At 39.9% G+C, this 72,089-nt stretch overlaps 1 protein-coding gene across 5 annotated transcripts; it reads right to left on the reverse strand.

Moving 5' to 3' along the window:
- Nucleotides 1–9,038: 9,038 nt before the first annotated feature.
- On the reverse strand, nucleotides 9,039–56,642 carry LOC104838862 (core histone macro-H2A.1). 5 transcript variants are annotated; one of them, XM_010578870.1, is made up of 10 exons: nucleotides 56,595–56,642; nucleotides 56,498–56,558; nucleotides 47,934–48,134; nucleotides 34,220–34,326; nucleotides 32,508–32,705; nucleotides 29,829–29,939; nucleotides 21,712–21,802; nucleotides 17,724–17,813; nucleotides 14,349–14,523; nucleotides 9,039–9,775 (listed from the first exon to the last, which is right to left on the reverse strand). In XM_010578870.1, exons 3-10 carry the CDS (start codon nucleotides 48,103–48,105, stop codon nucleotides 9,610–9,612), a joined length of 1,110 nt encoding a protein of 369 aa, XP_010577172.1. In that variant the 5' UTR covers nucleotides 48,106–48,134; nucleotides 56,498–56,558; nucleotides 56,595–56,642; the 3' UTR covers nucleotides 9,039–9,609. The 5 variants fall into 5 exon arrangements, with proteins under 5 accessions (XP_010577172.1, XP_010577170.1, XP_010577169.1 ...); XM_010578868.1 differs by lacking the exon at nucleotides 21,712–21,802 and adding an exon at nucleotides 23,300–23,399; XM_010578867.1 differs by lacking the exon at nucleotides 21,712–21,802 and adding exons at nucleotides 23,300–23,399; nucleotides 55,756–56,111 and having other exon boundaries at nucleotides 56,498–56,633.
- Between the last annotated feature and the right edge of the window lie 15,447 nt (nucleotides 56,643–72,089).

Raw genomic sequence — 72,089 nt, forward strand, 5'->3', positions numbered from 1 at the left:
TTGCGGAGAAATTCACGATACGATGCCAGAGAACTAAACCACCTCTAATGTCCCCTCAGCAATCTTAGTAGTAGAGTCCAGCGAGGTGGGCATGTCCTCAGGTATGTCCCAAGCAGGGACTTCCACTTAGGCAGTGATGGTGAGGATCCCCTGGGAATCCTCCCTGGGGGCTGAGAGAGCTTTTCAGGCTGTGCTGGTGTGCGAGGTCCTTGCAGCTGATGGTGAGCAGCTGCTTGAGAGGCTCTTCCAGCAACATCTCATGGCCTCAGCCACCTGAGCGTGCAGAGCGCTGGGCTGCGGACCCAGCCCTGCCCTCTCCAAACCTGGGAAGTAAAGGTACAGACCTGCAAAGAGCTTGAAATAACCCTTTGAAATAAAAAAGGGAAGGGAAGGAGTGTGAACCTTGCAAAAGGAAGGAGGTGAGGGGGAAGGCAGGAGGGAAGGGCAGGTGGGGTGAGGGTCAGTCCTGGCAATTAAGCCTTCCTGGAGGCAAGCCCATTCCCTGGGCAGAACCTGCCTGGCTGCTCCTTCCACTGCTGCTGCTTGTGCATGCCGATGTGTTGGCAGAACAAACAGCCAGTGGTGATGATAAAAGATGGCCGCTACTGATCAGGCTTTGCTTGTTGAGCCACTGGGCATTTGGATCTGGGAAGGTTGTGGAACTGGTCCTCTATTTAGTGCTGTGTCAAGCTGAGATATGGTCAGACAGCTAAGAAGGGAGCAGTCCAAGGAACCTGGTTTCCTACAGGGATTTCCACACTGCAGAGTCCTGTAGTTGGATGGTTTAGCAGGCTAACTCGTACCTACTCCACTTAATGCAATTTGCTGCTAGGTTGCATGGGTGTATCTCCCCATGCTGTGGGAAAAGAGCTTGTCTCTCCAGTTTTGTTAAGGCACAGCAGTAAATTAAGCAGTGGAAAAAGAATGCAGAATCAAACCCTTTCCTGGGCTGGGCACTAGCAGAACTGTGAAGTGTAACATTAGCATTATGTGGCTTTATTATGGACACGTGCATGCTTGGATTTAAAGGCCAGTGGCTAGACTGAGCAAATATTTAGTGCAGATGGGAGAAGGGAAAACATCTATTTTCTTGTGCCAGTACAAAGGATGACTAATTACACCAGGAACAGCTGCAGTGCACTTGAAACTATAGAAGACCAGCTGATTCCTACCATGCTTCCCCAGCCAACTGGCAACACCTGAGACCTGCCAGGTAAAAACCAGGCTCTGTGCTTTGTCCAAGTCATTAGAGCTCCACTTGGAGAGAAGTGAGCTTTGCTTCACTGCTTAAAGACCTACTCAGAAAGAAAAAAAAATACCTGGAAGAAATATCTCAGTCCAAAGTAATATTTACTTGGGTGCTTAAAACTTTGTAAAATGCCCTGAAGGTCACAAGCCATTCATCCTGCTGTGTATTTCTCTTTAAGAAGGTGCTTGTAAGTACTACTGGAACACATGTGTGATGAGGGGTTGCCATGGCAAACAGGTTTTGGCACTATTTAAGACAGAGTTTTATTGCACAGCAGAATAAATAAGCATGTTAAAGCCACATACAGTAACTTGTTGGCACATACATTAATGCTCCCAAGGGCTGCAATAACTTAAGCACCCTCCCTTTAAACATTTTTCAGCGTTTTTTCTTTTTTATTGACTACATGCATTTAGTATTAGGGCTAGGAATGTCCCATTTCCACCCCCTTTTGAAGTGAGTAATTGAGGCAAAAAAGGAGGACTGTCTAATAAATCATAAAGGGGCATTGTGCACAGACAAGAGGGGCAATTTTCCCTTTCCTAACATACATGAGGATAAGCCAGCGTGAGACCTGGCTGTGTACTAAATCCTGACTTGCTCCCTCTAGGCATAGGAGTAGATCGGCGTGTTTATATTTCTGATGGAGCCTGAATAATCAGAAATAGTTTCACACCATTTTCTACAGTTTCTGTCTTGCTCTTTTGTGCCAAGCCAGTCTTCTACCACATCAGAGCAGCAAGTTAGTTACTTCAGCTTTAGTAATTTTATGAACCACCTGTTCTGTTCCCAGTTTGGCTCCCAGTTCACACCAGTGAGTCCCATCAGGTCTGGAAACACTCTCAGCTTCGAGGAAGTGCTGCAGGGAGGCAAGAGGCAAATCTCTGCCTGTAAGAGGGCTCAGGTTTGTGGTGCTCTTAAAGGTGAACATAAATTACACTTTATAATGAAAGCTCTGGCTTAAGAAGAGTTATTAGTGTATTAGGCTGGGCTTTATTAGCTCAGAGGTTTCAGAGCCATGTGGGAGGTGTGACACTGGCTCCCTCTTCTGTGGGAAGCAGTAACTTTTCTGGTTTGGAGAACTTGGAAGCTGCCAAATGCAGGCGAAGCCCACAAAATCTCCCCCATCCCCTCCCACCTCAGATACATAAAAGCACAATTAGTGCAGATGTGATCAGATAACGCCCAGCTGTAAGGCGAGTGGCACAGTTGCCTCCTTCCCGGGGGAGCGAAGGATGGCTGAGGCGTTCAGCCGGAGCTGGCACTAATCGTTTCTTGTTTAAAAACTGGGGAATTGGTGAGTGCGATGGACCTAATTCTCTTTGGTTTATTGGCAAGTAAGAAAGTTACTGGGGAAGAGCAACAGAAAGTACATCTCACCCTAAAACAAGACTGCAGGCAGTGCTAGCTCCCACTATACTCAGAAGAAAAATCTGTTTTACATATTCCCCATGGTTTTTAGGATGAAAACTGTAATGTATTTTACTCTTAGGGCCCTTTTTGCCTCTTGCCCCATTGCCAAGATGACTCCACAGCCTTCAGCAAGGCTTGGGCTGATCATCAGAGCCACTTGTCTCTCCTAAACTTTCCTGTGCACTCAGCAGTTGCTGAAGCATGCTCAAGCCTCGTGAAATGGGGGAGGAAAAAGAGTTGGTTGTTTTATGAAACATACATGTTTGTAATATCACATACTGATAGGTTCATTATGAATTACAATTTGCTGAATAAGAGAACTGATGAGGGAGGGATAGTGCATGGAGAGAAAAGAAAGAAAAAAGGAAGGAGGTGATTTTTATGCCTAGAAAGGTGTCTCCTGGGCATAACTGGAGTTGAAGACCTACAGTTTCCTTCTAGCTGTTTGGATTTGCTTGCAATTAAAGCCTGGTGGAGCTGTCAGGGGCTGTTGACAAATATATTACAACCAACTTAGGTTAAGTGAAAGTTACTTAAAATTAATCCATCCCTGCACAATACTTCTGTTTCACTTCAGAAGAATGTGCCAGGAGGAATAAGTACAATCCTGACCATGTTCGGAGAACCTCCTCAAGGTGGAAATTTGCAAATAGGGCTACTGTAGTATGTAATGAGAAGCTGCAGGGCTTTCAATTATCCCACATAGTCTGTCTCTTTGCAACTTGACTGACAGCTAATTATGCTGGTGCCATTTTTTTGGCAGTGGAATTTAATCTCCCAGATGGAAAGCAAATCAATCTGCCCATCGCTGCAGCTGAGGCATACTTTGGCTCAATTTTAATTTATTCTCCTAAGCCTAAGAAGGCTAGTCATTTCAAGGTACAAAAATATCAGATTTCTTCCGTTAACCAGGCTGGTGGAAAAAGTGTGGAAGTGTTGGGATTTCGTAGGCTACGCTGTGAAATGTTGTCGCTCCTTAGGAAACAGCAGTATCATCTCCCCTTGATTCCTGTTTGTGGAATCTGACAAGGAAGAAGCATTTATGAGTGGGTTGCTAGTGATAATGGTTAAACATGAGTTGTGGAGGCATTAAGTAGGATTCTATGGAGGAATGAACTAAATCTCTGAAGAACTTGACACAAAAAGGAATCGGTGGCAATTTTCAAGCACTTTAGCCAGTGTGCAATAGCCCAGTTCCCATTGGGTTTCACACCAGGGATATAAATACAATCCTTCTACTTACCTGCACTCTTCAGGCCTATCAATTATGCTGCTCCCTCTGAGTTGCTGTTACAACTTTAGGTATTACTGTCCTCTGTAAAACCATCGTAGAGCAGAGTATGTGGCTAGTTACCACAGGCTACAGACCTGATCTTCAAGTACCCAGGCACCTGCAGCTGCTGTCAAGGTTTTTCAGGCTAGAAACCCCAATTTTAGCTAGGATCAAGGGGAAGGGAACTCACAAAACCTTGGCATTAATGAATGCTGGAAAATCAGAGCCTTATTTTTCTGCAAACTTTTGCCTGTTTGGCTAAGGCTGTTCCAGTCTGCATATGGTATCTATGTTTTGTCTGTGTGTTGTTATTTTCCCTTTTGGAGTACTTTCTCTGAGTTTTTAAGCTCTCAGGTTATTGGATGTATGTACTCTGGTTTTTTGAAGACTTTACTAATAGAAAGGTTCCTGATTCCCCTTTTTACTGAAAAAAGCATTTCTAAAAGTGCTTTGCTTACACCTAATGAGTGTGATTCCAGTCTTTCTCATACTTGCACAAAACCACAGCCATTTTACTGACTCTCGTTAGTACATTTGGAGGCTAAAAGATTACAAACTCTCCTATCTAGCTCTTAATACCTATTTTTTATATTTTCATATTATGCTTTTAATTATATTGATGCTGCTCCTAATGAGCCCTTGAAAGACATTTTATGATTATGATGAAATCTTGTACATGGAAGCACTTGTTCATGACAAATCTCTGGGGAACATGTTCTGACGCTGTCCCATCAGTGCATTCACTACCATGCTGCACGTTGTATTTCTGCAGTGTGATAGTTAAGAGGGAGCTTGTGCAATGCCCTCTCAATTTGTAGCAGAGGACAGATATCATTCAATAGATGATTGGAGTGCTAATTAGTCTGTGGGAAGAATGATCAATACCTGGGGAAAAACAGTGCAGGAGCAACTGAATGTGGGCTTGGAAAGTAACATACTGTGTGTCTTGTAGCTGATGTTTGAGGTTATAATGCCACTCAAAGATGCTGGCTGCAGGCATTTCTTTGAAAATGTACATGTAGCAAATGGAAATCCAACATAATCTGGGAATAACCAGCTAAATGGAGCATTATGAGGAAACCCACCACTCTCACCAGATGTCAGACCTCTCTTTGTAAAGTGCTGTAAAACATTGGCATGTCCTAATAGCCAGAAAATGGGACCTCTTCCAGTGCAACCTTGCCAGCAGGGCTTGCTTTACCCAGGGCATGAGTTTTAGAGCACCGTTGTAACAGCAAGGTGTAAGGATGGACACCACCTTCAGAGCAGGGATGTGAGGCAGACGCTGAGGCTCTTGGATACTGGGTGGAAGCAATGGTTTGAACTCAGTACCCACTGGCAATGAGCACTGTCCATAAGACAATGGAGAAATACGCTAGTGGGGAGGGACTGGTTTTGGTACAGAGGCAGCTGCGTGAGTGGTCAATTTCCAGGTGGCTTAAGATTTATTCAATTAAAGCTGGATTATTTTTTAAATCATAATTTATTAGTCTTAATCAGAACAAATATTTAGTTCTTAATTATTCTAGAAGCTTAAATATTGATAAAATACAGAGTAGAAGACCCAAGACCTCTGTGCCAAACGCAAGGACTGTGGTGCAATCCTGCCTATTGCTTGCCCACTTGTATGAAAGTGGGGGGCAGTGCGGTCCCCAGGCTGCAAACAGGGATCAGAACAGGGGAAAATCTCCACCATATTTCTGGAGCTCCTGAGGTCTTTGCTTGGCCACCTTACTTTTACTGATGCCCCCAGCTCTGCTGCAGGGTGGTCTACCTCTGAATTTGCCAAATGCTAAAACTAAACTTCCAAAAAGTTGACATCCAGAAAGGAGCTGAAGGAAATGCAGCAGTATTTGTTACTGAATCTTGAATTAATTGTGAAGTACGGAGGGCTGATTTCAGTGGAATGTAACATGAGACTGAAAGTCTAACCTGTCCATCAGCGCAGCAACCATCCAGAAGACACATCTGCATTACTGTTAGTAAATAATCTGCCCTTTCCAAATTGTTTTAGAAAAGTAAAGGTTACATAAATGTTGCTGTTCATTGCTCCCATTTTTCCAGATTAAAAAAAAAGATTTCAGGAAACCAGGATTCAGAAAGGCAGATGAGCTACAGCGTGGTTATGAATTCTTCTTTGGGGTGGGAGAAATGACCCCAAACTTGCATTTTTGCTTACTTCCTCTCTGGGGCATGGTAACACTTCTTTCAACAGCTAATTGCAGCTATAACCCAGCCTGGCAACCTGACTGTGAATGTGGTAGGATAGTTATACCAGCTCAACACATCATATAGGCTGACAACTTTGAATAAGGAAAGCTTCAAGAGGATGACAGACTGTAAAATCAGAGGGAAATTCTGAAGTTAGACAATGTGGGGTACCCTAAGGACAGTATTACAATGAATTTTCTGCTGTGGAAAAAGTAGACTAGAAGCAGAGAAGTAGTAGAGAGCAGGATTTGAAACAGTGAATTGAAAATGCTATTGACCACAAAATGCTTTTAACCTTTGAAAGTATTCAAACAGTTAAAGAGAGAATGTCTATTTTAACCATTGTTTTCAGATAAGATCCATAATGGTCTTACCAATAAGACAACAACCTGTAAAGGCACTTTCACTGAGATTTTTCCATATGTGGCCTTCCCAGAGTGTGATTGATTTTTTTGAAAATGGACATTGCACATTTAGCTATGACAAGCAAAATGCTAAGGAGATTCCCAAAGTAATGTCCTGGCCGCAGTGCATGTTAGCAGGAATTTCTTCTCCTGTTTTTCTTGTTATGCATGTAACCTGATATGTTACTTTTTAGGTTCTTGAATATATGCCATAATCTACTTGGGCTGCCCCATGCGGCCGAGTTCAAGCTTGTTCTGGGATCTCTGGCTTTCTTGACAGAGCCTGCTGGATTTCAGGACCTCAGAGCTGCATTCTTCAGGCTGTGGGAGACCGGGTAACACCGCCTGAGAGGCAGAGCCATGTCAGAGATGGGCTTGCTCCTCCTCTGGGCAGACTCGCCTGCCTGCAAGTGTGGTGGGGAGCAGCTGTGCAGTGGTTCAAGGTCACTTGTGGAACAGGCTGGGTCAAAGCAATAGAATCATGGTACTCTCTGAACACACCGAGGGTTTGCAGGCTTTTGATTGAATGCTGAGAAAGAAGAGGATGCTCTGGTATTTGTACAGTAGGAGAATACAGCAATGCCCCCATGAGACCAGCTTCCATGCTGCAAATGATTTTACACAGGAGCAAAACATGGTCCATAGTTAAAAGTCAGAATGAGAAGAAGGGCTTTGTGAAAGCCCTTGGGCTGTGGCCCTGCCTGGCAGAGCGTTTTCCTTGTTCCAGGCAATGCAAAAGTCCTTGATAACTGGTTTTGGTCACACTGGGAGGTGGTGCTGAGAGCTCAGAATCTCATCAGGTGGGAGTTTTTTCATGGCCCTTTTTTTGCAAAAGGACCTGAATTCAAACAAAGCAAATGGCACATCACAGGCAATCCCAAGGAAATCCATGGAGCTATTTATAGAACCAGTGGCTAAAGGAGCAGATCAGATGTGAGGCCAGAAGCAAGTCCATGTGATTTGAATTACAATACAGTTTGCTTTGGCATTTTCTTAGTTGAAAGACAAAAGTTGACCTTCCCAGCATGGTGTGACAGTGTGAAAGATCTATTAAATGCCATTGGAGGCTGTACTTTTAACTGCTTTGCAAATGCTTGTTGACAAACACCTTTTTTTTCCTGTTACTGACATTAAAATTTTGATACTTTAAGAAAATGAGACTTTAATATTCTACAGTGCAAGGGGACCAAGAAGCTTTAATCTGTACACTCATTTTGATCTGCACATTATTTCTGTGTTAAAAATCCCTTTCTCTGCTGGAAAAAGGAGGGCCCTTCTTGCACCAAGTGTTTCCTGAGGTACCTGCCCATGCATGCTTTTTTTCTATTTTTCAATCCTTTTAGTGACACCTAGTGAAATTTGTGGAAAGTGCAGTTTCAGTTTTAAGAAACAATGTAACTGCAGTAACATGCATTTCCCAATTAACTGCTAAAGTACTGCATCTTATTTCATTTATTGCCACTTGAACTGCTGTCTTTGAAGAATGATACCAGATACATTTTTGGCTATTTAAAAAATTTCAATTTGAGCCCATAGTATGGTCACACACCTTATGTATTACAGGCACAAAATTAATTTACTCTTTGATCCTTTTAACGTTGGGTATGTGTTTAGAATAATACTGTTATTAAATTTTTGTCTTCTATTGTTGCTGCTGTTGTTCCTCTACAGCAGCCCCCTTGAAAGCTGCAAGTATCTAGACTCCTACACAAAACCTCCAAACTCTTGCAGGAGCTTAAGCTACACATTTTTAATATTCATTTGGTATTCAGGATACATATAGTGAGTTCTGAGCTTACTGACAAGTCAGATTTGGTCTGCTCACTGCTCTGGATCAATCCAGAGTGGATGTGAAGCCCTCTTTCATCAGCAAATGAAGTTTTCAACAGAGATGGAAAACGTATGCCTACTATCTAGAGAGCAGGCTAAAGACTTCAAAGGAAGAGCTTCCTCTTCAGAGACAGTGTTTGTATGCAATAGCTTTTGAAAGCATAACCTCTTCTTTCTCAAAGTACAAAACCAAGTGGCTTCCGTAAAGGTTTATGCTGGTATGGATTTCAGCTGTGCAAATGATATGGCAACCAATACAAACTGGGCTCATAAATATTTGGAAAAAGTACAAAACAGCTTCAAACAGGCCAATATTAGATGACTGGAACTAGTTAAAAAAAAAAAGAACCCTAGGCCTTGCTTGATCTAAAAGTCTTCAGCCTCCCAAACTAAACAGCCCATTAAGTCAGATTCTGAACAGGAGGACCTGAAGGACCAACTGGAAAATCTGAATGCTCACTGGAAAAAGACCCAACTGGGAGTGTCACTGGGCAGGCACCCAGCCAGGCAGCACAGGTTAAGAGGCCCAGCATCCCCAAGCAAGTTTCCAGGCCACTGGTTCAAATCTGGTATTTTATCATCCCTCTCATAGCTATAACTTCTCAGAATTTAGAAAATGAAGACTTAAGGGAAAAATTAATTCAAGTACACCAACAGCAACAGTTCGAACATTTTACTAAATCAGTTCACACAATTTCAAAATTGTAAATATAATTAAGGACAACAGGGTTTCTGTATTTTTTCTTCCAGATTTATCATTAAGACAATAAACAAACACAAATTAGGTTTATAGCATCTGTTCTTTTAAAAAATGAAAGGAACGCCACTTGATGTATTGATAAAGCACCACAACACAGTTACAAAATAGGGTTGGCCTGTTTCTTTCACAAGTAAAAGACTACATACTCCTAACAGCTTTCTGCTTCAATCCATACTTCATTAAAATAAAACTATAAAATCTCCTAGATTACACTAAGTTCAGACAATGCCTGGTATACAGTGCATTAACAGCAGTAATGCCAACTATCAGTGCCAACATAAAACATTTTAGAAAGTAAAAACAAAACAAACAAAAAAAAACCCCAAACAAAAAAAACCCAACAGAAGAACCACCTTTATTCCCCTAGGTGAGCAAAATTTAAAATAAGGGATGCTCTGCTTCACAATGAGTCAAGGATTTGGGGAGGACGATGGGTAGAAGAAGGGGCTGGTACTGTAGCTTTCTAGGCTTAGTTGGCATCTAGTTTGGCCATTTCCTGCACGTATATCCCTATACTCTCGCTGTCAAAGAGCACGAAGTACACCGTCTTGATTGAAGAGGACATTGTTGACACAAAATAGCTGGAGATGGCTTTCAGGATCAGCTGAGCAGCCGTCTGCTTTGGGAAGCCATTTCTAGAAGGAGAGACAAAAAAAGGAAGAAAATCAAGACTTGCTGAACAAGTTTTTGATGGCATAACCTTGCAGGGAATGCTCCATCTTTTCTCTACCGCAGCACGGTAAATAAAGCTACAAAGCCAGTGTTTACAGTCTGAATTAGAAGCTACAAACTTGTTTGTTTAGGCAAGACTTAAAATGTTCAAACAGAAGAAAAGCATTCCCCAAAAATGAATACGGAGTTCACACACATTAATGGGTTGAACCTTACAATATCTGATGGGTCAATTATCCTCATTTAACAGACAAGTAAACCAACAGCCTGAAGTGTTCAGGAAAGCAGCATATACGTTAAGAGTGGCAGAGTGAAACCCATCCTGAAAGCAAACCAACTGTTAAAGAAAAACAAAAAGGGACATAGAACTTGATATAGAAAATGAAGCATGAAAAGACACAAAGTACAACATGGTTTTACCATTATTAATGGTTAATAATATAGCAGAAAATTAAAGAAGTTACTTGCATAGCCTTGCTGCAGACTGAAAAGGAAGAGAGAACGAGTTCTAGTAGCTTTGGTAGTGAGAAACAACACTGGCAACACCCTTACCATTTCAAATGTGGCAGAAAAAGCGAAGCAGGCTGAGTGAAGGTGAGCAAGTCTGCTCTCCTGGGTCACAGTGAGCCTTGTCCAGACGGGGTCAGTCTAACTTTACCGGGCTTGGGAAGCCAAAGTAGCTGTCAGGGCTGAGGACAGACTTAAGGGACTGGATGGCTTTTCTAAGCCAACCTCAGCAACACTTCCAACACTGCTTACACCCTTTTTAATTACAGGCTGATTCAATATAAGTACAGTCCTAAGAAAAATATCGTGAAAGACATCTGCTTGGTACCAACCAGAGAGATCTAAAACCTAGAGGCCTTTCTACTCCTCTAGCAATGCCTAAAGAAGAGGCTCCTTCCCCCTTCTTCTGGAGGAGGCACAGACAAACAGAACAAACCTTGCTGCTTTCTCAGATGACAAAACTGTGCATGACTGAATTTCACTGTCCAACCTGGGAACCCTTCTTACAAGCTTTTTCACATTTTTATCTAGCAGCCCGCATCTGAAGGTTTCATCTAATCTTAAAACAGGTCAAGCACAAGTAGAATGGTCTGAACAAAGCCATGATCTGAACTGTAAGTTTTACAGGTCATGGCAAACTCCTGAAATTACACCTGGTAGCTACTTTGTGGCCTAAGCTTTGCCACTGTATTACTCATGAAGTACTGCTAACCACCCAGACCATGGTTTCACCCCAGCCAAAGTCTGAGCACTCTCTGAGCTGCAGTGAAGTGTGCTGCAGTAATCAGTCTGAAGGTGATGGGATATGATCACTCTGTTACGAGTAAGACCCAAACAGAATTTGAAAGACCCCACTAAAGATCACCTGGTTCCCTGACATGCACTTACAGATATATGATGGTCAATACTGCCTGTTACAGAGTACGTACTATTAATACAACTAATAATTTACAGATTACACAGATGGCTGAGTTTCTCAGAGTTTCCTCAGCAATTTGAAGAAGCTGGGCTAAATTCACCTCTGGCACTAACAGGTGCAACACCACTTAGCATTTGCTCACTGAAGCACCAAACTGGTAATGAAACGCTGTTGTACTTTCCCTCTCATTACATGCCGCAAGACACAAAATGAGAAAGGCAACTGCCTGTGTCATGGCCCGCTTACTGCACATTACCTTACCATAAAGTATACTCCGAGAGCAATTCTGTGGTAGTGCTGCCTGTAAAGTGATATTATACATGCTGCCTGAAGATAATGCTTGCGATATTTCAAAAATGATGACATGAAATAGCTCATGCTGTTTCTTTCTTTTCTGAAAATGCCCGATTTTTTCTTTTACTGAAGAAGAAAAGGAAAAAAAGGATTGTGAGAAAACCTTGTACTCTTCCAAAGCCAAATGAGCTGGTCAGGAAGAATCAGCTGTGTGACAAGTTAATCAACTGAGAGCATAGTTTTGACATCAGAGCTACTTCCTACTGTTGGCTTACACAGAGAAAAAGACACAGACTCAGCATGCCTCCACATCTGATCACTTGCTAGTTACTTATGAATGCTGCATCCTGGCTTATATTGAACAGATCTTTAAGGAATTTTGCTCCTGAGAAGGAATTGTCATGCAGGGCAGCATCAAAATCAGGGTATACGCCATTTCTGAATTGCTCACAGTGGACTCTGAAGTTATACAACTTCCACTTCGGTAGTGCTCCAGCAGGGTGGTCACAACAGGGCAAATGGGAGAAGAGCAGCCTGGTCCAGGGGAGGGATGCACACAGGGAAGCCAATTAAAGTAAATTGTTTATGACCACTCTCCCAAAAGAAAGGAAAGGGAGCAGAAAAATCAGAAGAAAGGTGCTGACCCAATGGCCATGTGTGGGCTGCAAGAAACAGAAGCCTCTTGCGTCAGTCTACTGGTCTGAGTTAAATTCCTGTGAAAAGGCAGTTTGAGACTTTAGTCAAGCTAGCGTCAATTCAGATCAAAGTCAGAGCCTCAGAATGAAATCCCTACTCCGAGGATGATTTTATGTTCAATCCCTAACTCTCCTTTCCCTGTTCTCCTGCTGGCCCTACCAGACTGAACTCCAGGCTACCTTTGTACAGCACCCAACTTGTGCTTTCCACAAGTTGGCTGTAGCTGAGCATCTGGCCCACTGAATGCTACAAGTATGCTATTTTATTTCCCCCCGTGATTTATTTGAACTGCCCTCATGTAATCCCATTCCTCAACTATAAAAGAGAATGAAACTGTTTATGTGGGTTTATTGGGTGATGTCTGCTTGACAGATGTCTGTACTAGAACAGCTGCATCCATGTGGTGTCTTTGGCATTTGCTGTCTTTAAAAGCTTTACTTTTATTTTTTTTTAACGCTTCTGACTTCATAAAAACAAGTAAAGAGTATTGTCAAAATATATTCTGTTCTCTCCAGAATTAATTTATGCTTGAGTATCTCCAATTAAGAGGAAAAAGAAAAAATACACAACCTCATCTATTTCTGAAGGCCTGTTGATCCCTCTCCGTCTTTTAAAAGCACCACTTCAACTGCCTTGAGTGAGAATGATGTGCACACGCCAAGTGGAAAACTTAGCCACAGATCTTGCCTGTCAGTAACCAGATTTCATAACAGAATGTGAATCTCATGATTGTTCAGGGTTTCATCATCTTCCAACACCAACCAACTACTTCGCAACAAGGGTTGTGAATGGTTCTTCCCTGGGAGCTATCCAGAAAAGAAAGGGCTCTGTGGAAGATACTTTACATAATCTTGCTTTAGGCACCTACATAACCAATTCCATAGTCACTCTACAGTCTGTGGAGGAATACAGTTTCTCCCAAAGAGCAATTCAGAGCTTCTCTTTGTACCGACTAGCCTGTGAACCTGACAGCTAATTCAAGGAGGGTTAGTATGCACCCTCCACTACACTTCTCTGCCATTCTACAAAGTAAGCTCATGTTACCTCCTTAAAATGACACCCATGCAAATTAACCATATTTGGAGCTTTGTCTGATGTAAGTCGCTTAAATTTATTATCCTAGTGAAGCTTCTATTTCTTTATTGTCATTCACCCAAATGACACTTCCAGCCCTAACCCACAGAATATGCAGGAATTAATCTAGTGTTGCAACACGGCACAATGGGAAGAATATTCTTGCTGTATATCAGCCAACTTTTTTCAGGGCAAATTTAAAAGGGGCAGTTGTTCAGGGTTAAATACACAACTGTGTAATTCAGCCTAGATTTGGCCCTTGGTCTTCATACTGAGCCATCATTACGGGCCAAACCTTCCAAACCTTCATCCCCAGCCCAAACCCAAAAGCCTCAGATTAAAAGCATAGTCCGTATTCAGACCCTTAAGAACGTGATCCAACTTTCAAAGGCACTGAGCATCCTGTACAAAGCCAGAGGACCTTAACTTTAGACTTTGGCCTTCAAAAACCTTGGCAAAGGCTTCTAAGGCCTTTTTTTTTCTGAAAGAGTCCTATCATGTAAACTGCATGGAATTGAGCTTATGAATTTTGGGTGAAAGCTTGAAGTGACTCTGCAAATCCTGAGAATCAAGGCACTTCAGGTTTGCTGCTTAAACAAACACTAAGCCATGTTTTCTGGCCATCCTAAGACATATATTGCACTAAGTTTAATTATGCACTAAAGCTAGGTAAAACGGACCCCTTTTCTTCATGTTTTCCACATCCCCAGTCTACATGAATGAACTGATAGTCTGAAAAAAGTCTTCTAATATCCTTTTAAAAAGTTCATTTCATGCTCTTTAACCTATTTGCATGCTTTAAGATTCTGCAGGGATCACTACAAGACCTGCGAAAGCTGAACTAATATTCAGGACAATACTGCAGGCTCCACGCACAGCTTCAACAAACCTAGAAGAAACATTTCATTTAGGGAACTGATTTAAACAAAGAAGAATAAAGTCAGCATTGTAGCAATAGGTTTTGTACATGAGAAGGGACTGGAACATATGAGTTGGCACGTATAAAATGTGACCTATTTGGCATTGGGTTTGTGTAACAGCCTTACCTGCCACTGCCAATTGAAGGAAATGCAATTGATTTCAGCTTCTTTTCATCAGCCAGAGCCAAGCAGTTCTTCACTGTCTTTTCCAGCAGCTCCTCGCATTTGTCTGAGCCCCAACCTGGGCTATTACAGTGGATCACAAATTTCGCAGGCAATCCATGGCCAGCACTGACAACAGCTAGTAAGAAACGAAAGTGAAACATAATTGCTTTCCTCTCCTTAGGATTAAAAGAGTGCATATGTGATTAAAAGAGCAAACAATTGACAGACATTCCTTTAGCCCCTGTGAACGTTTTAGATTACAAATCACCCAGCCTTAAAATATAACAACATGATTACAGAGACTTTATGTTTTCCATTTCCAGCTGTACTTTGCTGTGGTAATTTAGAAATCATAGCTATAATCAAGCTTATTTTACAGAGAGCAAGAATTCATGGCTGACAGCAAAGGAAACACTTTTATATTGGGGATTGTGCAAACTTGTGTAACGTATAAGGAAAAAGGCAGCAATCTGTTAGAACGTAAAGCTGTTCAAGGGATGATCTTGCTTTGGTTCCCTTTATTGCAGAGCTACAGTACATACCAGCATGCTGGACAGTCGCACAGAGTTATGACTTGTGTGACCTTCAGCTACTCCTGCTAAACACACAGTTTGTTTAGCGAGCTTCTGATCACACTGCAGCCCAAACTGAATCAGTTCAGAGCTATTAATGCTCTGCAAACTGTTAAGGAAGGCTGGAAAAGAGGTGAATTAAGATTTTTGCTATATTTCCAGTTTTGTTTCTGAGTAAATGTAAAGAAGACATTTTGTGTGATTTCAAGACTTTGGACCTGGTCTTATCCAAGCTTTTCTGCGTATGTGTCATCCAAGACCACTTAAACAATTCTGGTTCTACTTTACCTCTTTCATCACATTCTTGACAGACGGTTGGACAGGATGCATTTATAAATTCACAATATTCGATTCACACTGTTTATATACTAACAGGCAAGGCCTTGTATGTACAAAGAAACGGAGAACAATTTTTACCATGCTAATCATGTATTATCACCATGACCCTACCATGGACGTGTGGGGACTAAAAGGATACAGCACAGCTTGCCTACAATCTACCGACAGTCAGGGATTTGCTAGACAAGAGGCCTTCTCTCAGCAGGAGAACACATTCTGGGTTCACCACATCCCATCACAGAGCAACAGAAGACTGTGCTCTGCCTGCCAGGAAACAGAATAAGAGGATCGCTGCCATTTCTGAACTCACAGGTCTGTGGTTGCAATTAAAAACTTGCAACTTTGGTGTGCTTAAAAAAAAAAAAAAAAAATGTAAAAAGAGGGAGGAAAGAAAAACACCCTAATCATAAGCTGAGGGAGGAAAAATACCTAGTTGAAATCTCAAGCGAGCATACACTGAACCTTCAAAAAGACTCAGCCCCCTTAAAACACACTCTTTGGGATATAAACATACGTGGCCACAAAACTGTAGGTATAAAATGGCAGCTTATGTCTTCAAAAACAATAATAAAAATACCGATAAATTCAAAAAATCAAGTTTGTAAAGGTGCTCAGAGGCCAGAAATCCTCTAGTCCATTCTGGAATGTTTATGAGGCATTTTGTTATTTAAGTATAGTAGAAATAACTCTTGGAGCATAATCATCACATATGGATACTATCCTGTAGCTGCTGCAGGAAAGAGAAAATAGACTTTGCCATATGGCATTCTGACCGGAGGTTAATCAGAAGAGTATATTTTGAAGGACAATGGAAGCACAAGCCTTCATGTTCTTATGGGTTTGCAGATTCTCAACATGTTGAATAGCCTCAGTGTTAGGCAACGTTAATTTGTCATAATGTGCAACTAAAATGTTGGCAGATTCAGAATACATCATAAATCCAAGAAAAATCTATTAAAAGCAGCTGACATATCTCTAGTCAGATGTGAAATGTGGATAATATCTTCATCCTGAAAGCCTAAAATACTGTATTGATATGCATCACCAACTTTAATATTTCTCAGGGAGTGTTTTCCAGGGTAATCATTAATTAACTCATTAGGATTCTGTTGAGGACAACTGTTAATTACCAGGAGCAGTTGTCCCTTACTTCAAATGCAAATGCTCTGAAAGGGGAAGTAACTTAAGCTTTTGCTGTAGAAATGGAAAGAGAGAACCATGGACACATTCTGTGCTGGTTACAATGATATTCCAGGTAAGGATCCTGGTTATTGGTACATTACAGGGATACCCATATAACTGAGAAATCTGAAAACTGGATATCCTTATGGTTGAGAAATTGATGTGTACCAATTCTTCTCTAGAGTCCCCCTCCAACAAGTCCCTAACAGACAGTTTCTCCCACTGTAGTGTAGAGCTCCCCACGGGCTAAGACTGCCAAGCAGCCCTCAGATTTGAGGAATGCACTGATGGCTGAGAAAAAAATCTTTTCTCTCCAACTTGCAACCTATTTGTGAGCAGTTTAGTCTGGGCTGATAAGGAATACTGTACCAAAGTAAGCAAAACCAAAAAGTAAGTGATGCTATGTATTTTTGCAGACCAAGAATTCCAAGAAAAACTCATTAAAAACTTTAAAAAGGAGAAAAAACCCCTGTATTAAGCACCAGAAGTAAACAGTTGTAATTTTTCCTGTCAGAGCTGAAGTCTTACATCTCCCCTTCAGCTTTAGTCAGAATTCGTTTACAAAACTGCGCACACTGTATTTATTTTCATAGCATAAACACAGATGGCAGAATCATCCTTCTATATGAACAACATGTATCAGCAATTTCACAGATGGTGTAAAATTATGTATCGCCATTACCAAACTTTATTACTCATATAGTAGATTTTTCTCAGATATTACATAAATTTTGATAAGTAGGCATCAAAAAGTCATAAGCTTTTATAGTGATGATTTTGGCACTGATTAAACAAAGTACCCAAGCAGATGCTTAACTTTAAGCACATGCTTAAGTTCAGTGAAAGTCAGCGGCATTTCAGCAAAGCAGATGTTTAACAGAGTCGGACTCAACTGTTCTGAAAAATAAGCATCTCATTAATTGCTTTTCTGAACTGTGCCCTTAATAATCAACACTCATTGTGTACGCATGTACCTGTGAATAGCCTGCTTTTACTTGCAATATTACATCACTACACCATTTCCCAGATGCTTTGGTAAATGTTACTTAAGATGAGAGGTGTGTATTTTAACTTTGGAAAATACAAGTATCACATAACCCATAAAAGTTGTCTGCAGACAGCATGAATCCAAGCGTTGTACCAGAAGGAGCTTGGCTGTCTGACTGCAACGAAGACTGCCGCAGACAGCGAAGCCAGCGCCCGCAGTGTTTTGTTTGCAGGTTTCCGAAGCGCAGAACCTCACCTCCAGCTATGTCCAACGGCCCGTTCTTTTTGCGAAGCTCAATGACAGCTTCCACAAACTCCTTGCCGCCTTTCTTTTCCAAAGTGCTCCCTGAACAGAGAATTGTTATTTTACTCCTCTGATGCCAGGTTTCCACAGCAGACATGTGACTCATCATTATTTTTTATTACATCAGTCTAGAGTTTTCTGCCCAAACATTTTTTGGGGACTGCAAAGTAAGATCTAAACCTTTTGGGACTTCAGAATTAGCTAGTCATTAAAAACAACAACAACAACAACAGAAAGAAAAAAGCAAAAAAGACAACCCTAACAACCCAAAAAACCTCACATCGGTATCCCTTGCTAACATTCTCCAATTTTAATGTCAAAACATCTGACATGACATCCCTACCTCCTTCCTTATCACGAGCATCTGTTAGTGTGAAATGTTCCAGAAGAACGTGCTAGCTCAAGAGTAGTTGAAGGTTCATAATTCCTTCCCCTAAGATTCATTTCCCCTCTCTCTTACAAATTGTTTTAAAGAGCCATTTGCCACAATAAGAATTTGAAACTCACCTGATCTTGGTCCCTGACCCCAACAGGTGGCACCAGGAATGAAACAGTCTCGTGAGTGCAGCGGGCTGCTTTACTTGGTAACTGCCCAGCTTGTTGAGCCACCTTTAACCAAGAGGAAGAGCCTCAGAAATAAGGAGAATCTCTAAGGAACATATTCCTCCAATGAACTTCTCTAACTACAGCTAAGGAGCTGGACAAAGTCGTTCTGGGAGGAGAAGAGCTGTGCAGTGTTTCAGAGCAACCAAAAGGTGTGCTGTTTACAAAGGCAGTCCATCACTAAATGGTTTAGATCTTATTTTGCAGCTCTAGTTTTAAATATTAACATAAAATAAAACAGCCCAAGAAAGCATTTTCCTAACTACATAAGCATCCCACATAATTTTGCACTGTGCATATTAATTATAAAGGTAGATAAGTAAAAAGCAGTGATATCACAAAGGCTCTGATTTGAGATATTACTTTGAAAACTGATTTCCAAAAATTCAGAACTAGGATCTCTAAAGATCTAGACATTTATTTGGTGAAACCCCTTACTTTCACTGATGAAGAAAGAAAAAACGCATTTTCTGATGGAAGTGCACATACTATATGCTCAAGGAAGCAGAGCCCCTCCTCCAAGATTCAGTTTACTAAATAGGGTTATAGCTCCAAAAACTAAGAGGACTGCAAGATGCTTTTGTTTTGACACCATTGCTAAATTTCTTCCAAAATGAAGACTGAGGTTGAAAACAATGCATTTGTTTCTTCATTCAAAAACTGACTCTGTGACACTGCCTCTATTTTCCTATTGGCAGTTTATTGCTTTTGGGGTACAAAAGCTGAGGACAATTAAAAAATGTATGCCTTTTCTTTTGCTTTTTTCATAACCGATTCACAATGGGTGTTTGCCAAAAGCTGGACTGCAAGGTCAGACTGCGTAGGTCAGAGTGTAATTTGCTCTTTGTGCTCCTTTAAGCTTTTTTCTAGAAATGCATTGGTCTAAGTTTATTCCAACTCCTCACTAAGAATTTTCTGAAACTCAAAGTCACCAATCGCTGTGCGACTGAGTGGAAGGCACCACCTTAGAAATCTCTTAGAAAAGACAGGAATGGCTTTATTCGTAGCAGCAAGGTGTCTTAGGGGAGTGTGCTAGGAAAGGAGATCCACACCAGAACTGAGGTGCTTGGAAATGTGCTGCCCTTCAAAGGCAGCGATATGCCAGATGGCACGACACGCAGTGCCCTTTGCTGAACCAGCCTAGCAGACATGGCTGACACCAGGGTCTTATAAAATCACTCTGACAAAGAAGGGATGGGTAGGGAAAGAAACAGTCTTCCATTCTAGTTATGCTCTTGTTATATGTATTTCCATATCATTCCTATTTATATTTGTATATATTCCAGTTATACTCCCCCTGAGTCCATGAACTCAGATCAGTCCTAAACCCCACGACATTCATAATCCTTAATTTCTCATTTCAAGGGGAAACATAATTAAGCCTCATGCAGAACCTAGGAACAGAAAAGATCTATTAAATAGGTCATTTCTTTGCCATTGCAAAGCTGTTGTACATTTAATGGAATTTAGCCTAGTTTGGTTTAATTCAATCCAGAAGGATCAGCTTTTTCCCTTCTACTGGGAATTAATTTATAATTAAAAGCAATGAACAACCCTGTCAGTTTATTTCACTGAGCTCTCCTCTTGCAGATTGGTACAAAGATGAGCAAAAGTAGTATTTGGTATGAATCAGTGAGGTTTTCTGCATTTACTCCTCAATTATGTTCTTCTTCTGATTAATAGTGAGGGTTTATATTGAAATTGTATTTCAGAACTATGTTGTAAATTAGCTTTATCTGGGAAAGGACATACTGTATTTAACCATTTTCCACTACATTAGCAAGTTTCTTGATGGAAGTCTTGCTTCACAGCTTCAAGGTTAGTAGCTTATTTGCTCACAGGCATAAATATGTGTCACTCCCATGAGAATAAGATCATTATCTCATGCTTTCCAAGCAGGCATTGGTATCAGTGTTGAAAACAGAGTTAGCAGAAATTTAGGCTCTAAAATTCTCAGGATAAGCCCCCAGTACATTTAAATTGTTAGGGAGAAAAACAACAAAAATTAAAAAAAAAAAAATTTAGATGGGTAAAAGTTAATCATTGGAAGCTAAGCATTTGTGCACTTCTATTCTTTCTTACAGCAGTCAGAGGCAACAGGAACCTACTCTAAGGAATGAGCAGTACAGCTTCGAGAGACAATTTTCTTTGTAGGGTAGCAAAGCATTTCTTTGTCAAAGGGTAGGAGACAAGCACATTAGCTAAATGGGTCTGACAGACTTTAGAAGCATATTCTTCAGATACAGGGTATTATGACACTTTTATTTTAATGTCTCTGCATAATGTTTAGCCAGCCAAGTCACAGCTGTTCCTGCCCAACAGGCTACACAGAGCTACACTTGTCTGCACGTTACTCAGAAAGTAGCCCCTTCAGAAAAAGCAGGTGCTGTAGGACATGCCAGCTCTGCAGCAGGACGCGCGTCCTTCCAAGCCAGTACCGAAACAGGGCCTCAGGCGTGGAGGGAGACCACGTGCATAGCGATGATGAGGTTAAGACGAGATGTAGAACAGAGGCTGGGATCAGGTGACATTTTTTAAGCGTGGTGGGTCACCATCCTTACCAGCAACTTCTGTGTTCAGCCCAGGTTCTGATTTGCCTTCTCAAATTACCAAGGCAGTTCAGTTAAAGTACTGCTACCCTTTTACAAAATCCTTCAAAGTACTGTACGCAGAGAGGGGTATTACTAAGGTAAGAGTTACTCAGGTGACACTTAAGATACAGAATTAAGATGTCTGTCATATTTTCTATCATGCTTTCTCTCATCGGTGTAGCTTAGATGACCGACTGCCTGAAAAACATAGGTAGCATCACTAGGCGTGTGCTTGTGGACATGAGGACCGTTGAGCAGGGCTACAAAGGTAATAGGTCCATAAGGTAAAACACGAAAAAACTAACCAATCTTAAAGAGTTCAGAAAATACAGATGGGCTAGATCCAGCATGTCAGATGTGAACATCTGAAACTTGGCATGGAGAGGGTGTACTGGAACTCGTTAGAAATCTAAAGATCAAGACTCAAACCATATTCAGAACAGGCATTTAACATGTCAAACAAACAATGCGGTAATTCATTTTCCTTGGTCACATGCCTGCATTGAACGTACTGTTCCTGCACTTCAAATTTTGGCGGTGCATTCTATTGTTACTTCTGAAAGTCTGATTTGGTGATAAAAATCAAAAATGCCTACTGAGTTTGCAATTATTCATTTCTTTTTATTATCGGTCAGGACTGCTGGAAGCGAGAAATGAATGCAAATCTGCATAGCTACAACAAGCTTGTGGCTGCTGATTGACCATGCACACACATACAAACTCCGCAGCACTGAACTTTCCATTACCTACTTCACCACCGGTGTAGAAGTCAGAGTTTGTCGGGTGAACGACAGCATCACTGTCGATCGTGGCAATGTCAGCCTGTACAACTTGCAACTACAACAGGTAAACAGATGTATATCAACCACGTTGGACAGAGACCCAGCACAGGCTCTACATTTACACATGTACCAACGTCCATATTTTCCTACCTTTACATCTCCAAACCTTGCGCCAAAGGAGTATGCTGAGTTGTGTGTGCAGGTGTGTGTAGAGAAAGGGGTGTAGGGAACAGGAGGAGGAATATTGAGTATGACATGATCAAATAAATGTTAAAATGACAGGTCAGAGCAATCACATGAGATCATTTCCAAAATTTTAAAATCAGCTAATACCCCATTTCACTTTGCAGAAACCTAGAACAACCAGTTCCCCACAGAGCATGACACTAAAATATGGAATCTGTTTAAAAAAAGAAATTCAGGATCATCAAGCCAAACAAAATAACTAGTTTCTCCATTTTGTCAGCATCAATAAGCTGACATGCACTAATCTTCATATGTATGGCAATTCATCATTTTGTTTCTAAAAATGACAGTCTCCTTCATATGGAGGAAACCATGTATTTGCAGACAGGGTTGTATAGAATTTGCTTTAAAAAATATAAATGAATGATCTTATATTTTTAAAGTAAGGCATATTTTCTACTTATGTGTTGCAATGGCTGAGACACTTGTAAGAATATATTTCTGAGAAAGGCTGATTTAAAAATTAGACTTTTTAACTCTTTTTCTTGTTAAATTACTTGCATACATTCCCATAGGAAATGCAGTAGTAGAAGAATTATGGGTTGTATCCATTAAGGAAGTTTAAAAAAAGACAGTAGCAGGTGTAATGAAATAACAAGGGAATGCAGTACATAATGCATGAAAGTTAATTGGTTTACTTTTGCTGAAGAACAGACTTCTGCTGAAGAAGAATTTTTTAATATATATTTTTTTTTCCAATCTGGAACAAGATAGAGGCTTTAAAAGCGATACACCATCTATGATAGTATCTACAAGTTCATTGTTGGTGTACTATCAGTATTTGTTTTCAGCTGAATGTGAAAGTGACAGGGAGTAATTGAAGCATAATCGAAACAAATTATTTGACTGAATTAAACATGAAATCAAGGTAAGAAAGATTGGGGGATAGTTAATTATTTAATCATTCCTCTTTAAAAATTTTATGCCTACTCTGAGTATCAGAAAAACACCCGAGATTGCAGTTAGAATGGAGAAACTGCTTATTTTGAAAACAACCTGACAAAAAAGTATTTTAGTCCTCAAAGTATCCAAATAAGAAACCCCCCAAAATAGCTAACAGTCACATATGATCATTATGGAAAAGAATTTAAATGATTTGTTTTAACTGCAATCAACTTGAAGACTAGCAATAGCTGCAAGTATTCAGATTTGGTGAAAAATTCTTTTGAATATAGTTCTTCAACAAAACAGAACCTGCAAGATTTCAATTTCTGCTCTTATTAAAAGTATGAAGCCCTAGAGAGTAAATTCTGGGTTCCATAATTTCCATGTGACCGTTAGTTGTGTCAACCCATGCCCCATTTACCTAGGTCATCTTTAAGGTCAATGTCAGCATTGGTAGGATTGATAATGGCCTCCACCTCGAAGCCGGCTAAATTACTGATTTCACTGTGAATAAGGTTCAGCTGAAAAGAAAAGCATGAGGTGGGAAATAACAGGACAGCTGGGAAATCACAGAGAAGCTGCAGAAAAGTGAGCTTTGCAACACAGATGGAGATAGCATCACTGCAAACAAATATGCAAAATAAAAGGCAGGTCATAAAGGAGGGTTATTATCAAAAAAAAATTCAAACACAAGACTCAAACACTGTTCACACTGGGAGGACATGAATGTACCTACTAACAAGCTCTGTTTTGGCTTTATGCTCACCACTATTTGGGATTCTTATTTTGACATTATAAGAGGATATTTGTTTCTCCTCAAAGTATAGATGAAGGACACTCTAATAGTTTCTTAAGCATCAATTACAGGGACGAGCCATGACAGTTCAGCACTGAAACTGGATAAAAGATGCTGCTCCTCCTTCTTCAAGCTAGCAAACATGAGCATATCTTTGTGAAAGCACACACTTGTCTCCAGCGATTCCTCCATCCTAACAAGAGGACATGTTTCTTTTCCTTTCCTTCTTAGCGGTCACCGTAGTCTGTATTGCAGGCACTTCAGTTTTTATTTGCACAGTTCTGCAGCCTTTGTGAATGGCTGGTCACATACTGTAAGCAGGCACTATTATGTGCTTATTGCTTCTAGTTTTTATTTTATTTGCTTTACTTCCTTTTGTTATTTATGAAAATAGAGATTTTTTAACCCCACCCACCAATGCGCATTAACTCCTCTCATTAACACCCATGTATTCCAAGCATGCCTCTCAATTTCTGTCTTAATTGTTACAGAATCAGAAGGATTTCTCATGGGCACACAGTAAACTGAGGAAGTCAGCACAGATACCTAGAGATTAACCTCACATCCGCACTACGTGCTCTTAAAAGAATAAAAAGAATTAACGAAATACAAGAAGTGCAGATTTCAAGTTCTAGCAACACATTTTGAGCAGGAGTTACAAACTATTATATAAAATAAGAAAATAAAAACAAATCAGACCAGCAATGGTAACAAGCTGATCCTGCCATGTCATGCTAGTAAGGATGTTTTTTTGGAAGTGCTTAGAGGTGTAAAGTGATAGCATTTTGCTTACTACTGACAGTTGGGGTATCTCATCCGAGTATGTGACCCACACCACAGAAACAACTCTGTAATCTGAGGCAATTTGATGCAAATGCCAAACTTGGCAAAAGTCAAAACTGCAGTACACTGACAGGCATGTGAAGAAGCTTATAACCAGGGGTTTGTGACACTGCTTCGTAGCCAGTGTTGGGAAGTCTGATTTCACACACACCAGGTTTACTACAGCCAAAACTTAAAATAAAGTGCAAAAAATTTTCCACACTCTTTCATATGGGGAAATACACTATCTACATCATAAATTATATCTACAACACACATTTAAAATGATGGTTTCAGTAGCTGATTAGGCAATATGGAAAGCAACTATGAAAGAGAAAGTTCTCATTCATTTATGCAAGTTCTGAAGCTAGCTGCAGTTAAGCGAGGCTTTCCTTCTAATCCAAAGCCCGCTGGGTTCAGCCTATGAAGCATAAGATATACATTCAGGCACAGCAATTAATCTCAACAATAACTGAATTTTGTCTCTTGGTCTGTAATCCACATTCTGTAAACTTAACTCTTCAAATCTCCTCCTTGTGTATGTCAGTTTATTAGTAGGGAATATGAGCCCAATTCATGTAACCAATACAAGTGAATGGGTCATTTACAGAAGCCAACATCCATATATTTAAGTTTTATGAAAAAATTATTTCCATTTTATTCATGTGATTATATGAATTGACCTTCTTTCTCTTTTTAAAAGCCTGCAATTTCATATAATTTGCATATGTTGCTTGAGTAAACTATGTTCCCTCAAAATAGGGTGATTTTGGCTAAAAATGAGTGTAATTCAGCCCTGTTTTAAGTACAGGTCTGTCCGGGAATTTGTAATAAAATCTAAGAAAGCTTGCTTTCCAAATAGCTTAGAATCCTTTAATACTTCACACGTGGCGAGTTATTCATACTGGAGTTTGAGTCTTGAGTTTGACTACAAGCAACTGCTGTTTAAAAAAAAAAAGTCAAATCAAATCAAACCAAAATGTTAAAAGAAACTTTATGAATTTTGAAATAAAAAAACAACAACAAAACACATGCACACACCAAAAGACTGTTTTGTGGAGATCTTAGTATGTTCCTAAGCATATATTGTTCATTTTATAGGTGACTCTCTTTGGTCCCTAATTCTGTGTTCTACAAGTTTTTGCCCCAGATCTATTGGCTGCAGACCATTTTGGTTTCAAACTTTTAATCTATCTCTGTGCCTACTCATATATGGGGTTTACATAGCAACCAGCTGGTAATTCAAGTTTCAATTTAACAGCAACAACAAAATGTTTAAAAAGCTGCCCATCACTGATAGCATGTGTTGGCAGCTAAGTATTATTTTGCTAACTTTTGCATCTACTGTTCAATGCACTGTTAGCTATCTGATTGCCAAAAACAATTAAAAAAAATAATCAGAAGTTTCACCATAGAATTAAATCTTCCAATGAGCAATTGCTCAATTTTGCTACGCAATAGCATGAAGCATATATTAGATAGAAGAATTGATCCTCTAAAGGGCCACTTTAAAAAAAAATAAATAGGCACAACTTGCATACACATGTGCAACAAAGAATGGACACAACTTTAGGTAACATTTAAATTAAATGTTAGTTAGATAAAATGCAGACGGCACTTAGCACATCCATGAGTATTTTCTGAACCAAGACTTGCATTTCTTATTTCAGACAAAATTACCTTTAAAGCCTTGGAACTTTTTCTGGTATGAGTTTCAGACAGAAAACTGAAGATGCCTGTTGCAGACAACAAGCTGAGGTCCCTCTGAAAGTCCAAACCCTACAGCTTAGGCTTGAGGTCTTACAACTCTGCCTCTACTCCATAATTGTCTCAGGAAAAACAAACTACTTAATGTGCAGAATACCACATTTCCATTGGGATGTCACTCGTAGGATGTGCAATCATTTACCTATTAACTAGATTTTAATACTTAATTAGTGTAGCACTAATACATTTCTACAGGTATAACTGAAGGGTTCTTTGCCATTTCCTGACCTCTAAGAATTTCTAGCTGAATGTCAGCAGTTACCTGAAGATTTAATGCAATAACAGTACTTTTAAAAAACTAAACAATACCCAGGTTTGCAACATTCTCATTTGTGTTTTCAGCAATTAAATCTGGGGGTATTAGAAGGATGAAGAGCTGCTCTTGCAAATAAACCCCTTTCCTTTCCCTTCTGTAAACATGGAGCCAAGAAAAAGATTCTTCCCATTAAACACTTATGAATGATGTGACACTAAGAACAGGATTATTTTCTTCCTTCTCTGCATCTAGTAAATTATTTCCTGATCTAGCAGATAGTGGTTTTGCAGACCAAAGAGACATGCTGTAAAGGTGTTCAAGGATGTCACAAGAGGTTCGAAAGATAACAATTGTTTGTTTGGGTTCTTCAGTTTCAGGTTTCTGTGTTTGCACTGTAGTTTATTAAGAACGCACAGAACATGAAAGTATACTGAAAAGCCATATGTACAAATTCAAGAAAAATCAAATAACTGTGATTAATATGAATATTTTTGCTTTTCAAATGGAAAAGCTCAAAATGCTTTAACATATTTAGCCTTTCTACCATCCATGCGAAGAGTGTAATTGTATCTCCATTTCGCAGATGGGGAAGGCAACAGAGAAAGAAGAGGTGATTTACAGTATCTCTGAATCAGCCAAAACCAGGAGCCAGGAGTCATGGTTTCCAGGCCTCCAGCTGAACCATGTAAACACACTGTCCTCCCTACCCAAGAGACTAGCAGATTTTTCCTTCCCTCAAAATGCTGTTTAAGGAGGGTGAGGCTATGCTCAATAGGATAAAGGTCCTCCTCCAAAAAGGCAAACACCTTCTGCCCTCACACGCGTTGGAAAAAAAGCAACATGCACAAGTCTAAGTAATCGAACTGCAAAAGTACTGTCCAGAATCACTATTGTTAGTTCCCTGTATTTATGAATACCATGTGGCACTAATTTAAGACAACTATAACAAAACCTATTTTTTATGTTAAGCATCAGACTTAAAACTTAAATATTTTAAAAATCAATATTATCTTTTTAAACAGCAATTGCATGTAGAAATGGCTAACCAGAAGCATTTAACTGATTCAAAGTCACTAGTTTTTATAGATAATTTTTACATTTAATTTGTAAATTTCCAAAATAAATAGCAATTATTTAAGACTGCCATGTGTCACTCAAATAATTAACAACCACCACCATCTATGAGATCGCAGTCTGCTAAACCTGCATATAGCAGCAGACATCCTGTCACACCCAGGAGCCTCCTGGCCCATGCAAAATACACCTCAAGTTTAGGAGAGAGGAAGCATTCAGCTGCCACCGATTCCATAACTGAAAGTTTTACCTTTACCTTTTTTATCATAAGAAAATCAAAATTATTTTGATAATTTTGAAAATGCACATTTTGAAAATAATTTTTGGGGAATAGTCTGAAAATATTTCTAGTAATAAACCAACATAAATTTTTTTGTTGTTTTTATGCTAAATAAAAATCTCTTTGATCACTACAGTGCAAAGTTTTTTTGCATTTTAAGCTTTCCACATTTTCAGTCTTAAAAGAATTTAGGTTGGTCTAAATGTGCTATTTTGGGGGTAAAATCAGAACAAAGACATTAATACATTATTTATCATCTCAAACAAGGTAAGAATTTCATTTTTAACTCACACATAATAGGATACAGAAAATTCCTGTATTTGTTAGGCATAGCCTACTTTTCTTTGATTTTTACAGTAACCATTTACTGCCTGTGAAAAGTTTCTCACAGGGAATCAAAAGCAAAATATAGTCTGTGGTAGAGACATCTCAACAGTGCCTATGCATTCTCTACCCCTCAGAAAATAATCCATTTCATTTGGAGTGTTCCGTCACAGGAGACAAACGGGTTTTCATTTTTCTTTTCATTATGTGTACTGTGTTACAAATAAAGGCTAACACCTGGCCCCTCTTATGTGCAGAACTAACTGACAACGAACCGGTATGGGGATGGACATGTCATACCAGTAATTTTTTCAGGGGGCTGCACTCCAAGTGAATGAGAAAGCCAGAAAGTCCACTTCCCAGTACAAGGTACTCACTGGAAAGCTCTACAGCAGACACTGGCTTTGCTCATCACAGCTTAAAGCAGTCCTGAAGTTCATGATTCTCCTCCACTGAGCCAACAGCAAAGCCCCATTGATTTTCTGGGTCAGTCTTGCTGGAACATAACGCTAAGTCTTATTACAGGTTTCCTGTGGTGACTAAAAGAGTTGAAAATCAGGCCCAAAAGTCTGACGTTACTTGCTTTCTTGAAACAGTAATGTAGTTTATAAATTCTGGGTTCCAATTTAGTCATCAAAATGTTTTTAAAAATATGTTCAAAACCACCCCCCTAGTAGTAGTCAAATAACAAAAAAACCCTACCAAACCAGCAATCTAGCTCTAGCTGTAGAATTAAATGTGGAAAATCAGAAGTCTTGCAAAAAATAACATTACTCTCATGCATGTTAAACTTTGCAAACAAATTGTGGAAGGATAAATGGAGAACAACCTCAGTATGAAATAAAAATGAGTCAGAGGAGATACATTCCACAATGGACAATGGCTCATCTTTTATGACTTACAACACAATGATCTGATTACTGAATGATAGAAGAAAGATGCAGTTTTACTTAACAAAATTTTGTATCATGAACTAAAGGCAGGTTTCAAGATAAAAGACCAAATTAATTTAATGAACTTTCTCTTTAAATGGATCCTCTCTTTAAGCAGATATGTATTTGTATTAAACCACCCCATGTCCCAAAGCACATTCACAGGAAAAAAGGATCGTTGACTTCTAGCTTTTCATAAAAGCATCATTCATTATTACACAGCATTAACTTTTGCAAATAACAAAGCAGAACAAAACATAAAACCACTATTATAAACAAACGTCTAAAATAGGTTTTGATAAAAACCTGTAAATAATTTACATCAGCAATGAAGTGGGCTGCCCATTGGAAAAAGACATTTTATTCTTAGAATAATCTCATCTTTGGCAGAAGCTTAGCTGTAACAATTATGCTGTTTATGAATAAGGTGAGACAGATTACAAGCACACAGGCTTTCCTTCTATTTGAGTATTTAATTATGTAGCCATATGAAGACTCATTTCTGTATTTTTAAAATGTTCTAAAAGTTGTTTCAGAGAATTTCTTTGTTCAAAAACTAGTATCATACACCTCCTCAAGTGCTCAGTGGGGAAATGTCCATTGTATCTAGATGTTTTGGGGAAAGGGGAGCGGTGGGAGGGGGTATTCCCTAAGCAGCACTGAAAATAGATATTCATTTATAAAAATGCAGGAGCATACCTTCTGGCCAAGAAACAGACTTTTGGTGGACAGGACTGTGAAACCATCTGCAGGAGTTCCCTCTGTTGTACTGTCAGCACTGGCTGATTTGCTCACTTCTCCCTGCTTCTTCTTCCGAAAATATAGTTAATTAGTTAACTCAGGACTGAGAGAAAAAACATTTAATAACACTAAGATATATGACATGCCATAAATGCTTACCAGGCAATAAAATGCCAGTATAAACACTGGCGTTTGGATTTTATCCTTTAGTCTAACTAAAGTGGCTGATTACAGCCGAAGGAATCAACAGGAAAAATGACCTCAACGTCTGCAGATCTACGTAAGCCTTTTCTTGCCTACAACAGCGCACAATTCAGATGACAGTTGTCTTAAATATTGCAGGAAAACACATAAACAGCCCCAAACTTTTAAAAGAGTTCTAATGACTTGTGTGGAAAAAGGTAATGTATCTATTTATGTGTGTGGGCAGACATTCATTCTAAGGTAAAAACTGACTTCTCAGAGTGCAGATTTTATCTCTCTGTGGAGGGAGATGCTCCCAGATTTCACAAAGTTATTTTTAGAAATACTGCTTTAAAATCTGGCCGTCCTTAGAGCCAGTGTCAGAAGAATACATCTACTTTCTACCTGCCTAGTAGTAGGAAATGGGCTGAACAATTTTCTCTGTCTTGTTTAACATCATCACCTTCCTTTATCTCCAGTAAAAATGTAGAGGAAGAAGGAGTTCCCCTCAACCGCCATTCCTTTTTTTAACTGCATTACTGAAGTAAAATTATAGGTTTCAGGAATGAATTGATTTACTGAATAAAAATAAGAATTAGGAACATTTTGAAAAGGATGTTTCATGAAGACTTGACTGCTGTGGCTATAAACTCAATTGGTGCCAAAAATAATTTCATATTTTCAATAAAATTACTACTTATTATTTCATGTAAATATTTGGTGCCTCAGCAATATCTGCTGAAGCTAAAAAGTACACCTGAATAATAAGCAAGCCACTGTTCTTCTACTGTCCTTTTCCAAAGTATATAAACTACATCTGTGGCTGAGCAACTAAAATGACTTTGATGCAAGGGTATATTGGTGCTCCTAGAAGCTGTAACCATGCTTTACTTTACACAAATGTTTTGAAAATTAGATTTTCATGGGTCCTATTTCAAATCCCCAGGAGTTTACTGTTAGCCAAAAACCAATATAGTAAGCAGACAATACAGTTTATTGTGTGGAAGAAAAACAGAACCCCACAACAGACTTCCTGCTTTTGTAATCAAGTAGAGAAAAAAATTCCAGATTTAGGGAAATTATTAGTGCATGGTTATTAGAAGCACTGCACTTCAGTGTCAGCTACTAGGTGTTCTGAGAGAAAACCAAATTCCAACAGTTTGAAAAACGAAGTGGTGAAACAACCAGAAGAGTGACCAAGTAAACAAGAGAGACATACAGGATGAATACAGAAGCTTTGTTTGACCCAGAAAGCAACTTTTCACATGCATTGTCCATTTCATGTGAAATTCCTGTACTTTTCTTGCTACTTTCATAACCTATTGCTTGACAGTAGTTTTGCAAAAAAAAAAAAAAAAAAAAAAATCTAAATTTTTGGTTACACACACACACATTAGAAAGATTTCCTACTTCTACAAACTGAAACTTAAAAAAGGAATGAAGGAATGTTCTCCTTAGCTTAAAAAAAGATGTTATTCTTAGTTTCCTAGCATAAGAAAAATCACATTTTGGTCCTCCTGTTCTTTCCCTCACCTCCACACTTCATTTTGAATGAGTTTAATTAATTACTAGGAATTAAAAACACCCAACAAGTCTAAACATGGAAGAGTCTCATCTATAACATACTAATAACAGAGGAGAACATTTGTGGGTCTTTAGCTCAGCCAAAGAAATTCTGTGTAGCCACAATACAGTTTCTCTGATGTTGCAAGAGACTCAGCTACCTGATCTAGGTATGATCTTTCATGCTCCTTGGATTTCATCAAATCAACTAAACAAGCGGAATCTTACACTAAGCTGGAACAAAGCAAAACCCATTAAAAAGTACAACAAATAACAGAAGAATACAACACTTGAAAACAGGACTCTGACATGCTAACAGCTAAGGACATTATTACAACGCAAGTGACTTAGGCTGTTGTTTTTCTTCAACATTTAAAATTGCAAAATGCTGCTTTAGTGTGACTTTTGAAAAAAACACCCAGATTCCCTGTGTCTTACAGACACATACCAATACTTGAACAAAGTCCAAGCAAGTTTACTCCGCCTAGCCCAATGCAGGCACCTGCGCAGTCACAGCAAAGCTACCCCTACAGTTGCTATGTAAGACCTTGTTTGCTCACCAGTAAGGCATGACTAGTACAGCCTCCAATACACTCTCTTCTTCTGCCTCTTGGTGCCTCCAGCCTGCGCCAACCTAACGACTGTTTCGTACAAAGAACAGAGTATTTACAGCTTGCCTGCCTGTCCTGCAGACCTGTGCCACTTCTGAGGGTTTTCAGACTTCCAGCCGCACTAGGGAGAGGGCAGCACTCCTCCTTCAGCATTCGCTTACACTGCTACTGAAATCCCTATTGTTAACAAAACACGGAACAGAAAGTCTACCCTACATGATGCTCCCTACAGCTACTACTAGCAAGCTTGTTTGGGTTTTAAATAAATAGATTACTCTACCTTGGATTTCCTTGCCCCTTTCTTGCCGCCTGTTTTCTTTGATACAGTTTTTTTCTGTGATGGAGACTTTGCCTTCTTTGCTGGAGGTGGAGTGATGATGGCTTCCAGTTTTCCTTTTGATCCCCTCTTCTTTGCCAACAGCTCTGGGTGAATATTGGGTAACACTCCGCCACTGGCTATGGTGACCCCTTTCAATAGCTAACAACAACAACAAAAAGTTGTAGATGACGAATTCCAGCATTTAATCACCAATAAATACAAACTGGCATTTACAATAAACTTTGTACATTGCCTTGAGTTCTAACCGGTTCTTGTACGTTTCTCAACACATTATCCTTGAAGAAGAGAAACATGAAATGTATGAAATGAAGCTGATCGTGTACTAGATTTTAACTATAAAGGGAATATGTATTCTTCTTGCACATACGCTTGTTACTGTCAGTATCTGTTGGGCTCACACAAGATCTTTTTCTGTGAAGCCACGCAATGAGGACTGTTACCCAGCTACTAGAAAACAGGACAGCCCTAGCCACAGACATGAGGGCTTTGCAGGGCAGCTTGTGTGAGAGAGATGGGACCCCAAAGTCCATGGTATGGGACTGCAATGGGTACCACGCTGTGGAGAACCCAATATATGTCCCAGTTGCTGAATTTTCTTGAAAGTGCATTTTTAAACCAGAATTTTTTTCTTAGAAAAACAAACTTCAAATGGAGGGTAACGTTTATACAAATCTCTATACCTGCAAGTCTTTCTTCAAAAAAATCTTTATGTAGTTGAAGAAAAGCAGATCAATATTCAAAACTGTGCAGTTTATTCAAGCCTTTAAAAGCAGAGGTGAAATATATCATGTTATGTATTTAAAACCACTTTAACCCATTTTTTTATACATCTAGCTGGGACTAACTCACTGTTCGGGAGGATACAAAGAGTAACATCAAAGTCCCTCAGGTACTCCCACCTTCTGATTGGTGTTTACTGCTCCCCAACCACAACTCAGTGAGGCTCCAAGCTTACAAAGGGATGATGAATGGAAAGTATTACCAAATTTCAGACAAAGCCAGAAGGAGGTTGGTTTGGGGATATTATTTTTTTTTCCTGCCCCATCATGATACATAGGTTTGGAAAAAGTACCTTTTCAGATGTGTTTTTACAGCGCCTCACACAAAGGTACATTAATCCTAGCCTGTGTCTCTGGCTGACACCACAACACTGTAATAATAATGCCCAAATTTTTTTTGGCTTAGTTAAAGGCATCTTGAAATCTGCAAAAGACACAGACTTGCAAGAGTTCCAAAGCTCTTAATTCTGTGGTCACAATGACAGACTTCAATGGGAACAGAATAGGTCCCACCGAGTCCTAAGCTGCGTAAGGGGGGAAACAAAAACAAACAAAAACATCTACAAGATTTTCTCCATGTCTTTGTAGAGTTTATGACAATGTCCCACTCTAACGGAAGTGGTTGTGATAGTCCCAGCAAATGTCATATTACATCTCCATTGCATTTTTACACATTTTAAGAGTTCTGAAATACATAATTAAGCTGAATGCTGTAGTTAGTTACACAGGCAGTGTGCTAGTGAGTGAATGAGCTGTTTCCTGGTAGGCTACTCAATAAGCAGAGGTCTTGAGTTACAATTCAGCTATATGGAAAGACAATTTAAAAAGCTCTAAAGGAAATCCTGACCCTCACACGGTGGCGTTTTTTCTTACCTGATTTAATTCTTCATCATTTGCTACAGCCAACAGGATGTGTCTAGGAGTGACTCGACCCTTCTTGTTGTCCCTTGCTGCATTTCCAGCCAATTCAAGAATTTCCGCTGGGGAAAAAGTAAGCCCCTCTTAATTACATTGTGATCATTAAGAAAAATCAATGTGTTAGTTAGCATCCATGCAAAAAGATATCTGATTATATCATGTTATTCCTAACTGCTGTAGAATACCCTTAATAGATATCTAACTCTAAAATGATAATTTTCTTTTTATATGTCTAATCACTGAAGGGTGAATGCACACTTGAAGTCCTGTGGTCTAAACTATATTTATTTTTTCGTCCTTTTAAAGCAGTTCCCCTAGATTCCCGATTTCTTCAGCATTTTTCTCAAGGCTACTGTGTGTTCATCTCCTAGGATCCCTCTCCTATCAGGTGACGGAGTACTAGATGTACAAATGCTATAGTTTTTTTTCTCAAAGCTGTCATAAATGTGAGTTCTGGCTTGCATTGCTGCTTCTTTTTTATTACAGGAAAAGATGCTATTCTCAGTTTCTCATTTTTAACATTATGGAAGCATGTAAGCACACATTCAAGTTAGGACACTAAAAATACAAACTCTGCTGCTATGCTGACTTAATGATTTTTTTTCTCTGTCCAAGACGAGGTTTCTGTCCAGAAAAAGTAATTGATGAATCATGTTTATTTGCTTCTAGTAAATTATCTCCTTAGATGAAATTTCCAGTCCTGACAAAATACGTTTAACAGCTGTGCATATAATGGCTTTTATTGGAATTAGGGAAGATTAACTTGCTCCCCTGCAAGGATCTATGAAGCGAAAGGCTAGAGCGTTACCTGCTAACTTATCTGACTTCAACTCAACAAGCCCTAGGCAAAGAATGCAATTAATTACAAGAACAATTAAAAAAATGACATAACGTGTTTATCTGACTTTGCAGTTACGTGCTACTGCTGTCTCCATTATACATAACCTTTCATCTCCCTCTGTAGAGACTGTGTTTCACTATTGCTTTTGGTATATTTTCTTTTGCAAACCTGGTAACGTTTGGAGAAAAAGAGAAAAAAGAAAATGAAAATGACTTTTTTACACCTATTATACACTAATATAATAAAATTTAACATTAGTATAGGGTATGAAATTGATTTCACATTTAACAACTGACTGTACCATGAAAGCTCTCCCATAAGCTTGCTTCAGAGGCAAATAGAACTGAATTAAGACATTAATCTGAAATGAAAAAGACTAAAATCAAAGCCCACACAACCACATGCCTTTACTATAAGACACAGTACATCTTAAGTAATACTATATAGCACAGACTATGGCTTTTCATTAGACTGAATTCAACATGATTCTCCAATTATTTTTCATCCTAAGTCCTGTAATAAGCTAGTTATGACACCTACTGGAAAACTTACAGCTGCTTCTGGATGTTCTACAGTTAAACTTCATTGAGAATTTTGGTAGGCTTTCACTACTTTTGTGTTCTTCAAAGTGCACAATTAACTTTATTATAGGGGGAGATGGAATATTAAGTCTAAGCCCCCAAAACTAACAACATTTCATGCTGACAGCAATCACTTTAATTTATTTTTAAAGAAGGATTAGCAAGGTAAGGTCAACCTGACTATGCTTTCCACACCTCCAAAGAACTCAATTAAGCTGGCATAATCCTTTTCACATACTTCTCAAAAGCCACAGCTCAGACATGTGAGGTTTAGCTTGCATTCAGCACTGCATACAGCCGCCTGTTGTGACAGAAGACCTACATCACCTTCCACTGGACAAGCTGCGCTCTCGGTTACACCCCGTGCATCCCCACTGACCTCAGTAAGATTCTGTGTCACTGTAATAAGGCCAGCATCTCCACCTCTCTAGATCAGGAATTGTTTTGTTTGTATCGCAGACTTTATCACCGGCTGAAAAGCATGGGAAGGATTTGCTGCAAACAGCAGACTACTTTTCAGTTTGCCTCTGCTTCCCCCACCTCCGCTTCTTTACTGCATCAGGCACTGCTAAACAGTTGGGCCGTGTTATTCTCTGCAACTGATCAGCATAACTATGCAGACAGGTCATTTTGTAACTAAAGAGTCTAAGAAAGTGTTATGCCTGTAAAGCACAGAGGAATGTTTTATTTGTTCCTCATAAAACTAAAATGTCTGCCTTGTACAGTGGAGAACTGTTCTTGTAAGTGCTAAGCCCTCTTCCTTGGACAGGAAACTCATTTTGAAATTACAGTTTTCTAATGGTCCTTTAGGGAAGTTGAGGTACCCCACTTCCTTTTCAGGAACAGAACGCTTTGCACTGGCGTTGAGGACCACAAAAGAGGAGCTTAGGGAGAGGGAGAGAGGAGGAGGAGGGCATGGAGGGTGGAATTTTTCTTCTGGCCTTCTCCTCAGCTCTCCAGTAATAATCAAGCATTGCTCGTGCATGCAGAGAGACCCACAGCACAGAGAACAGCAAAACACAGCTATGCGCACAAGTCTGGTTAAAGGGGGAGGGACACTCCCCTATTTAAAAACAGGAGATTAGGAGGTACTCCAGCTGAAGCCAATATAGGCAACAATTTTTTGATTTAGTACTGACAGAGACAAACCTAATCCAAACCCAACAGATCAGAGCACTTAGAAATGCTAGAAATGAAGACTTTCTGGATCCGGATGGGATCTGGACGGGATCCTGACTACTTGCCTGGATTTCACTTGCAGACAGCTTTACTTTCACATCTGTTTTATGCTGCTTTAATTCTGAAGATTTAAATGGCATTTCATCCATGTTTTAAATAAGATGAAAATCTAGCGTTCTCTGTAAGGGAGCTAACTCAAATTTCCAGAATAATCACTCTGGATTTAGGTGTGGAGCTGGAAAGAGTAGTAGGTGGGAAAAGGTATTTAAAATGGAGATTGGATTTGAATTCTTAGGTCAGACCCATCTTTAGAAGTGCCAATCTATCAGGTTCAAAGGTTGGAGTCATTGAAGAGCTCCGTTTCATTAAAGTTAATCTTCCAAAAGTGGGGAAAAAAATAGACATTCAAAAATCGACTCCTGCAACTGAACAAGGTCAAGAGAGAAAGCTTTGCTTCTAAGTGTTGAGGGAAAAGAAAGTGCTAAGAGCTTCCATGACATCAGGATTCACTCAGCTTGTATTTATCCAGCCAGAAGACCAAAACAAGAACATTTTACAAAAATGAGGCCTTACAAAAAGGATGTAAGTTGCATAATGTCTATTCCATTCCTTTCATGTATTTACTCAGGGCATTTCCTCCCTAGAGAATAATTACACCACCACCACCACTCAGGCAAAAGACACACTTTACAAAAGTAATGAACAACAAAATCCCTCTTTTTTTTTTTTTTTAAACAAGGAAAATATACAAGTTATTCAGTATTATCAGCTTTTGAAGGTATAATTCTTCAATTACCACATATTGAAATCTTAGGGTAATATGAAGAGACACCCTTTATATTTGCACAAGTGGCTTTTTCTTGTGCTTTTGAATAATTACAAACAAAAAAGCAAACTAACATATATTGCTTTAACTGCAGATATAAAACAATCCAGCAAAAATGCTGTGAGAAGTATATAATTAGGAAAGAAAAAAATTAAGTAGGAATGCCATGTCAGCATGTGATATATTCATGTATGGACAGCTGTTATGTAGAAAGAAAAGGGATGGATGCCTTAGAAATCTATGACATGAACACATCGATTTGATTTAAAAGACAGTTATGATTAATATTTTTGTTCTTTTCAGTCATCATTAAAGTAGAAGGTTAAAGTGGGAAGAGAAAGTCCTAAAAGTGAAGAAATTTTCTCTTAAAATTTAACTTAAAGGTAGTTCTTATTTATATCAATTGAAAAAATCCTTTGCAATATTTAGAACCAGGCAAATGGATATGGGTAGTGAAAACTGGTATAAGCCTGTTCTCAGCACTTGAACCAAAACTGCTTTTCTTCTGCTGAGGTTTTTTAAAGTTCAGTTAAATATTTTTAAAGGAGAAAAGAAAACAGGTTGTATATCTTTGTACTTAAGCCTGAGATAAGACCACAGGAAAAGCTGTTCTCAAGGCATTTCCTATTCAAACACAACCAAAAAGTGTTAGAAGTCTCAACAGAAACCTCATCCTGAAGCGAGTTCCTCATCCTTTACTTGCAGAGACTCCGATCATCTACTGGACACCCTACTAAGTTCTCAGTTTCATTATTTGCATTTCCCCGTTTCATAGTGGTACTGCTCTGCCTTGAATACTGTTGCTTTGGTAGTTCACAACACTTGCAAATATTGGAACAAGAACTTAACACAAGGTTAAAATGAAACAAATTACTATTAGACCTAAACAAAGCAGGCCCAGTAGCAGCTGCAGACTGGATGGAAACAAAAGCAAATGCATTCTTCTCCCACTCCTGGAGAATGCTCTTGTTCACTTACCCTAATTTTCAAACAAAATATTACTGGTCATTACTAAATAAAACTCCTTTAAAGCCTAAATGACAAGGCCTTTAGCTTATCATGCATTCCAGGCCATAATACTTTCTAAATGTAAATACTCAACTCAATCTGGTCTGAGTTCATCCCCAAAATGTTTTTTGGTTTACATCTCAAGCTAAAACACTGCTGTTGCATTGAATCCCTTTGTCCACCTTCTCTTCTGGGAGATGAAATCATAGCTTTGAAAATTAAACTCTTAACAACTAACAGGTGATGTGTTGACACAAGGCCAATTTCTGAACACGCAAGTTCCAACAGGAACAAGTCAGGGGTTTCTAAAAAATTTTGAAGCCTCTCCTCAAAAGAAAATTGAAACCAATATCCAGAATCAAAGAAAAATGAATGTTGATACAATTCCACTGAGAAAATATGTATTTGCTACAAAGCCAACTACATGACAAGGAGTCTGTTTATTGTATTTTAAATTAATCATCCTTCCATCAGCATTTTATTGACTTCAGAATCATTTTACATGATTCCGGAAGGTTTTAACCCAATCAACCCCAATCAACCAAGACTGTTAAGAGTTTCCTGCATTCTTCTCTCTGTGTATTCCACCCAATCCCCCTGGAATCTGCAGTTGCAAGAGCGAAGGCAGAATCATTTAACACTTTCCCTCTCATGCATTCCAATAAAACAGTTCTTAGCCCTGGTTCAAAGTCATGGAAATTTGATGCAGTGAAAATCAATTCAAGAAATTTTACTGCTTTGAACAAGCCTTGATGAAACCTCAACTCTCAACAGGGCAATCATTCTCTTAGGATGCGATAAAAACCCCCAAACTCTTCAGTCTTCAGTGTCTGAGCTGTATCAAAACTAGGCCCCTTAAAGGAGAAACTGTTAACTTTGCCAAGTTATTGTAAGTTTTGCATTTCTGTGGGGCAGATGACAGACCGCTGTTTACATAAAACTCAAGTTCAGGCCACAAAAGCCACTTCCACTTAGAGCCTTCTGATCTGACTCACACCTCTTTTCAGCTCTTTTCTACACTTTAATACCATCCTTTTTTTTTTTTTTTTTTTTTTGTTAAAACTTTTATTTTTTTTTAACTTCCTAATTTTTAAAGTTTTTTGTTTTTCTGTTGATCTGTAAAAGGTATGAGAGTTCACTTTTCAGGGAAACCAGAAAGTAAATTTCATCTCAAGTGTTGGGGTTTGACTGTTGTAAAGAACAAGTACTAATATAAAAAGACATAGCCTATTTCTTCTCCACTGACTTCAAGAATCCTGATCTAACTCAAATTAACCTTTTTTCTTTTTGAATGGAGCTTCCTCTACCTAGCAGTTTACACTTTGCTGTTACTCCTAACAGTTTACGTATGTTTTAGAAATGCACTCAAACATGATTAATATAACTGCTGCCAGACGTTACTTGATCAAGTGCAGCATGTATGCTTTGGTCTGGCTGTTAGAGAGTACAGGAGACTACTCAGGTCTTAAGACTTGGTCCTAGCTTAGTCTTTCACCTTTGCAGGCACGTGTTAGGAACTTGCATTTCCAAACATTAAAGAAGTCAAGTGGCAGATGCCAATGAACATAAATAACATTATTAACAAAAGAAAAAGAGGAGAGGACTTCATATTGTAATTTGGGATTTTACAGAAGTAACGCCAAACCCCAGCCTTGAAAGAGGAAATGGATATGTGTATCAAGGGTGTGCATACCCATGCCCCTACAAAGAGGAACAAGATATACAAGTCAGTGTCAAAGGCTTTACTGAACAATGACCAAAGCTGATGTAATCCATATATGCTGTGCTCTCATTTTTATAGTGTACTCATTTCAACGTGATCTGGCAGATGGTGATAATGGTTTTGTTAGATACTGCCTCTGACAGTGAAGTGGGATTCGGTGTTTATTACTGAAAATATTATGACTCATTAAATTGCTGTTGTCTCAAAGTCCTTCCGCCACATCAAGTCTTTTTGTACCAAGATAGCAATGGAAGCCATAATCAATACAAGTACCTGTAGACAAATACAACTGTTATTATTTAGAAGAAAAATATTTACAAATCTTTTTCCCCATTACTTTACAGAAGCTGTATAGGAGTGACTATATAGCATGTTCAACACCTTTTTCTGGAAAAATCTATGTCTTGAGAACAAAGCATGTAAAAAAAAAAATCTATTACTTTGGGTGTTCTGTGGTAGGAGAATGTATGGACTAGCTATAACTTCACTGGAGCAAAAAGTACATCTAGCCTGACATCCTGTCCCTAGCTAGTGCCCAAGAGCAGATGCTCAAGAGCTTTAAAGGAACAGGCAAACTTAAAATGCTATTTTTCCAGAACATTCCTTCTGATTTCAGCCATGTGCAGCTGAGTGGTTTCCCAACTTAGAAATGTCATCTTTGTGTTTAGTCCCTCAATGGATTTTGTTTCTATGGATGTGTCTAACTGTTTTCTGAAACCATTCAGAATGGTTTGGTATCCATTTTTGGTATCCATAACATCTTATGGTAACAAGGCTCACTACACCACAGACATTTTTGCAGTTTGGAGGAAAAGTACCTCCTGTTTGTTTTAAAAATACTGTATTTCACTGTATACCCCCTAAATTTCTTTTTCCCCAATGGAGTTGATATTGGGGATGGAGAATCTCATCTGACTGCACCTAAGAATCCACATAGAATTTCATCCCTAAAAGAAATTCAGGGATAAATGTACTGTGGAAAAAGACTGAAGACCAAACACATAGCACGATCTGAACTCAGGCATTCTTAACTAATCCTTAAGGAAAAAAGGGGAAAAAAGTAATGCTTACAATACTTGATGTAAGAACTTCTGAAGTTTGAGAAAATCCAAGGAAAGAAACTGCTTGCTAAATACTGCATGCTACTCTAGAAAGGTAGGATGTCTTCCTGCTTTCTAGCTATTTGTGCTACAACTGTCAGTCACAGCAATAAAGGGCCAAAGAAGAAAAGACTTAAGCTTTATAGATTCTTTTGTTCTTCTCAACAAGAGATACAAGACAAAGGGTAGGAAAAAAATGTGTAGCAAAATCAGCCACTTTTTTTTTTTACTCTTTACTTAAACTCCATTCTTCAAAACAAAGGGCGATACCAATTATTAAATTGAACAGCAATTTATAGTAGTAGTCATTACTTTGTTGCAACTTGGCCAAATAAATAGATGTAATTACTGTTACTAGAATGAAAAGTATTTAATTCTAGTTCTAAGGATATTAAAATATAACTAAAATTTAACATTTTAAAGGGAGAAAATAATTCAGTGACCATGATGTAAAAACCAAACCAACCCAGCCCAGCATTTTGTACATTATCGCAATATGACACATGTCACAATGCAAATTCTGATGCATATTTACCCCTCTGAGATAAATGTCTATATTTACATATCAGTATGCACTGTTAGGGCTTTTATTATGAGAAAATGCTTTGGCTTTTATTGTTTTTCATCAAACCTGATCTGTGTAGCTTGGAGAATACCTTAGGACCCTAATCAGTTAAGTAATTTTGTATCGACTTAGCTTTTGTGACTCCCCACTGAAGTTTACGGGACTACAAGATAAGATAGGCACATACGTTAAGTGTTTACAGGGTTGGAGCCAAGGAAGGGCTTATCAGTGAAAAGAAAACTCTTCATTTTTGTACATTTCAAGCAGACTGATTCATACATTTGTAAGTTCAGAAAGTTGGTCATTCAACTGGCAACAATGCAAAGTTTTATATCTAAAGTACAAGTACAGCAACTTTGAATTATGACAATCTCACTTCTCTTAAGAGCATGACACAAGTCTTATGTAAAAGAGGCATGTTACAAAGGAGCTTTGCTATGCTGATATTTTTGAAAGGTCTCTGCTTGTGAGGCTATTGCCATAAACAACCCTGCTGTATTTTAGGTCCAGTATTAATCCATATTAAAAACACACTGGATCTGAAGAGGTAGTTTCATGCTTGCTCAAGTTAAGGCACAAACCCCTAATTTATTTTAAACCTCTTTTGGGACATAGTTTGTGGCACAACAGCATAATAGGGATTAGTGTTTCTAAAGCTGCCTGTTTAAATAGAAGAAATGTATCTTGGTAGTGAATGCACGTTTCAACAGTATCAAAAAGATACTGTCAATTAATTCTCTTCTTAAATTTCATTACTCCCTAAGGACCATTATTTATGGTAGTCTCAGAATGCCTGGAACTTGAATCTGCTTTTAACCTAATGCTTTTTTACTGTGGACCTCTGAGCTCCCCTCTGCTTCCAAGCAGAAGTTCAGTAGTACATCTGCTTTGACAAACAGGGCAAATCATTGTTTTCCTCTGTGACCCTGTAAAAATTTTCAGCAGCAAGCAGAACACAAGAGGTGAACAGCAGTTCAAGTTGATCAGCTTGCACATCGGAAAGTGAGCATCTGAAGTGAGCAGTTAAACTTACTGCATTCAGGAAGGACTTTCATTTTGCAGCCAATCAGCAGCTGGCTTAAGAAAGTTTTCCACATCGAAAATTAATCAAGATGAATATGCAACGAACTGAGCTCCAGCACATGAACCTCCATTAAGGGGTGACATCAGAAAGCCTGAAAACAAAAACTCAGGTAAGCACCAGAATGCCTCAGATGCAATTCTAACCATGGGATTCGAAAGGTGCTTATTTTACATTTTAACAAAATACACAATCAACAGTACACAATGGGCAATAAAAATCCAGTTGTGAAAAAATTCTAATGGAGAAAACAGACATTTAACATTTTCTCCTACCTTACTTCAGTATGTACAGAACAAATATAAATCAAAGTTTCATTTCTTCTGTATTCCTGTTCTCCTGCTGTTTTATAAACTACTTCTCCTCATTTGCTATGACATTTTGGCAATTGAAAATTATTTACAGTGTAGAGAAGACGATGGGGGGCAGGGGGAGCAGAAATCACTTGCAGGCCTGGTTCTTGCTGCTTTTAAATATGCTCAAGAGATTTCTATTTTTTAAGGGCAAAGGAGTATCTTTTTCAGTCAATAAGAAAGTTTGGACTATATTGTAACTTGTGCAAGCTATAGATCTGAAGGGAACATACCTGATTACCTGTACGGCTGGACCAGTTCTGACAAATACAAACCATACAACTTCACCTGAGTGGCTGTAATGCCCCAAATGAAGTCTGTGGACACCCTCTTGACTGACCTAGGGGTTTTTTTTGTTGTTGGGTTGTTTGGGGTTTTTTTTTGACATAAACTGATACTGATGCTCTACTTTGCAGAGAAAATAAGGAGTGGATTGCAGTTTTCCAAAGTACACGTTAGAGAAAGTAAATAGGCAATGAATCATTGTAGAACAAGTGCCACAATAAGTAAAGAAGACAAAAGGAACTGCTAATGCTGAACTCGCCAGCTTAAAGCAGTTGATAATGCTTAGAATTAGTTCTGCAGCACAAACAGAAATCAATCAAATATTCTGACTACTCCCAGCAAGATAGACAGTGCTGCATGAACTGCTACTGCAAAGAAAAAGAAATAAGGACCATGCATTATAGTTCTTCAGCATGCATGCTATTCCTTCAGAGTAAAGAAAGGAAGTATATACACTTGCTTCAATATCAGTAAAATTCAAAGGTACTTTCAGCACGTTCACCCACAAACACATACTTGCATCCTATTTAGAGTGAAAAATCACACATTATTTCCTTAGATGAAAAGCAGGAAAGAATAAGCAGGTGGTATGCTTAAGAAACCAAACTGCATACACTGGGTGTGCTGATGAGAGGATTATTTTGTAGTATTACTTGTAGGTAACAAGAACCTTTAGGGGATAAGTAAGGGAAGGAGAATACTCACTGTGCAACCTGCTTATATGTCAAGTATGTGAGATAAGGAAAAACACTTTTTTAGCTGAAGACCAGAAGTCAAATTGTACATCTAATATTATAGTAGTTTTATTATTATTATTTTTAAAGTTACTATAACAGACAACACAGGGAAGATGTACTCCAGTCAGCCCCTGTAGAAGCTGTCAGAAGCCAAGAGACTGAAAAGCAGCACAGCAAAGACACACAGTTTTTAGTTCACAGCAACTGAAGCAGCCAGACTAATTCCTGTGTGCTAAAACAGTGCATGTTCCTGCTAGCAGAGCTGTACTGTGTATAAACATGCTAATACAAAAGTACAAGAACAAGATAAACGTAGTTTTAAAAGCACTTTGTTGGGCACAGACTAAAGAAGGGCTTAAATTACAAATGGGCCCATACACTACAAGAAATTATAGATGCGTATTTTTACTTTCTGAGGAGTAGCCGTACATACACGGTAACAGTAAGTTACCTTCAAAATACAAAGCAGAGAAAGTCATAACTACAGATGGATCCAGAACAGAACTCCAAGTCTGAACAGCTGGAAGCATTATGGAAGTTCAAATCTCAAATTGAACCAACCCAAAATCCAGATCTGAGCACATTATGGGCTAATTTCACGTTTACATCAGAGTTAAACTTTAGCAAAGGCCAGCAAAATTTAGCACCTCATCTTCTAAAGGATTAAAGTCAGTGCCATATTCTGCACACACATGAACTAGTTTTCAAACCTTAGTAGGTTCCTTTCTATTAGGTCACGTCTCTGTCATTTCCCCTCCTAGTCTTTTCTGAAGTTCTTCTTTCCTACAACTGCTTTTGATATTTTACGTTCTTCCTCTCCTTCCTGGATGCACAGGATTGCTTTTTTGATTTAGCCAATTTATTAGCATGCCATTTCACATGGTCTCCTTCCTATTATGTCACGTTCCTGCCTTTATTTTGAAATGGTTGAAATGCTTTGATTTAGTCTCAGATCATGTGCTGACATGAGCATCTTTAAAAACTCTCCTGGAGAGAAGTCAGGATTTCTCTGGTTTTGTGAAGTAGTAACTGCCAAGAGGCAAAAAGAACACAAACCAAAAATCTCCAAGCACCCCATTTCAAGGGAGTGTTTCTGCATTATAATGAAAAAGAAGAATGACCTGAAGTTCAGAAAACATACTGAGCATTAAAGGCTAAAAAATTGCACTACATCAGAGTGTGAAAAACTTACAGAAAGAGAAGGGGAAAAAAACCCCCAAACCCCACCAGACTGAAACAGTCATAAAACATAAAACTATTACTAACTCAGTAAGGAAAGAAAAGAGTATCTGTGCTTTTGAGATGCATCTATGTATAAGAATGAAAGAAACCCCTGAGATACAGGATACTAGGACTATCTACCTAGCCTTCAGAGGAGAGGAAAAAAAAAGCTTAAAAATATTTAAAGGGAGAAAAAGGAAGGTACTTTTCCCCTTAGCTCTTGCCACCTCCCTTTTTTCTTTTTCCTAAAGAAGTGATGTGTGCAACTTTTTTTTGACTTTTTGTTGTTGTTAATCTCAGACAGCTTCCCAGGATGCACAGCAGTTAAAAGAAACACCTTTATTTCCCCAGCCTATTCTTAGCTGCCTAAACCATCACTGCCTCAGTAAACACTTTAAATCAAACAGTTAACCAATAACATGTGCTGATCATTAGCAGTGCCTTAAGCTCACCTGTATTGTTCTGTTTCTTTAAAAGGGCAGCATTCAAAGCACCCTTCACCCTAAGAAGCATTTTATTTGAGTTGTTATTGCTGTAAGCAGGAACCCAGCTGAAGGAAATGTTAATTTTTTAAGGCCATCTATGAAGTTTAAAAGCATTCTTTTAAAGAAAAGGCCCAAATAAAGAAAACTATGAACATGAACAAGTGATGGGAAAAAAAAAAAAGGATATTTGATGGCTGAGAAAATTCAATAATGTAATATGAACACCTTACAGAAAACAAGCACTCCATTAATTATTTTCTAATGTTACCAATCTTCATCTTTAGGGGAAGAAGAAACTTTAGGGACAAAATATCAGCCTATTTCTGTTCTTCAATGTCAACACCCATTATAAGGTGTACCTAAAATTGTCTTAAGAGTCAGGTCACTTCAGTTTTAAATACTCCCAGCAAAGTTAAGCACAAAGTAGCAAAGCATGTGGTTTAAGTCAAAGAAAGAATGAACTTCCTCAGAGGCTCAGCACACCATTATAGCTTAAAGACCACTGTCCCTTGAAACACTTGAACCTGCTGCAACCAGAACACTGACATAAGTAGATACACTGTAAAAAGAAACACTGCTGCGAGAAATGAGATCGGGTTCAAGCTTTTCCTTAGTTGTGCTAATAGAATCTGTCTCCGAACACTGATCCATCTAGCACTTGTGCTTTTTGCTAGATCCCTAGCCTGCAGGTATATGCTTGTAAGTCAATCCAGCCACGTGAATGTGACTGAACTGGTGGTTTATTCTTACCCATTTTTAATTTTTTTTTTTTTTTTTTAAGCAAACCAATATTGCAAAAAGCCCATATGTTGATGCTGTTACAGTGGGGTTAATATTCTGTTCAGAAGACTACTTTTGTAATGTTGTTTGTGGGGTAAATTTGCAATGTTTTAAGTTTCGTTTGAGAGGAGAACTGCTATATAAATATCTTTACTTGCATGTCTAGTTGTGTATGTCTTTGGGGAAAGCATTTTCTTCCTTTGAAGCTTCTTGCTAAATGGAGGAAAAATAATACTTTTATCCTCCAAGAAGGTGCTGTGAGGATGAGATAATTATTTAAGGTGTTCTCATTCTGATGTGATGAGAGGAACAGAGAAAGGACTGCAATTATAAGCAAATAAGCTACGTTGATCTGGGGCAGATGAACAGAGTGTGCATTTATATACAGACTCAACCAAACAAATTGCTTATAGCATATGCAGTCTCAAAAATAATCTGTAAATTGAACAAAAATGTTTAAACAATGCTGTAAGCAATCTCAGCCCTCTGTAAACACCGAGAAACTCTCTGTTTAAAAGGAATGTATGTGCTTAACAGACAATTACAACCCAAACAAAGCCATCAGGCACAAAACTGGAGCAGGAAGGGCTGCAACACTGCAGCTCCAGTCCATATGCATTGATGTTAGTAGGAATTCTTCTGACTGCCTATGTGGAAGAAGAGTGTTTACAACAGGTCAAAGCAAATCCAGTGCTGGAATGCACAAAAGCCGTCAAAGCTCTGATGTAGGGGTGAGGGTACCCTGATTTTGGCTCAGATGTGCGATCAGCACAGCACTTACTTCAGCTATAACTTTTTTAGTCATCTATAAATCAGAGGGTCTTTTTGTGGTTTTTTTCTGTGCAAATTCAGTTTGTATTATTACTTTCACTGCTGCTATTTCACATTGTTCAGCAAAACCTACCAGTCAGATATTCCAGTACAGCAGCCATGTACACTGGAGCACCAACACCAATTCTGTACTTCGGGTGGCCTTTCTTAATGTAACGTAGCATTCTTCCAACAGGGAATATGACCCCAGCCTTTGCGGAGCGGGAAGTCTTGGTTGACTTCTTCTTTCCACCCCTGCTGGACATTTTGTCTGTATTGGGTCTGGAACAGCACTCTATATATAAAGAAGGGGAAAAAAAAAAAGTTATCAATAAGGACTGATGCTGTAATACCATATATTGAATTTCAAGACAGATCAGTATTTTGTGTTAGGCAATGCATTAGGGTGCCTAAAACATACACACAAGTTGCCTTTTCAGAGTATATACAAAAAGAACCTAAAAAAATGTACACAGAATGTTTACTTGCCATTGTCATCTTGGCATAATTTTATACAGTAAATATATAAGCCAGAGAAATTACTTCATTTAAATCTGCTTTGGAATTACTTTCCTGAAATTCTTAACAGATTAAACCGGGTACCATTAATGGAGCAAAGTGTGTTAACTACCTAACGTAAAACAGAGCTTATGCATTAAAGCTGAGGATGCTTTCTGCAAGGAGACTGACACAGCCCTCTGCTCTTTGAGAAAAACTCTTGATTGTGCATTTGAACAACTGTGGTGGGACTGTTACACTCATGAATAACTATGTTCCTAACCAGGAAAAAAATGCATCCACTAAAGGTTTCGTAAAGTGTATTCACCTTTCTTAAAGAATTAGATTTTTACGCATGTGTGAATTTACAGAACAAAGGCCTAAGCATGGCAAAATACATCTCCTGTACACTAAATGTTCTATTTTTAGAAAGATCTGAAATGAACACCTTGAGATTTGAACCAAACGGATACCAACTATCTCCACATCGAAGACTGTACTGCTTCAACATGCCCTCTAGGAATCTGATGAACTTCAATCTGCCACCTTTCCTTAACATAACAGTGGTCTAAACACCCAGCAGATATCTGACAACTGTATCTCAGTTTATGTCGGTGAAGAAACCTACTGCTGATACAGCTGTCAAACATATTTTTTTCTCTTTGATTTCTGCTCAGGCTGTAAATAGAAGCTGACAAATCTGAAGAGGTGGACAGTTTGCAGGCTTTCAAGGTACCTTTGAAGGTTTAGATGATGCACTGGGTTTTGAAATTAACTCAGAGGAAAGGAAACAGTCCCCATCTCCCCCTCCCTCCCTCCTGCGTGTCTGAACTCTAGGGAAACCAGCAGTATGCATCAGTGATACACATACCCCTGTACATCCTACTTCTTTCCTGGCTGCACAAATCCTACCTAATACAAATGCAAATTCGCTGGTGTGTTTATATACTCCACAATGAAACCCCTTTAAGCCTGCTTTCCCATCACACCAGTTCTCCACTTGTCTTTTTGTCTCTCATTTATTCTGAATTCTGTCCTTGTCCTTATAAACTTAACTGTATTTGCCATAGGTCTGAATCCACAACAATTGACTGAGCTCAGACTTAGGCAAAACAGGTTCACCAACCCCACTTCTAAGTTTTGCAACTTCTGCTCTGTGCTGACATGTCCTGCAGTCTTTTAAATCTCCATGAGTCACTGAGATTCAGACTACATAACTACCAAATGAAGACCACTCAGGATAACTAAAGAAATGCAAGTATCAAACATTTCTTTTCCTTTCCACTTCCACACTCCATTCATCAGAGCCTATACTTGCATAGCACATTAAGTAAAATAAATGCAACGGGCTCACTGCTTGTTAAAGGTAAAGGAAATAATCCCATCTTATTAGCTCAGATGAAAGTCACGCTACATTTATGAAACTGATGTCAAAACACAGACAGGAAACTTTGGAGGAGGGAAGCCATCAAAAGGGCTTCTTCCCCTTTCCTCTGCTGTGAACTCAGCTCTGTAACAACTATTATTCTGTGAAGAAGAGGACAAAAGCCAATTTTCTTGCCTTGAGAAACTGCCTAACTGGAGCTCACAACTCGTTTCAAAAACCTTCCATTTAATTTCATTTTCTCATCTAGTTAGCTCTGTCTTTGTTAGCAGAAAGGCTGGGTGTGGCTTTGAGTTGGTTATGGACTTTCTGCCAGAAATTATTTTCATAGTTCAAAATCCATTTTCATCAATACTACAGATGTTTAATCTCACAAATGTTGAGAAGTTCATTGAATCAAACACCAGGGAAAGCTGCATGAGAATTACCTGTGCTTCTAGCTTCCCCCATAATTCCTTTAGTTTGTAACTGATAGATGAATGATGAAAAACATAATTTTTCCAGGGAAAACCTGCAAACCTTGAGCAGTAAAAGTCTATTAACCATTTGGCTTATGAGTTTATGGGAGAGTCAGAATAGCTGGAAGATAATATGGAAACCCTTACTTCCTGATGTTGGGGTTTTTTTTTCTTTGGGAGAGTGTCATCTAGCCATCATCTGCATTTGGATCAAAGTATGAGTAATGCAGCAACACAGAATTACTGCCAAAGAGGCTTTGAAGGAGCTGGAGTAAATACAGCTCACCCAATCTAAAAATCCAAATGAAAGACACACATGGATGGCCATGCTGTAGCTGGTAACAGAAAGAGATGAAAGAGCACTGCCCTTTCATTTTTAGTTCCAAGAAAATGACTATTCATAGACAAATAATGGAAATGGTTTCTTCATATGTCGAAACAAATAGGTACTGTGTATCACTGCCTCTGGATACATACCACCTATTCAAAGTGATGCTAAGTTTGTTGTTAACATACTGCCAATTGTCATTGGTCATGCTGAACCAACCTCCCCTATACCAGCCTTGAGCAAAACACTTTGCTGTTAGCTTCCAACCTCTTTCATCTGGTCTTCAGAAGATGTTCTTCCCTTTAACGTACTATTTTCTACCTAATACCTCCAAGCCTCCTGTCATCTGCAGCTAACGCCTACCCGTATATAAAATGGTGTATTTTTTTTCTTTCATAATAAGCTTATTTCTGCAAACTCTAGAAGTTAATTCCCCCCTTTATTTTATACTCCTGGTGACATTTCTCTTGTTAATATTCAGGATAACCCTGGACCTCTCTTGGCAATTAACTGGATCCTCTCATACTGTACATTAAAGAGCCTTCTAGCTTTAAGTTTATTTGTGAGGAAAAAATTTGCCTGAACCAGAACGGTGGGAGACTTGCACACTGAAAAAAGCAAGAACTTCTGGAACTTTTAGTATCAAAGGTGAAATGCAATAAAGATGAGTTTCAGATCTTCCTGTCTCAAGGATCCCATTCCTACAACATGTGGTGAATCACTGTATCTTTAGATGTTGGGGGTGGAGGGAGGGAAATTCCAATTAAGTTTCAAGTACCACTTTTAATTCTGCCAACCATGCAATTCGGAAGGGGAAAAAGAGAGCCTGCCATGGAAGACCTTTTTCAGGCTTACGTATGGATTCAGGATCATTACTTTGCAGAACCTGTTTGTCCTGCCTTTGAGCTGAGGGATGGCCCAATGAGCTCTCAAAGTTTCTTCTCTAGTTCCAGTTCTCCACAGCAAAAGAAAAGGGAAAGAGATTTCACTTGCAACAGCCACCAAAAGATGTATTGAAGTTAAATGTAAAGAGCATGGCAACAGATCAAAAACCAAAGAAAACTCTGTGCCTTACATGTTCTCAAATGGTTTATCTTTGTAACACCAGAAACTCTGGAATGCTGCCAACATTAATGAACCAGAGCTGTTTGCTGAGTCACTGCTAGCCAGCAGATGAGGGAGGCAACCAAAGGGAACCTTATCACACGTGCCATAGTTCAGACAAGATTTGAACAGGATCATTTACAGTTTAAAAAAAAAAAAAAAAAAATCACAGTCAATGACAGTCAGTAGACCAGTCCTTTCTCTTCTTCCCTCTCTCTTGCCTTTGCAATGCATTTACTGAGCAACTCTGCCATATACATAGCATCTTCAAAGAGTTGACAATAAAGTGATTTTGTTTCAATGTGACAGTTCACAAAATTATCACTGTGATAATCGGGGGATATCACCAAGGAGTCAACTTATCCAAGACCACCTTTGACTTCAAATCAAATTTAATGCTATATTCTTCAGTGGCTCTGCTGTGCTTGGACACAGATTGCCCTGTTGCAGAATTTAGCACCAGATTCATAGCCTTTTGAAAACCCCTTAAAGACTGCAGTGAGATTCGTACTGCTTTCTAAGATCTCAAAATTCACAGAAATGAGAATCTGATGGTATATTAATTTGGCTCACAGCAAAGATTCAAGCTACAAGGCTCCTCTACTGTCACATCTTTGTGAGCCAGATATAAATTCTCTAAGAAACAAAACAATATCAAGGTGTAGTGATGAAATCAGCATTATTAAAATTTTTCTGTTTAAAATTGGCTGTAGTAACTCTTGTTGGCCATATTTTTCTGTGTGAAGATCAACACTCCACTAAACCACACTTTCAAATACTATCTTCCTAAAATGCACATAGGCATCTGTTTTTCTGAAAGCTTTAACATCACATAATTCTGAAAGTACAGCCTGCACATCCTGGTAAAGTGATACCTAATTTCCAAGTACCAGTACTTCATTAGCTCAGTCAATTTGATGCTTTCATCAAACAGTAGTAATAAAAACCGCCTGCTATTAATAGTTTTCAGGTACTGGTTCTTAATGACTTGACAAATTACTAAGAATGCTACTGCTGTCAGGCAGGGACTGTTCTGATCATGGGCTTACATTGGTGTATTAACTGCACTCAGCAAACAGATGATTAAATTTAGATCTACGTGATCACATCAGCAGTGTTGTGGAATCCAGGAGACTATTGCTACAATGGGAAAAATACTAAGATTTAGTAATTGTTTTTTCTTCTTTCCAGTACAAAGACTAAGCCAGAAAGTTCATTTCTGTATCACAAGAGATTAACTGCAATGCTATTTTCTTTCCATTGTTTCAAAAGATTAACAATGTAAGTGCTGCCATTCTCTCTTAAATCTATTTATGTACTATAATAATAGCTGCTCGCTGAACTCTTTTTGAAAAGGTGCATTTGAATTTGCTTTGACAACTAACTTGCTCTGTTCTTGGCTAATCAGAAGCTAGTCTGGCATATTTATAAAATGCACTGCTCATAGTCGGTATAAAATGGTCTCTAATAATGCTTGCCTAGCACAACAGTGTCTCAGTCTGTGACTGTGGCTTCTAGGTACGACAGTAATAAAAGAAGAGCTAATCACTCAGTTATTGTTTGATCTGATGTGATTTCAAATTTTAGCTTAAGTGCTTTATCAAAGCAATAACTCTTTGTGGTCTGAAACAGACAGAGGAGTGAAACTGGTTGTGATAGAGCAGTTCCACCACTACATTAATTTCTCATCTGAAAAGGTAACACCATACATACATTTAATTTCACTTAGAAAACCAAGAGAACATTCCTCATCTAGGAATGCCCAATAGGTGTACTTTCTGTTGAAGATTAGTAAGACTAAAATTCCCATAGTGATAACGTAAAGGATGGGAAAAAGAGGAATAACATTTTCACAAAATCTGTGTGCAAAACAAAATATTGTTGCACAATTGTATTCAACTGGTGAAAGTCCCTCCCTCCCACAATGGGTCTGAAACCCCAAAACAAATATCCCCTTAATGCGCAAACCCCCACTATGAACAGTACTGGGAGAATGACAACAGTTTTAGCTGGGCATCCTGCCACCAATAGTCAGGAAAACGTAAATACAATTGTCTTCACTGACCACTGCTGGGAGTACTAGCATGAAATCAAGCCCATTTGTGCATTATAGCTTGTTGTATACTAGGGAGGAAGCATAAAATTTGATACAGGATGTTAAATCACTGGACCATTTATGAATTCAATGTTCAGAAAAACTGTTTTAAAGAACATTTTGAAAACTTTGCCCCTTGACATTTTTGGAAGAAAGCAAAAACGCAATAAGGAATTTACATGGATGCTTCCAAGGCAAAATCCAGATGTAGAATGAAATTTAAGATAGACGCCACGCTGCTGAGGGAAGGGAGTGCAAAAACTTGACCCACTGAGAAGGCCATGAATGGTGTGATTCTAGCACCACTCCTTTTGGAGCAAGGACCACGAGCTGAATCCTGCCCATACTCTTTAAGGAGGGGTCTGGGTAAGGAACTATAGCTTCTTTACATGTCTATAGCCTCTTTCCCTGACAAGTGAGCAAGCACTGCACTCTTCTCACAAACACTGCACGTTTCTTTTCCGATTTACCTCTAGGAAGCACTGGGCTGACAAAACCTAATGCTCACTGCAGTGCCCACTGGGTCAATATTCCCTCTCCCAAGGGAGGCGCTCTCCAGAGGCTCCTTTTTTCCTCTTGTGGCATCAGTTCCAGATTCCTGCTCCTTTAACCCTACTTCACAACCTTGTTGGGGCAGGACTACCATTTATGCAGAACAGACAACAGGCCATGATCCTGGCTGACAGAGTTGTACAAAAATACTTTTGAATTTCTTTGGGAAAGCAAGATTTTGACCATTCTTCAGGAATGTGACTATATCACCTATCTTATCACGAGAATATCTTTTATCAAAGCTCATTGCTGTGTATTGAAATTTTACCTGCAGAACCAGGCAACTCCTAAGGACAATTTTAAACATGCTGATTTATTTTAAGACTAAGTTTGCAATGGTCGATTTTTCTTTTTGCTAATGCTGATCTATAAAATAAGCAGTGCTCAAGCACTCTTCCTATATTACTGTCATTAGGCCAAATTCTAGGCTTACTACTAGTTTTTAGATCAGTTATGGCTTAATCCACACTGTCAACATTTGGCTTTACTGGCTATTAGAAGGGTATGCCTTACACACAACAAATAAAGTTACTCTTTAATAACCCAGAAAGCCTAGAAGATTTCAGCGTGAAAGATTATGATACATAACACAGCAAAACAACCTGCAACCATTACTAAGTAAACAACAATATAATTCCTTTCTTTCAGAACACTTAAAAAAACCAAACCACGCAACACATTGGGAAGTTTTCTAGGACCACTTGATACAAAATGTCTCATGCCCAATTACATTAAAATGTATTTTTCAAAGCAACTGTAATTGTCTTGTTCCTGCCAAAATCTTTTAACTCTGGGTTGTGCCTAAGAACCCAGGTTCCGTTTTTATTAATTGCTCACTTGCTCCTTAGCTCATTTATTTTTTCTACTCTTAGGAATGGGGGAGGCAGTGGATCTGCAAAGTTCCCTACAGACCTGTTGCTAAGTGACAGCCACACACAGTCCTGGGGAAAAAGAAAAAAAAAAAATGGTCTTTCGTCTGTATGGTCAAGAGATAAATAACAAGCCTCATCCAGATATATTTCAACAACCAGTCTCCTTCCATCACCGTAAATGAAGCAACCTCAGTTTTATACCACCCTATGTGCATATGAGCTGGTTCCAACTGCCAGCTTCAGATGCAAATTCATGGGCCTTCTGCAACTTACTTCTAAAGCTTACAGAGAAAACAAAGGGATTATAGGAAGATATGAGTTACAGAAACAGTTCGTTCCCCTTACTGTCTTCTACATGCACGAATATGTCAGTCTTCGGTCTAAATCCAGGCGCTTCTGTGATATACCTTGTGCCAAGTCTTAGGAACCTGCATTCACCTGCGTCTTGCAGTACTTGCAGTCCCCTATGAGAAACACCCACACCCAGAGACAGTCCGTATAGGTTGCTCAAATCCTGCAGGCAGACATATTGCAGGCTATACGAGAAGTGACAGTTCTAAAAGAATATGGGGCCCTGCTTCTAACCGAACATTAATTTTTACCACTCTCGGAAGCCTTTGCTTACGGTTTTAAAAATGTCATTCGGCCTTTTTTTTATTAAGTCATTCACATGCAGCGGGTAACTTTTATGCCTCGGTTTCTTCCTCCCAAAGCGAAACACACCGAAAACACGTTCAGCTGCCTTTCACTTGCGCTTTTTGCGGTCTCTCCAGATTATCTTCTCCTGCCCGATGACCCGAGGTGGGAAAAAACGAAGAAGGAGTCCGTGCGTGTGTATAAAGGCAGCGAGACGTGAGGAACGGCGGCTCGCCCCCCCCCCGAGCCGTTCCTTGAAACCTCCCCGCAGGGTGGGCGAGCGACCGTCTGCGGGGTGTCCGCTGGACTCCTTCCAGCCGCCGTACCGTAACCCAGATGCAGCTTCTACAGAAATAAAAACCCCGCTGCCACCATTTCGCTGGGAGCCGGGTAGAATCTTCCCGGCTTCACCCCAGGCACGACAAGAAGAGGCAAGAACCCACAGACCGCCCGGCGCGGCCCGGGCCCCCGCTTTTCCTCAGGGAAGGGCGGGGAAAGGGGGGCCAGCACCCCACCTTCCTCACAGACCACCCCCGCTCGGCTCGGCGACCCTGGCACCCCGGCCCGGCTGCCACCCCGCCGCGGAAAAGCCCCCTCAGCGTCGTCGTCGTCCGTCCGTGTACCCCCCCCCCCCCCCCCCCCCTCCTTCCCCACACGGCGGGCGGCCGTACGTAAGGCGGGCGAACCCTTTCGCGCCGGGTACGGCGGTGCGAACCGCACCAGTGACTTACAGCGCGGCCTCCGGCGGCAAGATGTCTCCCGGCGGCCGGCGGCGGCCCCGCTCCCGCTGCCCTCCTCCTCCTCCTCCTCCGCCGCCGCTGCCTCCGCTCCGCTCCGCCCGCGGGGCCAACGGGAACGGCTCGACGGGCTGGCGGCGAACTCCCACAATGCCTTGCGCGCCCCCCGCGTCACATCCCTCCCTCCCTCCCCGCCTAGGCCCCTCCCCTCTCCCCTCACGGCGGCCGTTGGCGGGGCCCGCGGTTCGCCGTCCCCTCACGGAGACCCGGGGCCGGGGGGAATCGTTCGCCTCTTCGCCTCTGGCAGCGGTACGAGGTCTCCCGCTTCGCCGGTACAGGCCCTCGGCTGCCCGCCCCCCACCCCAGGCGGGGAGCGAGGCCCTCCGGCCCCCGTGGCAGCTGGCTGCCATGCGGGCGACCGGCTTGGCTGTGTGGGGCTGGGCCTTGGCACCGCGTCCTCCACAGCTGCTCCTCGCCGGGCCATTGTGTACAAACGTGTTGGCTCCTAAATCTTCAGCGGCGAGGACAAGGCCGGGGTGGGGGGTAAGGGGGGGGGGTTAATGCCACATTCCTCCTGAAAGGAAGTTTTTGGTTCGGGAAGGGAGTGAGGGACTGGATGGTTAGCGCTGGCGCGAGGCGTTAACGCGCTTTTTCTGCTTTCCTCGTGCTGTACAAAAATGGCTTGCTGCCATTTTATAGGAGCCCCAGATGGAGCTATTGGAGGAGTTTCCGCATGGGAGATGCAGATGTCCTTGAGCGTGCCTTGCTGGGTTGGGAGAGGTGGGTTGCTTCTGCCCCCCCACCCGCACGCCCAGCCGGCAAATGGAGGGTGCACCCCCTCACCGCCTTCCCCTTTCCAGCTTTCTTCCAGTTGCCTTGCCCACTGGCTGCCCAGTGGAAGAGGGTAGCTGCTACAGCGGGTCTTGGCTGCAGGACAGACAAGCCGTAACAGATTGCCTCTGGGCTTACAACGGTGGGACTAGAGGCAGCTGGAGTTTTGAAAGTCATGGAGGACTCTGGGCTTGCTACAGCTCCCACTTTGGCTGCTCCTACCCGAGTGGAGCATCCCCTTTCTTCAGTGCCCAAAGCGGGATGCCAGCCCGTAGCCTCTTCCCCAGCGTCCCTTGATGTTTTTTTATGGCTAGAGCTATGACAGGTGGCAGTGGCACAGTGGCGTAATATTGCAACTACTGATAGCTAGTAGAGGCAAGGTGCTTCTCTCTGTTCCACTCTTCTCATTAACTACCCTCAGCTCCAGCTCTCCTTATTTTGCTCAGTATTGGCACATATTCACAGTACATTTGTCATACGAAACAGAAAGCAGAAAGGAAGAAAATGGTTTAAAGGAACAATGAAAAATGGGGAACTGGGAACAGCTTATATAAAACATGTGGGGCTGGTCTGAGAAACACCCCTTCAAAAAGTGTTTCTGAAATAAAGGGCCAGAAGACGTAGTACGCACAGGGCTGCATGGTGTGCATGCAGCCTACAAAAGGAATGTTGTGTTCAATTCCAGTAGACAAGCTCGGGCATTGTAATTGTGGTGGTGTCATCCATATAAATGGCCAGGCTTGGTCTGTTTTTTAATGCAGCTGAACACTGCGTCTCCCAAGACATCTCTCATTACGTTTTTGTGCAGCATACGGTCAAATGCAACCTTGGCCTGACTGTGCTCCCCAAGTGCTAATTGTGACCTGAATGCTATTCAGACACACAGTTTTGCCTAACAAAGACTCCCTGCTAAGTAAAGTACCCTATAGTCCCTGATTGCCCTTAACCCAAGGATATGGATACAGTACTTATTAGGCCATCTGCCATGGCTCCTCTTACACAGCTGAGGACACACTCTACTTTCCCTGTGTTCCCATCCACACACACCATCTCCCTCCCACCTCTTCCTCCTCCGTGTTCACAGCACAGCGGAGCTCCGCTCCCTTTTTCCTTGCTGGGAGTGCTACCCACACAGTAACCCTTCCCATGTGCTGTGCAGAGCACTGAACAGAACTGGTCCTCCAATGCTTGGCTGTTCCCACTCCGTTTTGCTGTCACCCACACAAGTTTTATTAACAAAAAAAAAAAACCCCAACCAACCCCCAAATATCTCTGTTGACATGATGAGCTACAAAGGCCCATGTGGAATTTAAAGAACCCACAACACTGTCTAATGGGGTTGATACAAGGCTACAAGGTGAAGGGAGCTGACCTACAATGACAGAAGGGGTTATCTTGGAAACCAGCGTAGGTCGCTTTCTATGCTCTTCTGCTATCATCGTTCATTTTGTCTGTTTTTTAAGGGGAGTCTCTGGATTTTGTGCTTTTGAAGAAAGCCTTCAAAACACAATTGGTAAGGATTTCTGGAGTGGTAGCTGCCTGAGTTTGCAGAGGGCCTGAACAATTTGTCCATGGAATAGGTTGCTAGCATGAAGACTGCTGTTGATCACTTTAATGTTAACATTGACTGGCTCACCTCCCACCAAAGCACAGATTTATCATACTTCACATCTACTAGGTCTGCAAAGAGCACCCATTTTGAGAGCGCAGTCTGTCACAAATGTCTAAAAGGGCGCGTTGCTTACAAAAGTCTGTGAAACTATACTACATAAACTACCTCATTAAAACAAACCTTGGCTTAGATTTTATTCCCTTTGCCAGTTTGGTGATGTATTTATTTATATATAGAATGATAAAAAGCACCTTTCCAGAGCTCTGCTGTCTTTATGATTAATATAAACAGTTCATATTCTTACATTCTTGTATTCTTCATTTTGACACCCCGACTCTAATCAATTTTAGCAACCTCAAGGGACTATTTGCAGAAGATAGTTCTGAGTGACTGAGAATATAAACACCTAATTTGTTTATGCAGCATAGGTGGCGGCGAAGAAAATAATTACTTGGGAGGGGGCAGAGCAGTGTCGGAAGGGTTGCGGCTGATGGTAATCCTCTTAAACTTAGATAAGCGTTTTCACTTTGGGGTAGCTATCTTAATTCTGAATGCATCGCCTCATTTGTCATTGGTGTTTATTTGTCATTGTGTGTTTATTGGATATTGAGAATGCATGTCCTAGGTTACTTCAGTTTGCTGAAATATCTCTTCAGGATGTAGTGTGCCCAGCCAGCAGATCCCTGCTGTTTTCCTACCACCTTCACATGGTCAAAAGAAATGACAGATTCCTCAGGCATGACCTACTTCTCTGAAGGAGCTATCTGAACCTCCTTCAGCTGCTTAGTCTCCTCTCTTTTTGCAGACTATATGACTAACCCATGCTTCAGTTAACTCCTTATAGTCAGCTTACAATCACATATATGTACCTGTAATGTGGGTAATGCTACTGACATTCTTGCGATGTCCGTCAGATGGGCACAGTGACCTCGTACCAAATCCAGTCAGTGCTCACCACACACTTAATGCAACCCACAGACCTAGTATCTGTCCCAGCAGAGTATTAACTGTGATTTCCAGAGGGCTGACACTGGCCTTCCAGCAGATTGCTGTAATCTACCGTGGTTGTTACTGTATTGAGAAATTAGGCACTACAGTACTTGAATGTGTGTGGGACAGGTCTTTTACTTTTCTTTCACTTCGCTCTGGTTTCCAGCCACCATAAAGATCTGCAGCTTCCCTGTTATTCAAAATTAGCCCATCAAGATCAGGAGCTTCTGCAAGAGAGATTGACCACAAACTGATGCTGGAACCATGGTGTGTTTTGATACCTGTTTTGTGCAGGGTCGGAGCCATTGATCTTAATGATGCCTTTTTATCTTTATTATCTAGACAAACAGAGAACTGCAGTTTGGTTTCCAGCACACTTCAAATACTGACAGCTGACTTTGTCGAAGTGAGCTGCTGTTTTACACTCAGCCTTTATCTACCACAGGTGAACAGAATTAATTCCATTTTCAGATAGTCACTCTTTGCTTTGTCATTCAAGTCATGACAATTGTGACGATATTCCCCCTCTTCCGAACATGGAAAACAATTATTTGTTCCTGCCTCGATGTTCTCAAGGCACTGTCAACTCTATATTAATTGCCAGGCGTGTTGTTCTGTAGCAGAAGTGCCAACTGGTGCTAATATCTTATGATGAGATTAATAATTCCAGGGCACAAGAAGTGGATGTCTGGGATTCATTTCCCAGGCTGGTAGACAGAGCTAAGTTAGTACTGATAATTTGCTTCTTTTGTTCCAAACTTTTGTAGGCGGGCTACTACTTATTATTTTCCCAAAATGAAATTTGTGCCAACCAACTTTTTCAACTATGTATGCCATTTTAGTATTTTTTTTCTTTTAGAAAAATATCAACTTATGGAAATTTTTATCAATGCTTACACCCACACCCCCTATCAAAAAAATGCTCAATTGCTTTGAAAATATTTTGAATAAAGTGTCACTTTTTTAAAAAAAGAAGGCAACCTTTTTCCATTTTAAATCTGGAAAATGGAGCCACTATGATAACTGCACTTTTTAACCCACATGTGAAGTCACTTATACAGCTAATGGATGCTGTAACTCAAAAAAATGCCAAAGTCTGTAAAATTGTAATTAATCTGTAGATTAGGGATAATATTAACCTCCGATATAATGCATTTCAAAACCTGCTTCATCCAAATAAAAGCTAAATGCTGTTTTGAGTTCCAAAATTGGTAGTCCAACAGCAGTATGACACAGTGACATCAGGAAACATAAATGCTTGTTTCCCAGCAATATGGAAGAAGTGAGCTCAAAAATAAGACTGAAGCACCCTGGAGCACACAGAGAACAGGCGCCCTTGTCTGCCTCTTGTGTAGTCAGCCTTCTGCTCTGAGCATAACCTGATTGCAGGTTGTGCATTAAGCAAAGCAGTTCGTTCTCTTCTGGTATTCAAACCAGCATCTTGCGTGACTGCATTTTTAATGTCAGGTGGCTGGGGAAAGTTCTGTGTTATTGTGCAAAGAAAGTATTAAACTAAGAGCTATGATTTATATCATTAAGTCAGAGGATTCAAAATTACATCCCATGATGATCTGCTCAATGGTTCCTGGTAGCTGGTGAAAAGCTTGGCGGATAGTCATGTAGTAATAACTCATATTTCTTATTTTTAGTTATTAAATCCCATTGCTTCCCCAACATTAATTTTCCATGTAAGCAATAGCTATAGTTGCCAGAGGGATTTTATATAATTGCAGATGGTAGGAGACATAGTTGGTAATTGCAGAAATGCAGAGGGAGATGTCCAGGAGATGATCTTCTATTACGATGTGGCCGTTGCTATGGAATACTTTACTAACTGCTGTTCTGCATGAGAGCACTATGATACATCATTTCAAATAAGAGGTTATTTTTAAGGCGGACCCATTTCTTTGCCTGCAAAAGCAAAATCAGATCACCTCTCTGAGGAGTATTAATTAAAAAAGCTCCTGTGCTGGACAACAGACATTATATAGAATATCATTCATGAAGGAGTCGAGAGAATTAGTGTCCACCATAATACTAGGCAGCAATGAAGTCAGGGGCTTTCATATCCATCTCATGAGACAAACCCTACCCTTTAAATTAAACAAAACTTCTCTTGCAGATATGGAGATCACCGTCATAGCAAACAGAAGTTTGCTAATGTCCTCAGTTTAAACTGAACTTCATGAATTCATTCATATCAGAGAGACCATTATTTCTTCTGCTTATTTTGCAGTATGTTCTCTGTGCGGAGAGAGGGGTACAGAATGAAGGCGTAACGGTGCTGGATGTTTGTTTGTGATGGATGCAGAAGGGCAAATTGTGCCGGCATGTTCGTGTCAAAAGTAGCCCCTGGTGACATGGTCACCCTGGGCTTTGCTGAAGGATCCAAGAGCGCTGGGAATGCAGTAGCTGCCCTATTAATTCGTAAGAACAGTTTCCGTCTCCGTCCCTCTTTGGGAAATGTTATAAGGGTAGGTTAAGAAAACAGTCATTAATTGTAAACTTAGTAATGCTGGCTCAACAATTGCCAAGTCACTACTGTTACTCTGTAACCGTCTATCTTTAGCTCTTTGTGGAGTCAAAGTCTGAAGAAAAGCTCTATGTCAGGACAATGGAAAAAAATTAATTCAGTAATAGACACGAATGACAAGTTCTAGTGCATGCTTTGCTCATCTTAAAAAAATCTACATGTTAGGAAGTGTCTGCGCTATCGCTGGAGCACATGAAGTTTTTTCCAGGGCATGGACAGATAAAAACTTTAAAATAAGGAAGAAACAAAGCAACATCTCCCTCTACGGGAGTCACCTGTATTGCACCCCCAGGCTCTTGGCAGCTGAGATCTCATCTCCTGCAGCGCTCACTACCTGTCCGGTGGGCCAAGCCTCTGCTGCTGCTCCTCCTAATTCCAGCTAGGCTGTGTGGGCTGACAGTGAGCAGATGCTGAGGGTATGAACCATAACTAATTATTTCTAACTAAAGTCTTGGTTTCTTGACAACTACTAAGAACTTGTGCCTTTAAAGAGTTTACATGTTAATGAGAAACCCAATGATTATTGCTGGGTTTTGTTTTTTTTTCCTGACGGGCTTTGCAATATGATTGTGCTTACATGTGCTGCTTTTGATGGGGTAACCAGCATGCAACTAACTCTATATGACCAGGCAAACAGGTCCATCCTTCTGTGCTTTGACAGTCCAACCCTTCTGCATAGTCCCTGGAAGAAGAAGGAACCACATTGTTTTACCCATTACAGAGGGAGGAAAACGTCACTATACTGAACCCAAGCAAAAGTCTAGAGATGTGAGACAGACTTTTTTCTGTCATTTTCAGATTATGTCACTAGACACAATGAGAATAAGCAGGTGCCTGTAACATAAAATCACTCTTTTTTTTTTTCGGAAAAATACTCCTTGTTGCTTTATTCACATAAAGCCCTACAGTTCATTTTGGGTTATGTTATTCCCTTCTACTTGCTTCTTGCTAATTCATCTGATGGCATTTTTGTCCATACAAAATGGCTTATGGAAAGCATTGGGGTGAATACCAGTGAGAAATACCCCAGGATATTTGTTTGGAAGTGCTTAGAGGGTCATTCTGAAGCTTGTGGATCAACCAGGCAAGCAGAATTAGTCTCACGTGTCAGTTGACCTGTGCCACAAATTGAACTATGGAAGGTAAAGCATTCTCTGGGTGATAGTTGTGGTGAATACTTTCCAAACATTTCATACAATAGAAATACGGTCACATAAACTGTTTATTGGATAATAAATGAATACAAAATATGAATATGGAACAAAATGAAAATCTAAATCTTTCTATGTACTACTTTGAGACGAAAATAGTTAGTGTTTGGTGACTTCCTGAGTGTACTGATTGTTAAGAAATACTCCCATAGCTTGGGAATATGCCTCTTAAATTAATTTTTGATTTCCCTTTATGCTATGAACCGAATTCTCTGAGGTTTCTGTCTCATTAGTATCATAACATTTTTCTAAGGTTTGGCCAGTTTTGAGAAAATAAACGATGTGTAGTTTTATGCTAAATTACCCTTATCACACATGGAAGCATTTACTTGTGCACAGCATTTCTCCTGAATCCACCTCATATTCTTAAACTGCTCTATAGATTGTTTTTCCACTGAAGTTGCTTTTTAGGTACTAAAATAAAGAAGAAAAAACAAAATCCTAATTTTCTTTCAATATATGGTTTTGTAAAAACATAGGCATGCAGGAATCCCAACAGAAGCAAATGTCAACTTTCTGCACCAATCCAATTACCCTTGTTATGGTGCATATGCATCGTGTCCTGCACGTGTACGTACAATACGTATGATTAGTTAAGTCCATTGTTATACAATTATTTGAAATATATCTGTGGAAACTGGATTTGGCAAACAAAGCAACATCTGGTCATTCAAACCACTATCTCAAGCCTTATTCATGAAATATATTCCTTTTTTTTGCACTAAGAGGACATTTGTTGCTTCTCCTTAGACCTCTTTGCATTTCAGAATATTTCTGGGCTGTTCTGGCCAATGTTTTCAAATGTGATTAGTGATTTTGCAAATCAGATCCTTTAGACATGTATCTATTAAACAGAGCTATAGATCATTAACCACTTTAGAAAGTCTTGCCTAGTATTTTTCTTAATGGGATGTATCACGAGATCTTTCTTAAGCCCCTTGCCACTGAAAGGGGAGCATCCTTAAGCACCTTTACCATCTGTATTTGAAGACATGATGCCATTAAGGAGCTCAGCCAGCAGGTGGAGTTTAAATTGCATTTAAACAGCAGAGCTTTAGACCCTGATTAAGGCTTAGCTGGAGCTGTGGTACTGGAAATGCCTCTTACTGACAGTTCTGGAATAGCGTTCAGTCGTTAAAGCTTCCATAGGCTGTCAGACCATTTATATGTAGGCCACATCGCTAGTGCAAGGATGGCACGTTCGGTTTATTAACTTGCTCACGTTGAATTTGGAGTAATGTGGAGGAGTGCTAAATAATTGTCACTATGTATAAATTAATAATGATAATAATAATAAAAAGTCAGCTGTCAATTTTGTATATACCTGAGCAGACATGAGGGGAGAAGGAGCCCTCAGATGAACTGAATTCCCAATTTAAGCTTTTTTATTTTTTTGCCTTGATGGCAAAAAATAGGATTAGGATAGGATTAGGTTAGGATTTGATGGCAGTGCTTCACTGGAAGCTGCATTAAGCACTGAAAGAGATGAGAGGGTCAAGAAATATCTGACAAAAATCATAACGCTGCATTGGGAGCAATGGGAGGTAGATGAGAGAAGGGTTTATTGCATCTGTCACTAAGCTTTATTATGAATCTAGTGCTGAACAACAGCCAAAGCAAGAGAAACTGGAGCTGGCTGACTCTTCTGAGCAGGATATGGCTATGGCTGGCATCTGCCTGGGACTGAAGCCAGACTCCAAGGATTATACCTCCATCTTGGAGATGAACTGTGTGGTCTGGCACCACTTTATCTTACACTATGAGTTCTGGCTTAAGGTTAAAGACAAGACCTGATTTATAAATGCTGCTATGATAAGCTATTCTGTTCTGGAGGCAGTTTCTGCTGTTTTCCAGAAATCAGTGTAAGAAGTATGTAAGACTGCGAAGCAAAACAATGGTGGGATTTGCTTTGGCTAATAGAGTTGTAAGCATCTGGGGAAGTCCTTATGTCACAGTTTTCAGGGGAAAAGAAAAGAAAAATAAAATGTTACATCATGCTGTGGTGATTTGAAGGGTGAAATTTTGCACCTTCCTGACAGGAATGGCTTGCAGAACCTCACGAAGATGCAGTCTATGAAATCTAAAGTCATACTGGACACAAAAACAGGCAGAAGCATGCAAAGAGGAAAGGGAAGGCGAACGAGACGGGCAGATCGGGGCCTGCCAGGTTACCCTGACTTCCTCCAAGCTATGCAGGAGCAGAAAGGGAATTGGCAGCCATTACAAGCACATGATGACACAACCTGATTGCTGCAGAGACAATGCAGATTACAGGCAAAACATTGAAAAAAATATACAGGCTGAAATTTCAGTTGTAGCGACTACAGAAAAACTACCGCTTTCATCTAAACCAGGACTGTTCCAGAACTGGTGATACTAAACCTGTGACAAAGGACTCAAAGGGGAGATGCGAAGCACCACAAAAAAGCATGTTCAAAGCAGATGACACAGGCTGCAGAAAAACTGCTGGAAAATGCCCAGGCGTTCAGAGGAATTGAAATATCTTTCAGATCCTTGCATCTGAAAACATGCTCGTATACTCAAATCAGTCAGGCACCTGCTCAGCAGAATGCCTTAGAAGAGAGAAGAGGAAGTAACAGGAGCTATAAAACGAGCATCTCAGCACCCATAAGGGATGCAGCAGCTAGAAAGCAGATGGACAAACTGCACTAGACCCAAGTAACATTAAACAAAGCCCTAGCAAGAATTTACTACCAAATACCCTCAGTTCAGTGAATACATTTCACCTGGCAAAAAGGAGAATTTTCTCCATATTAAGCGCCAGAAAAAGGAAAGTTGGCAACTGATGCTGGAGAAGGAGAGCCGCCGTGGCCACGGAGGCTGTCATAAATAATGCTGGGAAGCATTTCAGGAGACAGGCCATCCCTGCCTGGGTGGTCTCAGACAGTGAGCCCTGGCTTATTCCTGCCGTCTTGCTGGCTGCAGAAATTAACAGCATTTTGTTTGCCACCTTAGAAAACCTCAATAATCTAAAGGCCTGGGTGATGTGCTTTCTGCCGTAGCAAAAGATTGGCTTTGCTGATCTAAGGATCTGTTCCAGTCCCAGGTCTAGTGTTTCAGTTTCACATCATCACTCTCTCATAGCTCGCCAGGAGGTAATGCTGAATCAGCAGCTCACTCCACGAAGACTTCTTAAAGAAAGCTACAAAAAGCAAAGAAAATATATGGCGTTCCACTCCTGAAACGATATGCTATAAACTGCCTTTCCAGTCTCCTGGTGCAATGCTTCATGCCTGATGTCAGCATACTTGTGTACTTTGGTGCTTACAGTCCCAACGTTATTATACCTGCCAGTACGGAAAGGAGTTGCAGACATAAAGGAAGAAAAATGTGCAAAGGATGAAGGCTGCAACTACTGGCAAGCTATAAACCTCCCTAAACTATAAGTGGGAAATTCTGCCAAGATCAGGCTATTTCTTTTTTTTTTAATTAAATAAACTTTCCTCATATTATTTTCTTCAGCTTCTAAATAAAATCTAGCTGCTAATGTATGCGATATGAGGTCAATGGCTTGCACCTGAAATCAGATGGGATCCCACTAGTAATGCAACATTTGGATTCCCACATATTAACTGCAATATTACCAGCACACTGATTTTTATTTCAGACATCAAAAGAAATGAACAGGCATTAAAAAAAGAGAAGAGGGAAGGAATTCAAAGTCAAGAATGGTGATTTGCTATATAAGATAAAAGAAGGGATGATGAGGTAACACATGATTTTACCTTTCGAGTTGCATCTGAACCTCCGTCAATCAATTCTGCCATGAACTCCAGTTTTACTTGGGTTTGCATGAGTATATTCCGTGTGATCTTGTCCTTTGCTGCCAGCATAGCAGCTGCTGGGAGAGAATTTACTCTTAGAGTATTGCAAAACTGGGTCTACTGTAATGTTTTTCAGTGAGGGTCAAGCTAAGTTTGGGGATTTTACATTTGCCAGGGGTGAGGAGTGTTTGGACAGTCACCTTGAGGCTGTCAGAGAGACTTTTAGAAGAGGCCAGTGGCATTTTATAGATGTGCCGAAAAAATGGCAAATTGCAGTGAGGCTGGGGAGAGCAAGCCTTCACTTCATTAGTCAGTAAATTACAACAGATGGTTTTAAAATTAGTTCATCAGCCGTGAGTTTTTGTTTTCTGCAGAGATCCATGCCATCACCTCAATCCGAAGACAAAGCAGACAGTGGGTATTTTATTATTATCACATCTTTGCCCACTTCTACCTGTCAGACGGAATCAGGAAGGAGGAATGTAAGATGGGGAACTGGCCGTGGGAGAGGATTATAGAAGATCATCACCTTTGGTTTCTAGGAAACTCATGGGTTTTTTTGTTAAAGGGCCCCTCTTTCTGTGCCGGAACTCCTGCTCCTGTATCATGTAGCTTTAAGTGTGCAGGAGACCTATGGTAGCTTGTCACCAAGCGCTATTGCTTTTTTTAGGTTATTCTCCTCAACGTGTGGTGGTGAAACGTTCACCTCCTGCTGCAAAGAGCAGTGTTTGTTACTGTCGCTGCTGCGTGCGTGTGTGCTGTTCCTTTGCAGATGGCTGCGCTGTAGTTGCTGCGATACAAATGCAGCTCTGCTTCGCGATGCTCCTTTCCTTAAATCCGGGAAATAGCTCAACGGCCAAGAAAAGCAGTTGTTCAAAAGGCAAGGGGAACCCTCCCGGTTTTGCTGTCTGACTGGGTTAACTACTGAAGTTAAAATGAGGAGGTTGTGATCAGTTAACAACGTGTAAGAATTACCATTGACTGTTTACAAGAGGGGATTATAGCGCAAGAAGCAGATATAACAGTGCAGCTGGAATGAGCAGGTTTAAGCTATTGAGGCTGCAAGAAGATTCATCAGAAGAGAGTTTGATGATTTTATTGAATAAAGACCTCTGCCAGATATACATCCTGAAGATGTGTATTTTCTCATTAGGCAGTACTTGCAGTGTGTTGCACAAGGTCTTTATTATTTTGCTTTATGTTGTTATTTGTCAGTGCTCTGGATTGTGTAAAACACGCTCAAGTACCACATTTGCCCTGGCTCCTGCGCTCCTGTTATCCAGACAGCATTAGCTGGGCTATATCTATTCCTCCAGAAGGCATACAGGAGACACGATACTATATTAAAACACTTAAATGTACAACCCAATGACTATATTTTGGTTATCAGACAAGCTAACAGCTATAAAAGCAGAGTTAATGTAATTAAACAAAAATTCAGTGTTAAAATAATATAGAAACTTGCAAGGAATGTAGCAGAATGTGAAGACAACCTCTGCACGGGGAGGTGATGTAGTGTGATTTTGTCTAGGACCTAGTCTGTACTTTCAAGAAGAAATAAATCCTGAATGTAGCTGCAGAGCTGCCAGGGAAATGGGAATGAAGGGATGCTGGAACGGTTTCCGCAGGGTCTGGCAATAAATAGCAAGAGGGTTAGAGAAATTATGAGTGAGTCCAATATTTTACTGCAAGTTTAAGGGTGCAGGAGGGGGAGAGTGACATGACAGAAGGTCATGTCCCATGCCTGACAGGAGGTCCCTGGTTTGCTCAAGAGCTTAAAAGAGTTGAGTCCCGCTCAGCTCTTTCTCTTTTTCTGCATGAGCACCAAATCCAGAGAGGCCTCACTGCAGGAGGTTTCAAGTTTCTTCCATTTCATAGTCTGGTTGATGCCCGTATATGAAAATTATTAGGAATATGAGCTGATGCTGTCCACATCCAGCTGGTGAGTAACAGAGGTGGGATTTTTATTTCTGGGAAGTATCAGCCTTTCCTCATGAGCCAACTCAGTTCCAGCCTGTGCATCTAATGTTTTCATCAAAGAGGTTTGGATACAAGATGGAGCTAGTGCCTTTGGCATCCCAGAGACACTCATTATGGTTTTAGGCAGCTGATAGCAGGATAATGCATGTGCAGCAAAGATTTTAATATAGGTATCAGGAAAATACGGGGACAAACTGATTTGTTAAAGCAGATTTAATCCAAATCTTCTCTTTATAAATCTCTAAGCAGCGCTGTCATTCAGAATGATAGTCTAAAGCAAGTCTTTCTCTGATGCCAGGAGAAACTGCATTTTCCTAATGAGAGAATCATCTCCTTTGTGAATCTGTGAAGACATGTTGCAGTTCCACCCTTTGGGAATCAATGGTTTCAATACCATCCTTTTTTTTCACCGCAGGTTGACAGCCTTGCCACACATTATTGTGTTTTTCCAGTTTGGAATCAGAAAGACTAAAGTAAACCAAAATAAATCTGGAGAACAAGGACATAGTTTTTCCTTTTTTGGGGGGAGGGGGAGGGGGAGGGGGGGACTCATTCCTTCCTAGAGGCGTTTATCATGTTCTGTAGAAATAGCAAGTTGTAGCAGAGAGCTAGCGTTGCTTCAACTTCAAACAATTAAAGGCCTTTTTGTGGCAAGCCTGTACCGCTGTGCCGAGCACTCATATGCAGCACTTAGCTGCCTCTGAATGGCATTTGAGGATTAGCAGAAGAGTTAGTTTATGATATATTTCTTCAGATCAAATTTGACCCCCCAAAGAGACTATTAAAAAACTTAAACCCGAAACATGCCGAGGTTTACAACAAATAATGGAAACAACTGAAAAGCAAAGCAGAACAACATGAATGTTTCCTCTACACGTCTGTAAATTAATGCTCCAGAATCCCAATGACTGGCCAGATGTGCTGTCCAAGAGGTGGATCTTTGCAGTTTGACTCCAAATTTTGAACACATCAAAGTCTAAAGCTGCTGTACAAATGGCAATGAAAACAACTTTGTTTGGTGTGGTCTCATTTTCAGGCCTACAGCAAAGAGAATAAACAGTGAAGTGTAAAGGACAAGTTTTAAACTGTCTTTGATTAATCTAAACTGGCTTCAAAAATATAAGCAAGCAACTATGCTAATTGGAAATACATGGCACCGAGTTGTCCATTGGGGTAAACTGGCACGGCTCCACCGAAATGATGCTGCCGCACCCTTCGACACCAGAAGAAAATGTTCTTGTGGTATTTTACCCAGGTGACACTTTGAAGGTTGCAGGCCAGCCATGTTAAGGAGATGTTCTGTGTTTAATATGGTGCAGATTGCATCTACTCCTATCTTCACTTCCCATGCATGACCTAAAACTGCTGCAGATTTGGTCCCCGTTCAGTCGTGTCTATGAGTCCATCGCCGCGGTATGGAGGCACCAGCAGTGCTGTGCATTAGCTAGTAGGCATCGGTTCTGTGAGAAGAAAATTACAGCTGTGATTTTTATTATCGCTTTACCACAACCTCTTTTCCTATGATTCATATTGCCTTAAGAGATTAGTTTTCTTTACCATTTAACCTTTCTCAATATTGCTGCCTGAACCAAATTTATGTCTAGGATAAAGCTATGTCCTCTTTTTATTGAATCCAGGTACTTTTCATAATGAAACTAAGGTCATGTGATCTTTGATTGTGGTACTTTGAATTCTTTATTGAAAATGTATATTATATATTTTTATGACATTAATTAAATGTCTCAAAATAAATGACAGCATAAAAAATAATTAATGTCTCTGTTTGGCTCATTATCTCTTCAGATTTGATTTGTGTTCAGAGAGCTGGAAACTCATCTGACCCATATAGATTTAGATATTTGGGAGCACTGCCTCATGGCAAAATTTAGGACTGAGAGAGGGCTCATTTCATGAGTATGGTACTGTATTTTTTTTATTTGCTTGCAAGTTCCTTGGGTAAATTGCATTCTCATCTATACAGGATGTTATTCCACCTTCATCACCAGAGAGTATCTGAGTGCCTTCCAGCTAAGCATTATGTGATCCAGCTAACATCTGCCATGCTCATTCTCTCTTTCATCCTTACCCAAGCGTGTGCATGTTTTGTTGTTGCTTTTAGATCTACATGCTGCCATGTGTCAGTGTTACAGAAAGTCATATGTGCATCAAACACTCTTCTAAATAACTTGCATATTGATCCTGCAAGACCCCTCTGGTTTATGGCCTGAGATTCAGAAAACTGAAATGGGGGTATGAAGCTATTATAACCTTGCAAGACAGAAATAATTATAAAATCCATCAGGATTTCATTATCTTTATGTATATTTTTATATTATCCCAGCATCTTGGAGATCTTTAACCATGAATTAGACCATTTGTACTAGAAGCTGTACAGTCTGTACTTTCACATCATTTACAATCTAATTATAAGACAACAGATCTTGTCATTTGATACATTAAACCATCCTATTATAGAAAAAGGATGCAATTGCCTATTAAATCTCATAGAGAAGTTCTGAATGTCAGCAGGACTAGATTTCTGTTAAGTCTTACAAGTAACTCCTATATGGGTATTAGTATTGTTTTTATTATTCTTCAAAATAATAACGTGCTGTACAGACACACAGAACTATGCCCAAAAGGT

This window comes from Haliaeetus leucocephalus, unplaced genomic scaffold, assembly GCF_000737465.1.
Source record: "Haliaeetus leucocephalus isolate CR32 unplaced genomic scaffold, Haliaeetus_leucocephalus-4.0 Scaffold656, whole genome shotgun sequence".
In the NCBI taxonomy this organism is placed as follows: Eukaryota; Metazoa; Chordata; class Aves; order Accipitriformes; family Accipitridae; genus Haliaeetus; species Haliaeetus leucocephalus.

Coding starts and splice junctions, on each gene's coding strand:
- LOC104838862 (XM_010578868.1), bottom strand. CDS start 48,105: ATGTCCAGCAGGGGTGGAAAGAAGAAGTCAACCAAGACTTCCCGCTCC. Junction 29,940..32,507: donor AAGGGGCAAGGAAATCCAAG/GTAGAGTAATCT, acceptor TATTTTCGGAAG/AAGAAGCAGGGAGAAGTGAG. Junction 14,524..17,723: donor GCCGTTGGACATAGCTGGAG/GTGAGGTTCTGC, acceptor GTTTCTTACTAG/CTGTTGTCAGTGCTGGCCAT.